The sequence below is a fragment of the Neofelis nebulosa genome, chromosome 15, assembly GCF_028018385.1.
Source record: "Neofelis nebulosa isolate mNeoNeb1 chromosome 15, mNeoNeb1.pri, whole genome shotgun sequence".
In the NCBI taxonomy this organism is placed as follows: domain Eukaryota; kingdom Metazoa; phylum Chordata; class Mammalia; order Carnivora; family Felidae; genus Neofelis; species Neofelis nebulosa.
In genome coordinates, this window is record NC_080796.1 from 8,617,239 (window position 1) to 8,684,913 (window position 67,675).

The 67,675-nt window shown below is 55.3% G+C and overlaps 3 protein-coding genes and 2 long non-coding RNA genes across 8 annotated transcripts; 1 reads left to right on the plus strand and 4 right to left on the minus strand.

Moving 5' to 3' along the window:
• Positions 1-10,740: 10,740 nt before the first annotated feature.
• Positions 10,741-14,061, minus strand: PYCR2 (pyrroline-5-carboxylate reductase 2). Its single transcript, XM_058700647.1, has 7 exons — positions 13,928-14,061; positions 13,777-13,847; positions 12,848-13,027; positions 12,529-12,750; positions 12,247-12,339; positions 11,892-12,055; positions 10,741-11,373 (listed from the first exon to the last, which is right to left on the minus strand). The coding sequence occupies exons 1-7, from the start codon at positions 13,992-13,994 to the stop codon at positions 11,208-11,210; spliced, it is 963 nt and encodes a 320-aa protein (XP_058556630.1). The 5' UTR covers positions 13,995-14,061; the 3' UTR covers positions 10,741-11,207.
• Positions 14,062-19,967: 5,906 nt separating this feature from the next.
• LOC131496061 (left-right determination factor 1-like) lies at positions 19,968-23,355 on the minus strand. Its single transcript, XM_058701237.1, has 4 exons — positions 22,799-23,355; positions 21,547-21,793; positions 20,957-21,199; positions 19,968-20,684 (listed from the first exon to the last, which is right to left on the minus strand). The coding sequence occupies exons 1-4, from the start codon at positions 23,046-23,048 to the stop codon at positions 20,327-20,329; spliced, it is 1,098 nt and encodes a 365-aa protein (XP_058557220.1). The 5' UTR covers positions 23,049-23,355; the 3' UTR covers positions 19,968-20,326.
• A 22,787-nt stretch (positions 23,356-46,142) lies between these two features.
• On the minus strand, positions 46,143-60,465 carry SDE2 (SDE2 telomere maintenance homolog). Of its 4 annotated transcripts, XM_058700166.1 has the most exons (9): positions 60,287-60,419; positions 59,292-59,484; positions 58,417-58,471; positions 54,766-54,883; positions 52,969-53,080; positions 52,554-52,723; positions 51,762-51,876; positions 49,172-49,667; positions 46,143-46,475 (listed from the first exon to the last, which is right to left on the minus strand). In XM_058700166.1, the coding sequence occupies exons 2-9, from the start codon at positions 59,399-59,401 to the stop codon at positions 46,254-46,256; spliced, it is 1,398 nt and encodes a 465-aa protein (XP_058556149.1). In that variant the 5' UTR covers positions 59,402-59,484; positions 60,287-60,419; the 3' UTR covers positions 46,143-46,253. The 4 variants fall into 4 exon arrangements, with proteins under 4 accessions (XP_058556149.1, XP_058556151.1, XP_058556152.1 ...); XM_058700168.1 differs by lacking the exons at positions 58,417-58,471; positions 59,292-59,484 and adding an exon at positions 53,297-53,399 and having other exon boundaries at positions 60,287-60,425; XM_058700169.1 differs by lacking the exons at positions 59,292-59,484; positions 60,287-60,419 and adding an exon at positions 53,297-53,399 and having other exon boundaries at positions 58,417-58,852.
• Positions 60,466-60,720: 255 nt separating this feature from the next.
• LOC131495322 (uncharacterized) lies at positions 60,721-61,655 on the plus strand. Its single transcript, XR_009253889.1, has 2 exons — positions 60,721-61,412; positions 61,576-61,655. It is a non-coding gene; the product is annotated as an uncharacterized LOC131495322 (long non-coding RNA).
• A 424-nt stretch (positions 61,656-62,079) lies between these two features.
• On the minus strand, positions 62,080-66,910 carry LOC131495323 (uncharacterized). The gene is made up of 2 exons (XR_009253890.1): positions 66,266-66,910; positions 62,080-63,756 (listed from the first exon to the last, which is right to left on the minus strand). It is a non-coding gene; the product is annotated as an uncharacterized LOC131495323 (long non-coding RNA).
• Between the last annotated feature and the right edge of the window lie 765 nt (positions 66,911-67,675).

Here is a 67,675-nt window from a genome sequence, read left to right on the forward strand (position 1 = left end):
ATTCGACCTGCGTGTGCTCACATCCCTCCAGAGACGCCGGTTCGAGACTACGGCCGTCTCCCCTGGTCGGGAATCATCCAAGACGTGTCTCTGTTTCATTCTGAGTCCCTTTTTACAGCTGGAGGTTTCCGCGAGAGGCGTCCGCTCTGTGTGAGCAGCAGTTGAGTGAAACAGAAGCATCCGCTGGGGTGCGTGCATGTGCGTGTGTGTGCGTGTGTGCGTGATGGTGCAATCCCTTCCCTGCAGCACTGGGGACCGAGGGGACATGAGCAGGCTAGGGGCGGTCCCAGGAGATGTTCTGGTGTCTCCGGAGCGGGGACAGCTGTAGGGAGACTCCAGATATGGGGAGCCTGGGGACAGCAAAGGAACAGAACGGGAGACACCACAGCCCCAACCGGCGGCGGCCGGAGGTGACCCCCATGACCGCACTCGTGGGACGGATGACTGACTCTGCAAGGTGGAGGCAGCCGCTCCAGCCACGACCTTCGCCTGCCGTGAGCCTCCCCACTCCCCCGGGTTCTGGTTCCAGAGCCCAGCTCCCTCCACCCGGATCACTTGTGGCCTCTGTCGCCGCTGGCCAGGCCTCTCCTCCGCCTCGTCCTGCGAGCTCCCCGCACCCCCGCGCCCCTGCCCAGACTGCCTGCCCTTTGCTCTCTGGTCCTTCTCTTCCCCTTCTCCCTATGACGTCCCTGTTCCCCAGACTCTGCGTGTTATGGGCTGAATGCTGTCCCCCAGAATTCATGGGCGGACGCTCTAAGCCTCAGATCTCAGAACGTGACTGTACTCAGAGGTACGGCCTCTAAGGAGGTGACTGAGGCAAAACAAGGTCGCGTAGGTGCCCACAGGGGATTTTCGTTGCTGAAACCCCCCGGGCTGGGGGACTTCTCTATACAGTCCAAGGAAACGGATATTCTGATGTCCTCACTCGTATGTGCACAGAGTCCTAACTACCCGGCTCTAAGTTACGCTGAGGCTAGTGCGTCCACACCCGGGGCCTCGGCCTCTGCCCCCACGTGTTGTTCGGAGATGGGGTCCCCCGGCAGAATGGGTGCTCTCGGGCTCTAAGTTACTGCGGCTCACCACAGCCCTGGGCGACCCGGAGCCTCGTTCTCCTGGCTTGTAAAAGTGGGGATCGAGACGCCCACTTGACGGGGCGACCAATTCAGACAGGCGACCAAGACGAGGCCTGGGCTTGTGAGGCTCGGGGCGGCCGGCGTGAAGGGCCCGGGCCGGGCTGCGACCTGTACTCGGCGCTCAAGGACTGCGGCCGCTGTTCGGTCGTTTCTCACAAGCCTGACCTCCTTGCAGGATCTGGCAGGTCAGTGAAGGGAGTGGCCGAGCGGGAGGCCTCGGCCCCTGCTTTCCCTCACCTGCCCACGGTCCCCACCGAGCCCCTTCTCAGCGAGTGAGGGTGTTTACTGAGCACACAGGGTGAAGCCTGTTGGGGGGGGGGGGCAGCTTATGTGCACAGTGATCACACAAACTCTTTTTTTTAAAGTAGGTTTCACGTCCAGTGCAGAGCCCGACACGGGGCTTGAACTCATGACCCTGAGATCAAGACCTGAGCTGCAATCAAGAGTCAGATGCATAACCGACTGAGCCACCCCGGCGCCTCTTAAATTCAGTTTTTGCAGTTTTTTTTATGCTTATTTATTTTTTGAGAGGGAGAGAGAACGAGCAAGCGTGGGGGAGGGGCAGAGAGAGAGGGAGACCCAGGATCCGAAGCAGGCTCCGGGCTCCGAGCTGTCAGCACAGAGCCCGACGCGGGGCTCGAACCCACGAACCGTGAGATCGTGACCTGAGCCGAAGTCGGACATCCCACCGACGGAGTCCCCCAGGCGCCCCTGCAGTCTCCTTTCTTAAGTGGAAATAGGCCCGCCCTCCACCCCCTGCTTAAAACCCCCGTGGGTGCTCCCACCTTCGATCGTGGGGTCCCACAGCCGTGCCACACCAGCTCTGGACGCCTGCCACGCGGAAGACGCTACCGACGCCGAGTGCTGGCGGGCAGTCCCCGCCTGGCACAGGCACCTCTTCCCTCTGGAAGGTCCCCTTATCTTTCAGGCTCAATCGCAGCGTCACCGCCTCTGCGGGATCCTCGCAAGCACCTGCTGTCCGCTCCCGGCGCTCTTACCGCCTGTCGAGCGTTGACCGCCCGGAGGGACGGACTTACGGTCATCCTTCCACGTCTCCTTCCCCCACCAGATCAGAAGGCCCTTTGGGGAGGAAGAGACTGGGTCACATCCGCCGCTCTGGTGTCCCGCACGCCGTGGGGCTCCGGGCGTGCAGATCGAGTAAATCACTGACCTCACGTGAGTCTCCCACCGAACCGGGCGCTGCCTCCGCCTCCGCCCATGTCACCCCCCGCGGCCGGGGAAGGACAAGGTGGCTTCAAGGCCACCTTCCATCTCTGCCTTGCCTGTCCCCTGACCCCGCGGTCCCCGGGGTGTCCGACCCCCAGGGCTGCCCTGGACATCTCAGGATACTGACAGCAGCTCAGCGAGGGTCTTGGTATGCAAATACTTTGTAGCTCATTCCAGATAAGCCGTAAATAAACGCCTCCTGACGGTAACGGCCACGTCTTTTCTCCGTCTTCGGCTCCTTTCTGGCGTGACTCCTCCGACGCCCAGGCGTGTTGGCTGTGGCCACAGCTCAACTCCGTCCAACAGCATCTCTCAGACTCACAGGACGTGCCAGGAGGCGGCCCCCCCGACCACCCGAGGACTCTGAGGTTTGGGGTGGGAGACGACGACCCGCCAATTCAGACAGGCGACCAAGACAAGGCCGGGCGCGTGCGGGCGAGGCTGGGTCTGGGGTCTGGGCTCAGGGAGCATCTTGGAGAGCAGAGGGCAGTAAGAGTGGAAACGGGACTCAAGGCTGCTTTCCTCTCCACTGGCCTCCATTAAAAAAGGCAGGCGAGGGGCGCCTGGGTGGCTTGGTCGGTTGAGCGTCCGACTTTGGCTCAGGTCATGATCTCGTGGTCCGTGAGTTCGAGCCCCACGTGGGGCTCTGTGCTGACTGCTCAGGGCCTGGAGCCTGTTTCAGATTCTGTGTCTCCCTCTCTCTCTCTGCTCCTCTCCTGTTCACGCTCTGTCTCTCTCTGTCTCAAAAATAAATAAACGTTAAAAAAAGTAAAAAAAAAAAAAAAAAAAGGCAGGCGATTGGGGCGCCCGGGGGGCTCTGCCGGTTCAGCATCCGACTCTCGGTGTCGGCTCAGGTCACGATCTCACGGTTCATGGGTTCGAGCCCCCGCATCGGGCTTTGTGCTGACAGCACGGAGCCTGCTTGGGATTCTCTCTCCCTCTCTCCGCCCCTCCCTTGCTCGCTTACTCTCTCTCCTTCTCTCAAAACAAGTAAACAAACTTAAGAAAAAAGAAAGGCAGGCGACCGGGGGCACTGGCTGGCTTGCTCGGTGCAGCATGACTCTTGATCTCCGGGTCGTGAGGGTGAGCCCCACGTTGAGCGTAGAGATGACTTTAAAAATAAGGGCAGGCGATCACTTGGTTTGAGAACCAGTCTGGAGCCAGTGGTGCCGGGAACAGGGGCCGTGGCTGCCCCCTCCCCCCCGCCCCCCACCAGAGCTCTGGATCTGGGACCTGCCTTCCTAGCTGTTATGTTCCCTGAGCCCCAGATTCCTTTCCGATCCCCATGAGAACAAGAGCAACTCCTGGTTATTGGAGCAGCGTCCGTCCTGTCGGACCGAGCCCAGCAGGTGAGTTCCCGGAGGACAAAGCAACTTGCCTCAGGTCACATGGCTACCAAGGGATGTGACTCTCCAGACCTCTTGGTGAGACCAAGGAGAAGCCTGGACACGGGGGGCCGCTCCACAAGGCCCTCCCTCAGCCGGGCCACCCAGGAGGCAGCGAGGGGTGAGGGCGGCCGAGAGGTCACCTGCCTGCACACCGGGGACGGTGATGCTGGGGGCAGGGGCAGAGGCTCGGAGGAGGAGGAAGATTCAAGAGCTTCCTTCTAAGGGATACTAAGCCGCTTTGTCACTGTGTCGCGGGGAATACGTGAAATCACCTGTCACAGCTGGCAGAGGCAATGAGATGGCTCCGGTGTCCCTGCAGGGTCTCCTCACGTGTCCGGCGACCTGGGCCTCAGCGGTTAGCGGCTGGTGCCCTCTAGTGGCGCAGCTGGGCACTGGGGCACCGGCAGCCAGAGCACAACGTCCTCCCGGGCCTGTCCCCTTTGTCAGGGGCACGTATGGGAGCCACCTGCTGTCCCTGAGCGCTCTCTGGGGGACAATGGGGGACACTGGAAAGAGGAAGTGGGGTCTGAAGACTGGGATTCCGGCCCCAGCTGCTTTAAATAAGTGCCTTGGGTTCTTCATGTAAGCGAAGGGATGCCCACGCCCACCCACCCCCGCCTGCCTCGGGGACCCTGGAGAGACAGGTGACAGCTCCTTGCCAGGTCAAAAGCATTGCTGAAGAGCAAACTATTGCGCTCATGAGAAAACAGTGACAGCGCAGGTCCCGGATGCCAAGGATGGATGGAGGGCTGGTGTGGGGGAAGGGGCTGGGACAGGGGAGCCAAGGAGGAGAAGGCGTCCCCCGCAGAGGCGACGGTGTAAGTGCGGCCGGGGAGGGCGGCGGGGAAGGGCGTCAGCAGAGACAGACACGTCCGTGCAGGGTGAAGTGAGCCTCCGGGGAGAGCCAGGCCATGGGGCTGGAAATGCTCACTTCCTGTCCCTTTCTCTTAATCCAAAAGGCAGGTAGGTCCGTACTGCCCAACCCGATCTACAGACTCGATGCTCTGCCTATCAAAATTCCAGGGGCATTTTTCACCGAAATAGAACAAACCATCCTGAAATTCGTGTGGACGCACAAAAGATCCTGCACGGCCAAAGCAAAGCTGGAGGCGCCAAACTATGTTACAAAGTTACGGTAACACAAACAGTATGGTGTCAGCGGGAAGACAGACACGTTGATCGAGGGAACAGAACAGAGAGCCCCCAAATAAACCCACACGCATACGGGCAGGCAATTACGACAAAGGAGGCAAGAGTATACAACCGGGGAAAGACAGTCTCTTCAATAAATGGCAGGAAAACTGGACAGCTGCATGCAACAGAATAAAACTGGACCGTTTTCTCACACCACACACAGGAACTAACTCAAAATGGATTAAAGAGGGGCGCCTGGGTGGCGCAGTCGGTTAAGCGTCCGACTTCAGCCAGGTCACGATCTCACGGTCCGTGAGTTCGAGCCCCGCATCGGGCTCTGGGCTGATGGCTCGGAGCCTGGAGCCTGTTTCCGATTCTGTGTCTCCCTCTCTCTCTGCCCCTCCCCCGTTCATGCTCTGTCTCTCTCTGTCCCAAAAATAAATAAAAAATGTTGAAAAAAAAAAAATTAAAAAAAAAAAATGGATTAAAGATCTGAAGGTTAAGGCCTGAAACCATAAAACTCCCAGAAGAAAACATACGTGGTAAACTACTAGACATTGGTCTTGGTGATGATTTTTTTTTTCTTTTTTTTTTTTTTCTTTTTTTTTTTAATTTTTTTTTTTCAACGTTTATTTATTTATTTTTGGGACAGAGAGAGACAGAGCATGAACGGGGGAGGGACAGAGAGAGAGGGAGACACAGAATCGGAAACAGGCTCCAGGCTCCAAGCCATCAGCCCAGAGCCTGACGCGGGGCTTGAACTCACGGACCGCGAGATCGTGACCTGGCTGAAGTCGGACGCTTAACCGACTGCGCCACCCAGGCGCCCCGATGATTTTTTTTTTTAATTTTTTAAATGTTTATTTATTTTTGAGAGACAGAGAGCGTAGTGGAGGGGCAGAGAGAGAGAGGGAGACACAGAATCCGAAGCAGGCTCCAGGCTCTGAGCTGTCACCACAGAGCCCGACGCGGGGCTCGAACTCACAGACCTTGAGATCGTGACCTGAGCCAAAGTCGGACGCTTAAATGACTGAGCTACCCAGGCGCCCCCTGATGATTTTTTTAATTTGACACCAAAAGGAGAAGGAACAGAAGTGAAAATCGACAAGTAGGACCACATCGTACGAAAAAGCTTCTGCACAGCTCAGGAAGCAATCAACAAAATGAGAAGGTGGCCTACCGACTAGGGGAAGACAGCATATCCGATTAGGGGGTTATAGCAGAAATAGATAAAGAACCCACACAGCTCAACAACAGTAACAATCATTTCATCAGAAAATGGGCAGAAGATCGGAAGAGGCGTTTCTCCAAAGAAGACAGACAACAGCCAACAGACACGTGAAAAGATGCTGAACATCACTCACCATCAGGAAAATGCAAATCGAGACAATGAGATACCACCTTACGCCTGTCAGAATGGCTAAAATCGTAAAGACAAGAAAACAACCGGCGTGGGCGAGGATGCGGAGAAAGGGGAACCCTCGGGCACCGTTGGTGGGAATGCAGACTGGTGCAGCCACCGCGGAAAACGGCGCGGGGGTTCCTCAAAAAATTAAAAACAGAAATACTACTCCACTTCTGGGTTTTCATCTGAAGGAAATGAAAACGCTGACTCGGAAGGGTGTCTGTCCTCCCACGTTCGCTGCAGCGTTATTCACAATCGCCAAGACACGGGAACAGCCATCCATCGACAGGTGAACGGACAAAGAAAATGCGGCGTAAATATGGGGGAATATTACTAGGCCATAAAAAAGAGTGGAACTTTGCCATTTGCGACAAGGACGCATCTCAAGGGCATTATCCTAAGTGAAATTCGTCAGATAGAGAAAGACAAAGACTATGTGATACGATCTCTCTTACATGTGGAATCTTAAAAAACCAAAAACCAAAACCAGGATCATAGATACAGAGGATATTGGTATTTGCCAGAGGCAGTGGCTGTGGGGTAGATGAGATGGGTGAAGTGTTTTTCTTGTTTAGTTTAAATGAATTGAATAACTTGTATTTTTTTTTGAAGTATAATTTAGGGCGCCGGGGTGGCTCAGTCGGTTGCGTATCCGACTTCAGCTCATGATCTCGCGGTTCGTGGGTTCGAGCCCCGCGTCGGGCTCTGTGCCGACAGCTAGGAGCCTGGAGCCCGCTTCGGATTCTGTGTCTCCCTCCCTCTCTGCCCCTCCCCTGCTTCTGCTGTCTCTTTCTCTCTCTCAAAAATCAATAAAAGACTTTACTGACTCAGAATGTCAGCAACTAGGAATTTGAAGTTTTTCCCATTAAAAAAAAAAAAAAGGGAAGTAGGAATATTTGCTTCTATGAAACAGAAAAAACTAAAACGTCTACTTCTTGAAGCACGTTTGCCAGAGGCTTAATACCGTCAGAACCTACCCTCCAGAGTAGGCTGTGAGGAGGCCAGTCCCGACCCCGTCGGCTTTCTGGGTCTCCTTCCCAGGCCCCTGCCAGGGACCCCTGCCTCCACCCCAGCTCCTCACCAGCCAGGCCTTCCCGCCCTTCCTCCCGCGGAGGGCCCGTCGGAGGGGCGAGGACAGCTCAGGGCTCCGGAAAACGGGTCTTAGGTTTAGGCCACGGGCTTTCCTCCTCACTGGCTGCGTTCCTAACTTCTCCCAGCTCCAGTGTCCATCAGTAAAATGGGGAAATACTAATTCCACCATAATTCTCAAATTAGGGGCGCCTGGGGGCTCAGTCGGGTAAGTGTCCAACTCTGGGTTTCGGCTCAGGTCATGATCTCACGGTTTGTGGACTCGAGTCCCACGACGGGCTCTGCGCTGACAGCGGGGAGCCTGCTTGGGGATTCGGTCTGTCTCCCTCTCTCTCTGCCCCTCCCCCACTCATTCTCTCTCCCTCTCTCTCTCTCTCTCTCAAAATAATAATAATAATAATTCTCAACTTGGGGCGCCTGGGTGGCGCAGTCGGTTAAGCGTCCGACTTCAGCCAGGTCACGATCTCGCGGTCTGTGAGTTCGAGCCCCGCGTCGGGCTCTGGGCCGATGGCTCGGAGCCTGGAGCCTGTTTCCGATTCTGTGTCTCCCTCTCTCTCTGCCCCTCCCCCGTTCATGCTCTGTCTCTCTCTGTCCCAAAAATAAATAAAAAACGTTGGAAAAAAAAAAAATTTTAAAAAAAAAAAAAATAATAATAATAATTCTCAACTTAAAGGTGAAATGAGGTCGTGCATCTCGCACATGTAACATTGCGCCTGGCGCTCGGTCGGTTCAGGCACTTCGCGTGTTTTAGGTCACACAGGAGGAGCTGTTGACCAGGAACAGCGACAGGGTGTGCCACCTGGTAAGGGCTACCCGGGCACGGGGACGTGTCCCCAGGCGGCCAGTGGAGAGCGGCGCAGACACTCCCCCCCACTTCTAACTGGGGAGGCCGGGTCTGCATGCTGGCTGCCACGACCTCAAGGGAAAGAGAGAAAGAAAATCAGGTGAGAAGACCGCCTCGATGCCACTTTCCGGAAGTAACTACTGGTAACAGCGGGGCCGAGATTTGTACCATTTCCCAGGAGAGCAAAACTGGGGCAGCAGAGAAGGAAGTTTGGGGGGTCTGGAGAGAAGCCAGCTGTGGAATGGGGATTGAGGCCTGCTCTGGTCCTGATGGGGGCGGGGGCAGGGGACGGGGGTGGGGAAGAGCAGGGGGCAGGGGCTGGGGTGGGGGGTGGGGGTGCTGGAGGCAGGGGGCAGGGGGCAGAGAGCAGGGGGCAGTGGGGAGGGGGGAGGGGGACAGGGCAGGCAGTTATACACACGCCTTCCTTACACCCCCGGCCCTCTCCGCACCGCCGTTTCCTCTGCCGGCCACATTCTCCACGTCCCGTGTCCACACGTGTCCCTGGTCCCGGGCCACCCCAAACAAGGACGGTCTTACTGACCGGGGACCGGGGCGCCGCCAGGCCGCAAGGGCGCCGGGCAGGGGAGTCCTTGGCACGCACTTCCCGGCGAGGCTGCGCGGGCCTCTGGCACCAGCTCTTACTCCTAAAAGCCTTGCAGGGGGCACTCGGGCCCGAGCTCGAAACCTGCGCAGGCCTGACTCTCGGGGGGCCCCGTGACCCCCCCGGGAGCTCCCAGCCTCCGGTTCTGTCTGCCTGCAGCTCCGGCCCCCCCCCCCCCAGCCCAGGGCCCCTCAGCTCTGTGGGAAGCTGGACGCAAGTGTCCTCCGGGGGGTGACGCCCTCCTCCCTCTCCCTGGAGGTCGAATCCAGCCCTGCCCTGACCGGGTCAAAGGGCCGAAGCGAAGGGCAGGCGCCCTTAGCAGGTGAGGTCCCCCTGTGCCGGGTGGGCCCCGCGCACCAGGGACGAGCCAGGGCTCGGCAGTTGCAGGTCCTGGGTAAGTGCGTGTTGGTGGATTTAGGCCCGGGAGGGGGTGGCCTGGGGGGGGGGGGGGGGTGAAGGAAAGATGAGGGTCACCCATCACCTAGGCCAGTTCGCCAGCGGGCACAGCGCCCAGAGGCCGGGATCGAGTGTCAGACGTGGGTGTGAGTCCTGGGCCTACTCTCCAGCCAATGACACTTGGGCGACTCACTTCACATTTTTTTAATTTAAAAAGAATTTTTCTAACATTTATTTCTGAGAGAGAGAGAAAGACAGAGTGTGAGTGGGGGAAGGGGCAAAGAGAGAGGGAGACACAGGATGTGAAACAGGCTCCAGGCTCTGAGTGGTCGGCACAGAGCCCGACGCGGGGCTCGAACCTACAAACTGTGAGATCGTGACCTGAGCCCAAGTTGGACACTTTATCGACTGAGCCCCCCAGGCGCCCCAGGTTTTTAGCAGGGTTGAGCCTATCACTCTGGCCCCACAGGGACGAACCTGGCCCACAGGCTCTCGGGTCTGGAGTCGAAGCCCGGCGGTCTGACTCACGCGAGGGGCCCACCATGTTCTAGACCGCGTGCTGGACCACTCCACAAGGTCTCACTGCACACCCGCCGGAACCTTTCGGTGAAGCGTGATCCCCTATTTACAGGATGAGACCTGCACACCGGACTCGCTAACATCTCCCGGTTGCCCAGCTGAAAGTGGGAGGACTAGTGCACTTGTCGCGATGGGCACCCGGCGACGGATGGACGTGCCAAATCCCTACGTCGTACACTTGAAACGAATACGACTGTAGGTCAACTAGATGGAATTAAAGTAAAAATAAACTACCAGCAAATTGGCAGTGGCGGGGGGGGGGGGGGGATTGGCAAAAACCAAGACTTGAACCCAGCGACGCTGATGCCAATGCCACAGGCGGCCAGCCCCTGGGGACACGCACGAGGGACACTGGCCTGCATGGGGAAACCGCAGTTCAGTCCGGCTGTGTGGACGGCACACCCAACCTCGGCCCCACCAGCGACCAGCGGCTCCATGAGAGCTGCCCCTGGGCCTCGGCATCTTGTGTAAGGTGAGAGAAAAATCATTCCCCCCACAGAGAGCGCTTGTCTGGACCCAGCGTTCAGCAGGTAAGAGGCCCGACAGAGCTGGCAGCTTCCACCTTTGTGTCTGGGCTGCTGCCCTCCCTTCCTGTACCCCAGCCACTAGGCTCTTCTCTGCCATGAGCTCTGGTCCATTCTAGAACAATCTCCTGACCTGCTCCCAGGGGCCGGGACAGAGCAGAGTATCTTTCCAGCTCTCAGGGTCTAACCCACAATTTCTTGTCTTTAGACAGTGCTCCCCACAGAAGGGTGGGGGCACCCGGTAAGGTCCTGGAGTTCCCTAGAAGAAATTAAGATTAAGCATAAAAAAACAAGAGAAGAGGGGCGCCTGGCTGGCCCGGCTGCTAGGACGTGCACAACTACTGACTTTGGGGTCGAGAGTTCAAGCCCCACGTGGAGGGTAGAGCTCGTGTAAAAAAAAAAAAAAAAAAAGCAGGGAAATACAAAATAAAACTTTATTGAAGCAACTAAACAGCAAACCAGAGAACACTTTGTTCCATGGGACACCTAGGGCAGGCGAGTTAAATATCTGCGCACTTTTCTAATTGGAACAATTTTAAGTTGCTCGTACCTTTCCCGTCTGTAACTCAAAGCGAACAGCCCCGCTCACGTTTGTACCTCTGTGTCCTCAACCCGGCAGCAGGCCAACCCTGCCTCAGGCTCCGGCTGGAGGACGTGACCGAAGGAGCCGTCGGCTGTAGGTCTGCAGACCTTCTTGCCGAGTGGGACTCGGGACCGCCCCCACCCACCGCCGGCATCAACCCCCGGAGCAGCGTCCCACAGACGGGATGGGAAACCAGCGTGGCCCGGCCTGAAAACGTCTGAGGAGGATTCGTCACAAGGCCCTGCACACTAGGGAGCCGAACCCGGTCCTGCACAGCCCCTCGGGGATCGGAGGCCTGGTGGCCTCACTCCTTCTTGCCTCCAGGGGCCGGGTTTCTCGTCAGGAGCTTCCCGGAGTTGGAATGGGTCAGCGTGGACACCGTGGGGGACTCCAGCTTCACTCTGTCCAGGAGGGTCTTCTTGAGTGCGGCCGGGGAGATCTTCTCCTGGTCGGCCATGGACTGCAACTCCCTACGGACAGAACCCCGCGGGGGTTACGGGAGCCCGAGCTTCACGAGGCCACCCGGTGCGCACGACCCCGGACCCCCAAGAACCCGAGCCCGCCCCAAACCACAAGCCCCCAGATCAAACGCGCCCGGAAGCTTCTCAGAAGTGCTCTTTAGCTACGTGTGAGTCACCACCGGGTGTGCAGCTCCCCACGGTGCCTGCGGTCACAGGAGGAGTCGGCATGGAAAAGCCCCGGGTTTGGAGTCAACGCTTCCCCGGCCCTGCCTCCACCACGTACTGGCCGCCCGAGCTTGGGGACGTCGTCTCTGAGCCCCACCTTCCTCACCCCGATAGATCACAGCCACCCCGCCACCACGGCCACGGTGGGCATTAGCGAAGTAAGGCCTGCAAACTCTCAGCTGAATCAAGTCTAATGAACCGTGGCTCTGACCGGAGCACAGACTCTGACGCCGCTAATGGACCAGGGACAGCAGGATCTGCCCGACGGGGCTGGCCCACGGGCCACGGGGAGATTAACCCACCGTGTTCGGATACAGGAGGCCTCCACGGCGTTGATGAGCAGGGAGCGGAAGCCCCCGCTCTCTAGGAAGTGCAGGGCGTGGATGGTGGCACCCCCGGGCGAGCACACGTTGTCCTTGAGCTGGCCAGGGTGCTGCTCTGACGCCAGCAGCATCTTGGCAGCGCCCTGGGGCGGGAGGGAAGGAGGGGGGGCGGGAGCGGCCGGTGGGCCTTCGGAACTTCCACCCTTCCCCACACCAGCCCCGCCCTTCCCCAGCCTTACCCCGGCTTCCCCACCGTGCCCCACCCCCAGTTCAGGGACCCACGGAACCCCCATCCCACACCCCGGTCCAGAACGTGCAGCGTGTAGATACCAACCAGCAGGGCCTGGGCCCCCAGTCGGACGGCCAGGCGCCGGGGCAGGCCCATCTTCACCCCGCCATCAGCCAGCGCGTCCAGGGCCATGAATGCCTGCGGGGACACTCGCTGAGCCCCAGGGCAGCAGGCACTCGGGGCATTCCCTAGGGCCCACTCTCCGGGTGACCGGAACTGGTGACCAGAACTGGCCGCAGAGGCTGACCTCCTCCGCTAGCTGGCCACGCCCCCAGCCCCAGTCTGCCTACAGCCCGCCTGCCACCCTCCGTCCCCAGAGGGCCTCACGTAGGCAGGCCCGCTGCCGCTGAGCCCGGTGACAGCGTCGATCAGGTCCTCCTCCACCTCGGTGCAGAAGCCCACGCTGCTCATGAGCTGTTCCAGAAGCTGCCCGTCCTCCACCAGGGCGTGGGTGCCCGTGGCGTACACCGTGGCGCCCTCCCGCACCACCACGGGCGTGTTGGTCATGCAGCGAATCACCTTGGGGGCCGGCTGGAACGCCATCAGCTTCTGGGACGCGGAAGATGCCCAAGTGAGTCTCTGCGGCGCAGCTTCCACCGGCACCCCGCCCCCTCCCACAGGAGCACCCGGGGAAGAGAGGGGGCACCTTCTCCACAGAGCTGATGGTGACACCGGCAGCACAGGAGACCACGATGTGCCTGGCCTGCACGTCCGCCCCGATCTCGTCCAGGATGAAGGGGATGATGTGCGGCTTCACGGCCAGGAACAGGACGTCACTGTGCCTCACTGTCTCCTTGTTGCTCCGGGTCAGGTTCACGCCCATCTTCTGCAGGAGAAGATGGTCCAGGCTCAGGGCGCGGGGCGGCCTCGCTGGGCCCAGGTCCTCTCCGGGAGCAAGCGAGCCCCTGCCAAACCCACTCTGCCCCTGCAGCCTGGAATTCCTGTCCCTTGGGGAGTCTGCCCCTCCCCCCAGGGGCCCGAAGTCCCCGGTTCCACTACTAGGCGGGCGAGCTAAATGCCAGATACGGACCAGCTTCTCCGAGGCAGCCAGGAAACAGCTGTCTCCCATCCAGGGGTTCGCATGGAAAGAGGCGCAGGCAAAGGGAAAGGTGAACCGGGAGCGCCAGTGGGAGACAGAGGAGTTGGGTCCAGCCTTGGACCATGACTGGACACCTGTTCGCCAGGCCGCGCGGTCTCCGCGTGGTCCAGGGGCGACCCGGAGGTCACCCCTCCGCTTTGGACTCCGAACTGAAAACCGGGGCCCTCCAGTTCTGGGAGCTGCCCAGATTTAGGGTGAAGAACTAACTCAGCCAGCTTTCCCAGCGATCACTCGTGCCTCAGAATAACTCCGAAAAGGGGCTACCGTGGGCTCCGCTTTGCAAAAGAGGAAACTGAGGCTCAGCGTGGTTGAGCACCTTAGCGTCGCACTGCCAGCAGGTGAATTAGGCAGTTTGTTCGCCGCGCATCAGTGTGCCGGGCGCTTAGCACACCTCGGCCTCCATCAGTGTCGGGCCCACCCCGCGCCGTCCGCCCCCTCGCCCGCCCCTCGGCCCCGGCCTCCCCGGCCCCGCCTACCCGGAGCGAGGACACGGTGGGCAGGTCCATTTCCGGGGAGCTGGCTATGATCCTGTGGGCCGACAGGATGCCTGCGGAGAACGGGACCCGTCAGCCGGCGCCCCCGGGAGTCCCGGACGCGGCTGCGGCCCGTCCGCCCCCGCGCGCTCACCTGCGGCCGTGAAGCCCCGCGCCAGCGCACAGGCCAGCTGGCCCGCGCCGATGAAGCCCACGCTCATGACCGCGGGAACGGGCTCGGCGCCGCCCGGGAGCTGCACGACGCCGGGCCGACAGAGCCCCCAGAGGCCCGCGCGCGCCCCGGAAGCCAGACCCGCGGGGCTTCCGGCGGCTTCGGGACCCCTCCCCACTGCCTCCGCGGCAGACGGCGCCGCGCGCCACGCGAGGGCGGCCCATCCGCGGCCAGAAGCTCGACGGACCAATCCGCGGCCAGAACCTCGGACGGACCAGTCCGCGGCCGGGAGCTCGGGCCGTGTGCCCGCCCCTTGCGTCCGGGATTGGGCGGTCGGAACCTCCGGAGCGGAGGCCGGAAGTCGCGTCCCCAGCTGGCGTGTTCGTCTGGGGGCTCCTCCAGGCGTCCGGGGGTTCCGGGCGCGGGTCAGGCGGAAGTGTGGCCAGAGTTGTGTCTGGGGCGGACCGGCGCCGCCGACTGTGGGCGGGAGGCGTCACCGGGTTGCAGGGATGAATGGGGCGGGGATCGGGCCGGCTAGCGGCGGCGCGCACCCGGCTGAGCGGGGCTGCCGCTGGAAGCCCCAGCTGCCCGCTCGCTCCCGGCCCGCGGGCGTGGTGGCCGAGCAGCCGGTCCTCGGCTGGAACCTGCAGGGCTCCCAGGAACTGGTCCCGAGGCGTGGTGGATAGGCTCCTTTCCGGTGCTTGGGAGGATGGACTCCTGAAGTAGGGAGGCGGCCAGCCCCCTGCCGGTCGACCGCCGTCTGTGCTTCCTAATTCGCCCTTCCCGGTTGATCACCCAGGCACCCACCTGCGGGCAGAGCGTCCCCCGTGGGAACCGAGACTTCCCCCTGGAGCGCAGGGACCGCCCTGAGCCTGGTGTCCGACCCCAAGACCGTGGTGACCTGACCTTCACTGCCCACCTGCTCGGACCCACGACCTGTGTCCCACACTTTCTTTATATGAACCTGGACATGCTTTGAGCACTTTGGAGACGGTCTTTGAGACCCTAGTCTGCAGTCTCCGGGTGGTGGTCTCACCGAAATAAATTCCTTTCCTGTTTCCCCACCATCCGTCTCTCTCTGCCTTTGATTTTGTGCGTGGCCAGCAGCCGAATCTGGTCTGTCTGGGACCCCCAGGGCCGGGTACTCTCGCCCCCTGCGCCCCGGGTACAGGTAGGGCCCCGCCAAGTACAGGGAGGTCTATGCCTCCGCCACCCCACCACTCGGTGTATACGCCCCACACACCGGCGGTTTCCACTTCCATCCGCAGTAAAGGTGTAAGTAAGGGGCCTCGGGGACCGGGTGACAAAAAATACGGAGGAAGAACGCAGCATCCCTGAAGGGTTCGCAGGAGCGGGAGAGACCGTGGCCTCCCCAGCCCCGGTCTGCCGGCGGTTCCGCAGCCCCGCCCCTGCCCCCTCCCTGCACCCCTCCCTGGGCTGGGAGCTTCCTCTACCTGCTCCCCCTGAGCAGGCCCCACCCTCTCAGTTCTTGCACCCTTAAAGGTGCAGGCCAAATGTTCACTATTTTTATATTAAAAGTTTTTATTTGTTTTTATTTTTTTTAATGTTTACTTATTTTTGAGGTTGAGAGGGACAGAGCCTGGGCAGGGGAGGGGCAGAGGGAGAGGGAGACACAGAATCTGAAGCAGGCTTCAGGCTCTGAGCTGTCAGCACAGAGCCCAACTTGGGGCTTGAACCCAGAACGGTGAGATCATGACCTGAGTGATGTCGGATGCTTAACCAGACTGAGTGCCCCCAGGTGCCCCATAACTTTTTCTGATTAGAAAAGGAATACAGGCAGGGGTGCCTGGGGGGTTCAGGTCAATCAGACTCTTGATTTCCGCTCTGGTCATGATCTCACCACCTCTTGAGATGGAGCTCCTCGCTGGGCCTGAAACCTCAAGATTTCTCTCTCTCCTTCTGCCCCTCCCCTGCTCCGGCGCTCTCTCTCTCTCTCTCTCTCTCTCTCTCTCTCTCAAAAAAGAAAGGAATACATGCATATTGAGGAAAATACGGGAAATACAAAAACAGTAAAAGTTAAAAAGGGTCAAAATCACCTATAATCACACTTCCTAGGGATAGTTTTTTGGAAACATTGTTGGTGTATTTCCTTAACGTTTTATTTTACAGGCGTATAGACTTTTCCATCTTTGGAAATAAATGATAAACGTAACAGTCTTGAAATTTCTATACTAGATACGTAGTAAGCATTTCCCAATGCCACTGAAAAGTTATTTGAAACAAGATCTTAGTGACTACTTGGCATTCCATTATGTGGACGCGCCACACAGATGTAACCGCTGTCCCAAAGGTCAGAGTGAGGTCCATTCATTGCACAGATGCCTACCAAGCCAGGTTCTGGGGAACAGCCATTGGCAAAGCAAAGTCCCTGTCCTCACAAACTTACATCGGTTTTTAAAATTATTCACACTACTGTGAGGAAACCTTTGCCTAACTCTTTGGTTATTTCCTTAGTTACATGTGGTTAGTGGCTTTTGTTTTTTAATATTTTTAAAAATTTTTTTTATTTTAACGTTTATTTATTTTTGAGACAGAGAGAGACAGAGCATGAGCAGGAGAGGGGCAGAGAGAGAGGGAGATACAGAGTCTGAAACAGGCTCCAGGCTCTGAGCTGCCAGCACAGAGCCTGACGCGGGGCTCGAACTCACAAGCTGCAAGATCATGACCTGAGCCAAAGCCGGACGCTCAACCGACTGAGCCACCCAGGCACCCCATGTTTTTTAATATTTATTTTTGAGAGAGAGACAGACAGACAGAGTATGGGCAGGGGAGGGGCAGAGAGAGGGAGACACAGAATCCCAAGCAGGCTCCAGGCTCCAGCCTCCGAGCTGTCAGCACAGAACCTGACGTGGGGCTCGAACCCACGAACCGTAAGATCATGACCTGAGCCCAAGTCGGACGCTTAACCGACTGAGCCACCCAGGCGCCGTAACATGGTAGTGGCTTTAAAGGCTCCCCGTGACGGCCACCCTCCCCTCCTCCCTCCCTCACCCCTACCTCCTCCTCCATTCAGGGGGTTTCAGCTGCTGAGGCCCCTCCCCCCTCCTCCCTCCCCACAGCGCCCGCCCCCCTTCCCCGACAAAGTGCCCCCACTTGTCCAGGTGCTTATCCCAGGGGCCCTCCTTCCTGGCCTCATGAGCAGGCTCCCATGTTCTAGGAATGGACGTGACCCACACATGACCCAGGGAGGATTCTGAACTGCTTCCCGCTAACCCTGTGGCAGAGCCCTTGCCCCCAACCCTTCCTGACTGAGGAGGTTCTCCAGGAAAGCACACTGTGCGTGCAGTTCTTCCAGCAATCCAGCAATTCGTGTTGGCTGTAGAAAGAAAAATGTAGTGTGATCAAAGGGAAAAACGATCATTGCTTTTAATCCCACCACCTAAAGAGATCCCACGTGACTCTTCGGAGTATAGCTCGACGCCTCTTTGGCTGACAAATCGGGCACATATTACATCTGCATCTGATTTCTTTTTTTTTTTAGTGTTTATTTATGTTGAGAGAGAGTGGGGGTGTGAGCGGGAGAGGGGCACAGAGAGAGAGAGAGTCCCAGGCAGGCTCCATGCTGTCTGCGCAGACCCCGATGCAGGGCTTGACGTGGGATCGTGACCTGAGCCAAAGTTAGGAATCGGATGCCACCCAGGCTCCCTGCTTCAAGTCTTTGGGACTTCCTCTTCTGCCTCTGTTGGTTCCCACCCTGCTGGCAGCTCCCGGCTGTGATCTGAGTCCGGCCCCCCAACACGGAGGACAGGGAGGGACGGAGGAAAGAGGCCGCTCCAGGTGGGCAGGGGGCAGGTGCTGTGAACACAGGGAACTGACCTACGAGGCCTGTCTTGGGGCTGCAGGACGCTGGACCCCCGCACCTGCCCACCACGTCCTAACAGGTCACAGAGCGGCCGCAACGGGGTTCGGTCACCCATACCCTCCAGATGGTCCCAGCGCCACATCTCTGTCTCAAGGCCGTCCTTGGGGCAGCTTCCCGGAGAGGGGTCCCGGGGCCACATTGCAAGGACAGGAGAGGAGGTGAGGCGCCTCCATTGCCCGGGTCCAGCTCACAGGTCAACTGGCAGTCACGTCCTCTCATTGACCTTCCCAAGTAGCCTCATCTCTGTGCCTCCAGCCAGAGAAAGTTCTCTGCTTTGAAGGACTCATGTGTTAAGATCGGATATACTTGGGTCATCCAAGATCACCTCCTCATTGTGAGGTCTGTAACCTTAATCCCATCTTCAAAATCCCATTTGACATGTAACCTAACGGGCTCCAAGGACTGGGGGGGTTGGATGTACTCGGGGAGAATATTCTGTCTCCCGCACTGTCTCCCTGCGCTGATGAACACATCCTTACATTTTGAAACAGAGTCAATCTCCTGGATTTGTTTTTTAGCTCACATCGGATGATGCGAACAGACTCGTCCCTGCCCCTGATGGAGTGTGACTGGCTGGGGGTCCACAGGTCATTTAGAGCCACGGAGAGGTCACGGAGTAGCTGGTAGGATTCTTTAGAAGGGTATGATATCCTTCCTGTAGAGAAAACAGCTGTGCCTGGTGCCCACAGCATCCCACGCGGAAGGCTGTCTTCTGGAGGTGACCTAGCCATCTCTGGGTCAGAGCCACGGCCTCCCTCCCCACCTCCAACGGTATGCCTGCCACGTCCTCAGACCCTGGCTGTCCAGAGACTAACGCCACCTTCCCCTCCACCGTCCAGTTGTTCTTCGTTAGCTCTGCGGGTAAACTGAGTCCCAGATCTTCAACAGCCATGCAGAAGGGACTCCAGCTGACCGGGAAAGGTGAATGCAGGGGGACTGCCCGATGTGGCGGCTTCCAAATGACCCGGTGACTAATGCCCGTGTCGTCAGCCCGGCACGCTTCCTGGGGCTTGCAGCGGGAAGGAGCTTTATAACGCATTCTCCACAGATCTGCATCGCCTCGGTCTTGATTTCTTCACCTGAAAAATGGGACTAATAATACCTACCTCAAGGAATCCGTTGCAGGAATTAAGTGCTGTCACGTATACAAGGTGGCCTGGTTTATGGGGAGCGCTCAGGACGTGTTAGCTTGCCTGCCCCACCACTGTCACCCCGTGCCCTGTCCCCATAAGAGTTAAATTCTTCCTTTTTTTTATGTTTATTTATTTTTGAGAGAGAGAGCACAAGTGGGGAGGGGCAGAGACCGAGGGGAACGAAGGATCCCAAGCGGGCTCTGCTCTGACAGCAGCGAGCCCGACGCGGGGCTCGAACCCACGAACCACGAGATCGTGCTCTGAGCTGAAGTCGGACGCTTAACCGACTGAGCCCCCCAGACGTGCTTTCTAAAGCGGAGGCACATGTGAGCGATCTAGTTTACTAGTTTTGGAATGAGACTCCGGGGAGGACACACAAACAAAATGTAGTCCAAACTTGGCGATTTCTGTCTTCGGCACCCCAGAGGTTGGGGGTCTGTCACCCCCTCTCTTCACATCATCACGTGACCTGGTTCCCTGTTACCGCCCCCGTTCGTCTTGTGTAAAGAGTGCTAGAAACAACGAACCGCAGAGACCCAGTGAAACATCACTTTATTTTCTTTGGGTGGACACTCCATTGTTTTTGCTACATTTGTTTTAAAAAAGGAAACACGCGTGGGTTCTGGTGGTAAATTCTCTAAAACGGGGGTGGGGAAAGAAGCTAACTTTGCACAGGCAAAGCCGGGTCTGGGGAGGTGCGGGTGAGGGCAGGGCTCCCTGCCCCAGAGGGTAACGACTCTTACAGCTCATTCCCACCTCCTCCTTTTTCAGAGGAACCCGGTGGCCCAAAGGCTGCCCCATCTGCCTGAGGTCACAGGTGTGGCCCTGCTGGCTCCAGAAACCAGGTGTCCTGGGTCCCTGCCCACTGCCCCCAGCCGGACGCCCCTCGTCCTCCCTCCCAGCCATCTCCCAGGGAGCGGGGGACCCAAGGGCGTTTACAAAAGTCCAGAATGGGTCAACGTGTTGGGGAAACGGTTGTAGGGGAAACGGGAAGTTATTGGTTGTGTTTTAATCCCTCCTGCCATAGAGTAAATCAGTCTGTTTCTCCCATTCTCATCATTGGGGTGTGTTGTCCCCAAGCTTCGTTGCGAATTTGCCAGAGAAGGTCCCGGCTGACCATCTGTCCGTGCTTGGCTACATCCTCTACAGAGCAGTCTGGGATTCCTTCTGGAATTTGGCAATCCCGCTGCATTAGTTACTCCTGTAAGTGCTTGGGGTGACGGAGGGACAGGAGGACAGGGGGAGGGGCACGTAGGCAGGAAAGTTACCGCAGGGGCCAGGGCTATGGTGCTAAATTGGAAGATCTGCACCAAGGCCCCGGGCGGTGCACGGGTCCATCGGAGACCTCGGTGGCCACGGCCAGCCCTAAGGCCCCAGCCTCCTGGGCACGGGCGCCCCGTCCCACGCGCAGCTGCACTTCTCCACCCTCATGTTGGGCAGGCTGACCACCTGGGGCCTGGGCCTGCCGCCCTCCTTGACGCCCACGATCAGGGGCAGCGAGGTCGTCTCCGAGGCGACGCACTGTCGCGGCCCCGGGAACGGCCGCCTAAAGGTCGGGGGCTCCGGGGGCTGCTGGCACGCGCCCACACACTCGTAGGCCAGGAAGCCCGGGGGCTCCAGGACCCAGTTCTCGGCCCACCGCATGCCCCGCAGGTCAACGTAGGTCTCCTGGCGGCAGCAGCGGGCGCCCTCCGTCGCCTCGGGGTCGCAGTCGCCCTGAGCTCTGCGGGGACGGGAGGGGCGCAGGTCAGCTGAGGTCACGGGCCTGGGAGGGCACCCGGGAGGGAGATTTACCGCCAGCTCTCGTCACGTTGCACAGGCTGGGGTTTGCGCCGCGGACGGGGAACCACCAATAACCAGACCCTGCGCAGTACGTGACCTTAGTCCCGGGACGGGGGGGGGGAAACCCCGCGTCCGTTGATTCCCACGGCGCCCCTGGGAGACCCCACGCCAACCCGCCCGTTCGTGGGGGCCCCCGAGGGCCCAGGCGCCTACCCGTAGGCCCCGAGGTCCAGGGTGTGCAGCTCCAGCTGGGGCTCGCCCTGCCCCGTGCCCTCCTGGCCCTGGGACGCGAAGCGGAGCAGCGTGTGGGCGCCCGAGGCCCGCGGGCCCAGGTGCGCCCTCTGCACGGACACCTGCAGCAGCAGCGGCTGCCCAGACCGGCCCAGCTGGCGCCAGAAGTTCACGGCCTCGGTCACGTCGAAGGCCTTCCAGCCACTCCCCTGGAGGGACACCAGCCTGCGACACCCGTGGAGACGGGGGCCTGAGCTGGGGCTGGGGACACCCCCTGGGGGGAGCTTGCCCCCCCACACACACTGGGCCCACCTGCCCCCTCCCCCTCCCCTCCCCCTCTTCTCTCCCCCCCTCCCCCACACTAGGCCACATGCCACCCTCCCCTTCTCCCCCTCCAGCCCCCTCCACCTCCCCCTTCCCCCCCTCGGGGCCCACCCACCCCGTCCCCCCTCCAACAGTCCCCCTCCCCCCCCCCCACTCCCCGCCAACCCCCACCCACCCTGCCTTGCTGGGCCCACCTGCGCCCCCTTCCCCTCCCCTCCCCACTGGCAGCCCGGCCACGGCCTCCCCACCTGGAGTCCACCAGGTAGGTGCGGTTCGAGCTGTCCTCGTGGATGCGCAGCCACTCGACGGTGACGCGGGCGCGGGCGCCGTGCGGGGACAGCCGCTCGAGCCTGCGCAGCGCCGCTTTGGGGACCGGCTCCTGGAAGAGGCGCAGCACGGCCTGCACCAGCTCGCTGTTGGGCGGCAGGCGCCCCTCCATGCCGAACACCAGCACGTGCGTGGAGGCCTCGGCCGCCAGCAACCTGCCCGCCACCTCTGGGGACGGGAGCAGGGTCAGCAGGCAGGTCAGGCCCGCTGGGAGGGCGCGGGGCCCAGAGCCAGTGAGCAGAATCCCCCAGGAAGGCAGGGAGAGGTGGGGGCGGGGCCTCACCTGCACAGCCGCCTTTTTTTTTTTTTTAAGTTTATTTATTTATTTTCATAGAGAGACAGAGAGAGCGAGTCCAAGAGGGAGAGGGCCAGAGAGCGAGGGAGAGAGGGACTCCCAAGCAGGCTCCGTGCTGACAGCGCAGAGCCTGACGTGGGACTCGATCCCACGAACCCCGAGATCACGACCTGAGCCAAAACCGAGAGTCAGACGCTTCACCGACTGAGCCCCCCAGGCGCCCCGACACGCAGCCTTCTTTAGGGGAAGGCGCTCAGCTAAAGTGGGAGGGCCAGCGGAGAGAGGGAGGCAGAGAGCCACCGTGGAAATCTGTGGTCACCAGCTGAGAGTGGCCTTTCCAGGAGGGAGGGCAAGAGCCCCGACTTCCTCTCCACTCCCTGCCTGAGGGGCTCCTGCCCAGTGAAATGTCCCCAACCGGAGGAAGAGGCGCCTGGGGCCTGTTGCCAGCTTCTGTTCCCCAGAGGCACCAGGCCCCGTGTCCCCAACGCCTGAGGCTCCCGGCTGACGGTGGGACCACCTGACCACGGGCCACGTGGCCGCCAGCGGTCAGCTCTGCAGAGCGTTCAGGACCAGACTCCTCGTCCCCAGGCCTCCAGGCGCCTGACCGGCCAAGGCCATCCTCCCTGTCACTAGCCCCAAGTCCCCTTTCTCTGTCTCCCCTCCTCCCACGGGGCTTCTGCACCCACGAGGGTGTCGTTCCTGCCTCGCCTCTGCCAGTGGGGCCCCTGGTGCAGACGGAGCCCAGGGCCCCGGATGCAGCCACGCTCACAGTCCCGTGGAGCTCCCCGCCCCCACGACGGCCGCCCCGGGACAGGCCCGCCGGCCTCGGCCTCCCCGTTCCCAACGAGCACCGGGCTGCGGCGGGAGGGGGACCTCACCTCGGACTCTCTGGCTGAACCTCTTCCCGCGGGAGTGGGCGCCGTGACTGCGCCGCAACAGGGCCACGTACTGGGCCCTCACGTGGGCCGGGGTGACCAGCCCCTCCACGTCGCGCTGGTCCAGGACGGGCGCCTCGTGGAGGCCCAGCTGCCGCAGCAGGCTGGCCCGCACCTGCTCGCCGGTCAGGGCGGCCCCGGGGCCCGTCAGGGGCAGCGCCCAGAGCGCCCAGCACAGCCACAGGGGCCTCATGGTGCCGCCCAGGGATGGGGGGGCGGGGGTCAGAGCGCACGCGTCCCCCGAGGAGGCTCGGCGAGGGTCCCAGCCTGGTGTGCGGAGGGCCGGGCCCGGGCCAGCTTTATAGGCAGCCCTGAGCTGGGCCCGGGCGGAGGGGGGAGGTCACACCCCTCGGACCTCCTGGGAGCTCAGCAGCCAGACGGTCCTTGGGCCTCGAGGAGGGGGCCGTCTGGAAAGGGCACAGAGGCCCGTCTGGATGCCGCACCAGCCCGGGGCCTCTGGCTATTGCTGTCTGGGCAGCTCAGTGATAACTTTAGTGTCTGTTGAACTTCCCTGGCCCTGCCCCAGTCCTAGTCTGCGAAAAAGGGGGCCTATTCTGGGAGAACGAGAGTCCTATTAGGAGACCGTTTAAGTCTCTCCTGGAGGCTAGTGTGGGTCTCCGTTTGGTCATCAGGCAGGAAGGACTCTGGGTTCCTGCAGCGAGCTTCCCCAGAAGCTCCTGGGCTCATGTTGCCCCTTTCTCTGTCCCTGCCAGCCCCCCACCCCGGCTCCTCTCCACAGGCCCTGGGAAGACCGTGTCCCGTCCATGACAGAGGAGGCCCCTGTGGTCAGGACCGGCTCTCCAGGGGTCCCAGGAAGAGCAGTTTTGCAAGTGTTTGCTGTCACATGACAGACTCGAAGCTCTTTAGGCAGGAACTTCATTCTGGGGGCCCTCCATGCCCTAAAACAGAGGCCACAGCTGCCCAGAGTCTCGTCCTGCCCACAGCCTCAGGTATGGCGCCCACGGGGGTGGGAGCCCCCAGTGCCACAAAGCGCACAGTTGAGACTGGCTGGGTTCAAATATGGGGCGGGTCTAATAGCCAGCAAGTTCCTTACGCCTCGGTGCCTCAGTTTCCTCATCTGAAGGATGGGTAACAATCCGGTCTACTTCACAGGGCTGGTCCGGAGATCAAACGGATTAACACGCAGAGGATGTTCAGCCCGGCTGCTGGCAAGTAGTGGGTGCACGATAAGGGTTTGCCACCCTGATCACCTGTCCACCCAGTGCACCTCCAGGGCACGGCTTTCCTAAAAATGCCAGTAACGAGAACAATCGTTTCTCGAGTGCCCCCTGTGTGCCAGGAAGCCTTCTAAGCTCTGAACACGATTCACAGCAGCCGGAGGCGGCAGGCGTACCCTCCTGACACGCAGCCAGAGCTCTGCCCAGGGAAGGAAGGTGTCCGGCTCACTCAGCCATTGGAGGCCAGGAGGCCAGTGCCCAAATCTGTCCCCAGAAGCCCCTGTGTGGCGCAGGGGATTTGGGGAGGTGCAGGAAACATGTGGGCCTCATAGCCCAGTGTTCTAACACGGCCTGTGCCTGAGCGCCAAGGGGCCCCGCAGCCAGGAAGCCCCCCGCCTCCTCTGAGGTTCGCTGCGTCACTGACAGGTCTCCCACGCCACCCCCCTGCCTCTGTGCTCCCACACATCCCAGGCAGAGGAAGAGAGAAACTTCTCGTGCTCAAGGGCGGAATTGCCACCATGGGCGTATGCATATGAAATATGTAATAACCTGTAATAATGGTGGGAGGGGGCGGTGCTTAGAACTGGAGGAATAATAACACTGATCGTGAACCTCATGGTAACAGTGCCTGCGGGTTACACACCTTCTGAGTGCTTTGCACACATTAACTCTTTTGTTTACACTCCGGTGTAATCCACATGTAACATTGTTAGTTTCACGTATACAAAGTAATGACTTGATTTGTTTACTGGGCCACCTGCTCCCCACAGTAAGTCTGGTTCACATGGGTCACCACACGTAGTTACAGAATTGTTCTCCTTATGCCGAGAGCTTTAAGATAGTACCGAAAAAAAATTTTAATGGTTATTATTCACTTTTGAGAGAGAGAGCGTGAACGGAGGGGACAGAGAGAGAGGGAGACCCAGAATCCGAAGCAGGCTCCGGGCTCCGAGCTGTCAGCACAGAGCCCGACAGAGGGCTTGAACTCATGAACTGCGAGATTGTGACCTGAGCTGAAGTCGGACCCTTAAGAGACTGAGCCACCCAGATGCCCTATTGTCCCCGTTTTGGAAAGAAACTGAGCCACGACACTGCTCCCTGGCTTGCCCGAGGTCGTCCGAAGGGAAGGAAACGGGTTTTGGCACATATGTCCCCGGTACGTGGAAGGGTAAGACAGAAACCCGGCAGCAGCCGGACCAGAGGAGAATCGGGGCCTCAGCTCCTTCTCCACCGCCCCCGCCCGTCCCCACCCGCCTCGCATCTGCAGAATTAGTGTAATTCACAGGCAGGAGCCCATGTCAGAGCTCACGTCGCAGAAGGGAAGCTGTCACTTTTCTTGGTGAGTGATTAGCAGGGACTTACTCGATGCAAACATTTGGGCCAAAAGGTGCAGAAGTGTCACATTCCCAGGCAAGCGGGACCGTGTCCCTTAGTCCTGGCAGCTATTCTGAGCTGGTGTCCCATAAATATGCAACGGTCCATCACCCTTGCCGCGGGGTGAGCGGAAGCCCGGTGGCTTATCACTGGCCAGTAGGTGCCAAGGAAGTAACACCTGGGCTGCCTCTTGCACGCCAGGGAACCCCTCCCCGGGCCCCCAACATCCCGGCCCCAGGAGCTCCCTGGGGCTGGAGCCTCGCGGTGAGGCCGATGGGCCCCTGTGCTGGTTCCAGCAAGGACGAGGTGTCACAGGCTGCTGTGAGCGGACAGGATGCTCCCCCCCGCCGACACCTCTGGGAGCCCCCCGTGCCCCAAGTCCCTTTTGCACCAGGGGTAACCGACCGGTTACCCTGAAACTTCACTTTCCCAAGAAGAAAGTCAAGCAGAAAGACCCGCAGACCTTCCTCTGCTGGAATCTCTGCCTCCCCCAGGCCTGTCACCGTGCTCCTGGCCTGGCCTCCCAGCACGGAGAAGACTCTAGAGCCGAGTCCTGAGTGCGAACTGGACTGCGAGTCAACACCCAGCACCTCTGACTGAGGAATGGGCTTCTGGGCCCGGGTGCTCAGGGGGCCGTGGGCACCTGGGCAGGTGGCTCTCCAGGATTGTGGGGACCTCCCTCAGGGGAGAGCCTGGGGGCCCTCAGCTCCCACCCCAGAGGGACTGCCCCACAAGGTGCCCCTAATTCTCCCCCCGCACCCCCTACTCTGTAGCCTCAGGGATCTGAGAGCTGAAATGCACCGTCCAGGCCATTCTGCCCGCCCCCCGGTTTTACTTTATTTATTTTTTATGTTTACTTGTTTATTATTTTGAAAGAGAGAGAGGGAGAGGCAGAGAGAGGGGGAGAGAGAGAATCCCAAGCAGGCTCCACACTGTCAGCACAGAGCCCAATGCGGGGTTCGATCTCATGAACCGGAGATCCTAGCCTGAGCCCAGATCAAGCTTACCCGACGCAGCCCCTCCAGGCGCCCCTCTCCCCCACCCCCACCTCCCGTTTTCAAAGCCAAGAAAACCGAGGCTCAGAGAGGCGACCACTTGGCCAAACTCGCACAGTCACGGATGGCTGACAGTTGAAGCCAGGCCATCCAGTTCCCAGGCTGAGAGCTCCTGCCTCACGCTGAGGCCGGCAGGGCGCACCCGGCGGCCCCAGTGAGCTGGGGACTCGGTCAGTCCGGGTCGGGCTTGGACTGGACGGGGGCCACAGAAAAGCAGACAGACAGGCAGCCCCCCTGACTCCTGAGGTTTCCTGGGCACAGGCTTTTGGTCCCGAATGTGGATTCCAGGCTGACTGAAGTTCTGCTGGGGAAATAAAGTAATTGGGCAATTAGCCAGTGGCCAAAAAGAAAAAACACGAATGTGGATTGGGACGCTTTTTCCGCTTTTTCCGAGGGACTCATCAGCCAGCAGGAGGGAGGGTGGTGGCCTTTGTCATGCGGAGCCAGGAAGCAGGCCCACCCTGCAAACACTGTGACCTGTGGACAGTCTGGTCTGGCAGCCTGTGGGGTCAGAGTGGGCTCGAAAAGGGGGAGAACTACGAAATCACCTCTTCTGACCTCGTGGGAGGAAGACTTACAAAGCTGTCGAAATCAGCCCTCGCTCCCCCGGGGCTTTGTAAGGCAGAAGGCCAAGCCACTTACCACCCTGTACTGTAGGTTTCCAGTTCTGTAAAGACCTTTTTTTTCAGGTTTGTGTGTTTGTTTATGAAAGAGTGAGAGTGAGAGAGAGAGAGCGCGAGCTTGAGCGGGGGAGGGGCAGAGAGAGAGGGAGGCACAGAATCGGAAGCAGGCTCCAGGCTTCGAGCTATGAGCACAGAGCCCAACGCAGGGGCTCGAACCCACGAACCATGAGATCATGACCTGAGCCGACGTCAGATGCTTAACCAACTGAGGACCCCGGTGCCCCTTTCTCGTGACTTTCCTTTCTCTGCCTTACTTCCTTGTAAGAATACGGTATATTGGGGCGCCTGGGTGGCGCAGTCGGTTAAGCGTCCGACTTCGGCTCAGGTCACGATCTCGCGGTCCGCGGGTTCGAGCCCCGCGTCGGGCTCTGGGCTGATGGCTCGGAGCCTGGAGCCTGTTTCCGATTCTGTGTCTCCCTCTCTCTCTGCCCCTCCCCCGTTCATGCTCTGTCTGTCTCTCTCTGTCCCAAAAATAAATAAAAAACGTTGAAAAAAAAAGAAAAAGAATACGGTATATAACACACAGAACATGCAACCTACACGTTCACCAGCTATGCTGTCCGTAAGCTCTGGTCCACGGCAGGCTGTTTATTGGTGGTTAAACTGGGGGGAAGTTGAAAGTTCCACGCAGATTTTGACTGCACAGGGGTTGGCGCCCCGACCCCCCCACATCGTTCAAGGGTAGGCAGTACTCCGCACCCCTACGCATGCACACTCGGGCTCAGCACACGACCCAAGTCCCCTCCCTCCTCCTCGGGTGGCCGGTGCACAGCCCAGCCTTCCGGCTGGCTCCGACCTCTGCGTCGGGGACTCCTTGGTTCCTGCGGTGGCTCTCCCTGACCCGGTGCTGCCCGGCCCAGTCTTTCTGCACGGCTTGGCTGTGGTAGAGCCACAGCGCGGGCCACCCTGAGCTTTGCAGGAGGGCTCCCCACCCCGCACCTGCCCCGTTCTGGCACCTTCCCTCCCAGGTCAGGTTTATTCCGTGGGCGAGCCCCGGGGTGCGGTGATTTCTGCCCGGAATCACCCAGGAAGCTGCAAAATCACGGACGGCTGGACCCCAGGCCTCCTGAGTGTGCCTCGCTGGGCTACACGGTCCAGGAATCCGACAGACGCAGGGGGGAGGCTGGCTGGGACTGTGAAAACAGGCCCGTGAGGGAGACGACATCTGTTCTGCCATTAAGGGCATGGTAACCTGGCCCGTTCCAGACAATTCCTTGGCTTCCTGATTGCCTGAGAGAGGAAAGAAAGGGCTCAGAAAAAAAAAAAAAAAAAAAAAAAGGAAAAGAATTTTTGTCGTGAGGTCTTTTCTGGGCTTTACCTGAGCGTTCGAGAGTAAGAAGAGAGGGACAGAAAGGGGTTTCTCTCTCTAAACGCTCCAAACACAATCACGATCTATACAAACGGAGGTTCCTATTCAACACTCTGGAGTTCACACCCTGTGGGTCAACATTTCCCTCTAAATCTCTGTTAATTCTCGGGGCGCGGGGGGGGGGGGGGGGCGGTGCTCAGTCGGTTAAGTGACTGACTTCAGCTCAGGTCATGATCTCGCGGTTCGTGAGTTCGAGCCCCGCGTCGGGCTCTGGGCTGACAGCTCGGAGCCTGGAGCCTGCTTCGGATTCTGTGTCTCCCTCTCTCTGTCCCCCCTGCCCCTGCTCCTGTCTCAAAAACGAATACACATTTAGAACATAAATAAATAAGTATTCTCCACCACCACCCTCTCCTGCGAAAAAACTCTTTTCTGTCTTTCTGGCTATCTTCACTTTCCAGAGCCCTGGCCCAGGAGCAGGAGGCCAGTGCTAAGTCTGAACCATGGCCCCTCTGCCTGGGGGACCCCCAGCCTGTCACTTCTGTGACACAGACCCAGGTTCCTCCTCCCGAGCACCCCTGGAGGCTCTCCCGAGGCCCAGCCCAGCTCCCCGCACCCCCCCACCCCTGCCACCAGCAGCACCCTGGCCTCTCACAGAACAGCCCGGGGAAGGTCAGCTACTGGCTGGCCCTCCGTTTCTTCTTTGCCTTGGAGACAGTCTCCACTGGCAGGTGTAACATAAAGTTCACTTCCTTCATGAAAACCCCTCACTGGTGCTCTGACCACCGCCTCTCTCCCTGCCCGGTCCTCCCTCTGTTCCCTGGATGCCCTTGACCCCTCATGGGAACACCGGGTGACACTCTCTCTTGGCAATCTGGTGCCGGACAGAGTTATCAGCTTGGCCGGGGACGGACAGCCTCTGGCTGGAACCAGTAATCCTGCCCAGCCCGGTGCCTGGCAAACAGCTGGCACTCAGGGTTGGTGGGGTGGGGATGGGGGGCAGGGGGAGGGAGGAAGGGACGAGAGAATACATGGGTGGGCGAGTTCTTTTTTTTAATCTTTATTTGTTTATTTGGGGAGAGAGAAGGAGAGCATGAGCAGGGGAGGGGCAGAGAGAGGGAGAGAGAATCCCAGGAAGTTTCTGTGCTGTCAGCGCAGAGCCCGATGGGGGGCTCGAACCCCCAGACCGCGAGATCGTGACCTGAGCCGAAGTCGGACGCTTAACGGACTGAGCCCCCCAGGCGCCCCTAGACGGGCAGTCACATTTTCCAGGCGGCAGGTACCGAGTCGGTCATGTGGAGCCAGAGCCCGGGAGCAGAAGCAGGGAGGCTCTCTCTGCAGGGCGGCTGATAGCGGGGAGGAAGGATGTGTGGGCTCTCCGGGGGGGACGGGGCAGGTGGGCTAAGGGCACAGGGGGCCCCCGGGAGGCCGCAGCCTTTTGTCAGGAGCTGTCTGGGGAAGGAAACGAGCTTTGGCCCTTTTGTCCCCTCCGGCCTGCTTCCCCCACTCCCCGCTCTTCATTAGGGAGTGTGACACCGGGGCCACCGCGCAGCCCCCGCACCTCCTGGGAACACCTGTTGCTTCCTGCGTGGCTCTTGCTGCCCCTTGAGCATTTGGCTCCAAGAGGTTCCTGGTGGGAGCTGGTGGGGTTTCTAAAGAGACGAGTTGGGGGGGGGGGTGGTGTGCGTGCACATGATGTGTGTGTGTGTGTGTGTGTGTGTGTTAACTTACACGACCCGGTGGACGCCCTGCTCAAAAACCCCAGGTGCAGCCCCTCCCCCGCTCGGCAGTCCATCCTCCCCTCAGAGTTTCAACAATCCCGTGGGTGACTTGGTCCCTCTGTCGCTTTGCAAACGTGTAAACAGCACACGCAAGCCTGGCGCCTCGGCCCCGGGGCCGCAGACGGTCTGTTGTGTCGCCAGATAAATGCAGGGGTCCTGCGTCTGCTCTGGGGTCACCCGTGCCGAGCCGGTGCTCGCAGCCCGGGGGACAGCTGCCACCTGGGAAGACACACGGGAAGACAAGGGGTCTGCCCAAGTCTCTCCAGGGACAGGTGCCTGGTGTCGAGGCTCGTGGCCGAAACACCAAACACGTACGTACCATCTCACGGAGGCCGGGCCACGGGGCCAGGAACGGCTTTGCTAGATGGTTCTGGCCCAGGGTCCCTGGGGGTTGCGGTCAGGACCACAGTCAGGGCCGCAGGGCGGCCTCCAGCTGGGCTCGCTCACCCCTCGTGGACCCAAGGCAGCGACCCCAGGTGGAACTCTCCAGAAGCTCCAGGACGCAGCTGGAGGGAGGAGGTCAGGGCTGGAAGTAGAAACCTGGGAATTGTCTAGATGGAAGTCGAACGGGATGTCGCAGAAGCCAAAGTCTGAGACCCATTCTGGTTTTAGTTTCAAATGTGACACTTTGGCATTCATTTTGATTTTTTGAAATTCTCAACTAAGACAGTATTTATCTTGACTCCTGAGTTTCCGGAGCCTCCTGAATGTCGCGTGCAAGCTGAGTGCGTCACTGACCCCCCTCTGGTCCCAGCCGTCGTGGGAGAGGGGATGAGGAGGGGACAGGAGGGGAGGAGGCTCGGTGGAGACAGGCCCTCGCCCCTCCGGCTCCCTGTGCCCCCCTCCGCTGTGGCCACATCACCAGGCTTGCTCCCGAATGTGGGAAAGGTGGGAGGAAAGCTTAGAACTTTCTAGAGGCCAGCCTCAGCCTCTGTGGGACGTCTCCGGGCAGACCCCCCAGTGGCCTTTGCCCTCACGTCAGTTTCTTCCCTGGGGGTTGGCTGAAGCCCGTCTAAGGGCAGAGCCCCTTGTGAGGAGAAGAGGTAAGTCCAGGCAGGGACCCCAAATGGTGTCCCGTGTCCCCTTTCTTCAGCAGGACCAAGAGCAGGGGCAGGCTGGGGCCCCGTGGCTGCCTGCCCTTACCCCCATGGCGTGGCGCCCACGGTGTGTGTCTGTCCGGGGCTCCAGGCCCTCACATGTCTCTACCCTCAAAACAGTGGAGGCTGGGAAGGGAAACCGAGGCCAAAGTGCCCAAACTAATTCCATGTCAAGGCCACGCAGCCTGTCAGGGGCCCCACCGGGATTTGAACCCAGGGCCCCTGAGCAGCCAGACTGCCCCACGGCTCCTTAATCTCGTGGGGAACAAGCCCCTGATCCCAGTGGATGGGCCACTTCTGGGTAGGGGGCTCAGTCGGTTGAGTGTCCGACTTCGGCTCAGGTCATGATTTCGAGGTTCGCGAGTTCGAGCCTTGCGTCGGGCTCTGTGCTGACAGCTTGGAGCCTGGAGCCTGCTTGGGTTCTGTGTCTCCCTCTCTCTCTGTCTCTCTCTCTCTCTCTCTCAAAACTAAATATTAATAAAAAGGAAAGAGAAAAGGAAAGGAAAGGAAAGGAAAGGAAAGGAAAGGAAAGGAAAAGAAATAGAGTGATGAATCAGGAAATGTGTGCCTGAGACCCAGGCCAGACCGGCTGGCCTCTTCCCCCAGCAGAGACCCCCCCCTCCCTGCTTCTGAGTGGCCCCAGTGCCTCCTGCCAGGCAGTGTCACCCTCTGGTCAGGCCCAGCTGGCCCCTGAGCCATCGTCCCCATCCTCAGAACAAGGAGAAGGCCCAGCCTTTGCAGGGTTGTTAAATCAGTACTTATGAAGCACTTAAAACGGTTGCCAGAACACGGAAAGCCCCAGGTAAGTGCTTTATAAAATAAAAAAACGAAAAGAAAGGATCCCAGAGGCTGTTTAACTGACCCCAGGGCCCTCAGACAGGACCCATCCACAGAGCAGGGACGGAACAGCACAGCCTGGGCGGCAGGAAGGGAACATCACGCAGGCAGGTGGTCAGTGAGGACCCCTTGTGAAGAGCTGGCGGTCAGCAGGTGTGTTTACAGGAGCCGCCTTTTTTTTTCCCCAAGTTTATTTATTTTGAGAGAGAAAGTGTAAGTGGGGGAGGGGCAGAGAGAGAATCCCAAGCAGGCTCCACACTGTCAGCGCAGAGCCCGACGCGGGGCTCGAACCCACAAACCTCGAGACCATGACCTGAGCTGAAGTCGGGCGCTTCACCGACGGAGCCACCCAGGCACCCCTTAATGTCATCTTTATACTCTCTGTGTTTTCCAGAATTCTTGCAAGCTTTTGTTCCAGAATCAGAAAAATGAGGGGTTTTTTGGGGTGGTTTTTTGTTTTTTGTTTTTTTTTTGGCTGTTTTGAATGCACCGATGCTGGTGTTACAACAGATAACTCGTCACAACAGACGGCGTTACAATAACCTGCCCGCTTAGAACCTTGGGTGAGTGACGTAACCAGTGACACTGGGTCTGGTTAGGCACAACGAGGGGCGAAAAGAATGCCAGATGCGGCGGCCTGGCAGAAAGCGCCCATTCCCTGACTCGTCCCTTCGCCACGCTTTGTGCCAGAGGGGATGCCGCGGGGGAAGAGTCGTGCCCACCCCAGGGACGTCAGACTCAACCAGGCTGTTTATGGATTGGCTGTTTGCTGCCCTTACACTTTGGGAAAACGTTCAAGTGCTTCTTGGCCGCACAGGCTGAGCTACACTCCTTAACCCACAAAGTCAAAGGAACTTCCTTCCAAGCCCTCAGATGTAGAGCGTTTGCGAAATGGTCTTGCAGACTAGAGAGGGGACGTCCACGTGGCCGACAAACCCCAGCCTCACTGGTCATCGGGCCACAATCCGCTGTCAGGAAGGACAGAAAGGGTTGACATTTCTCTGTGTCTCCCAAAGCCGAGCGCATCCGTTCCTATGACCGGCGTAGGCGTGTACCCGACAGAAAAGGGTCACGCGTTCCTCAAAAGCATGTGCTAGGACGTTCATAGCCAGCCGTCGGTGATGCTCCCACACCAGAAACCATGCAAAAGTCCGTCGGTCGTAGAACGGACGCGGCAGGGCAACAAATGTGAATGGACAACTAGCCCGAGCGGTATGCGGAATCCCACACGGACACGCGCACAACAGAACTGACTTCGCGTTCGGTTTCCGGAAGCCAGGATGGCATGTGCCCTTGGGAGGCGCGGCCCAGGAGCAGGCCTCAAGGGGCTTTGCCGGTGCTGGTGACGATCAGATTCTCGCTGCGCGTGCTGGTCACACAGTTCCGTTGTAAACAAGCCACCCTGTGCACTGTGGCTTAGTCACGGGTTCTCTGTAAGTGACATTCAGTGGTACGTTTATTGAAAGGCCCCATTGGGGCGCCTGGGTGGCTCAGTCGGTTTGTTCATTTCCATTTGTTTTGTGGGCACCAGGGTGGCTCAGTCAGTTGAGCGTCCGACTTCGGCTCCGATCACGATCTCGAGGTCCATGGGTTCGAGCCCCGCGTTGGACTCTGTGTTGACAGCTCGGAGCCTGGAGCCTGCTTTGGATTCTGTGTCTCCCTCTCTCTCTCCACCCCTCCCCCGTTCATCCTCTCTGTCTCAAAACTAAATAAACGTTAAAAAAGAAAAGAAAAGAAAAAAGAGGGGCGCCTGGGTGGCGCAGTCGGTTAAGCGTCCGACTTCAGCCAGGTCACGATCTCGCGGTCCGTGAGTTCGAGCCCCGCGTCGGGCTCTGGGCCGATGGCTCGGAGCCTGGAGCCTGTTTCCGATTCTGTGTCTCCCTCTCTCTCTGCTCCTCCCCCGTTCATGCTCTGTCTCTCTCTGTCCCAAAAATAAATAAAAAACGTTGGAAAAAAAAAAAAATTTAAAAAAGAAAAGAAAAAAGAAAAGAAAAGGCCCCTTAATGAAAGGACGAGTTGAGAGCAGGAAGCAATACTTCCCTAGAACATCACCGAGGCTTGCCCGCCCTCGAAACCAGGGCCTGGTCGTCTTTCTCTCACCACGTAAGTTTACGTGTTTCTGCAGACACGCGTGATTGGAAACTAAGTTCCTTTTTGCGTATATTGGATCGATTTCCCCCCAGTACGAACTTCTGAATGCAGATGAGTGGAACTTGGGCTCTTTCTCTGGGGAAAATTTTCAAAGAAGTTTCTTATGTTGCCCTGGGTTTCTTTCTTCCCTGTGGTTAAACGATTCGACAGGCTCTTTTCTCAAGCTCTTTATTTTTCCCCCAATGTTGTCAGAGTCTCTGTCTCCTACATCCTGTGAAAGGAAGGAGAAGAGCCTGGGGTGGGGTCCCCTCCCTCGGTGTGAGGTGGGGGGACCTGACCCTGTCCCGCTGAGTGATCCGGGGGTACGGGCGCGGGGACGGGTGGGAGCCGGGACCCCGATCGGTCTAGGTCGGCCCCTTCCCAGGCCGACCGCCGCCTCCAGTACTGCTGTTGTAGATGAGCTTGTAGGACAGTCACAAGCCACGGGTTCAGCCAGGCGCCCGTGAGCACATCCTCCCCAAGCCTGGTAGCTGTGACCCAGACGCGGCCTGGGCCTGGACGGCCCCCCTTCCAGGAGGGGAGACAGACAATAAAGAAGACGCCAGAGAAACCAGATAAGGGAGAGGAAGTAAACAGGGTCATGAAAGAGAGAGTGACAGCGGTGGCCTCCCCGAGAGGGGCGGGGGGTCGTCTGGGATGGAAAGGGCCAGCATGAAGGGGGGTGGAGAGGGCCGATCCAGGGAGGCAGCAGGGGTGTGGGGCCCAGAAAAGGCGAGGTGTGTGTTCCAGGAAGTGGCCCATGCGGCTGCAGACAGAGGCAAGGGGCAGGGGCTGGAGGAGGAGGGGGTCTCCGGCCATGGGAGGGCTCTGACTCAGAGCCCTGGGAAGCCGCTAGGAGTTCTAGGCCAAGAAAAGTGACACGATCTGATTTGCATTTTATGTTTTAAACTTTTATCTATTACGTAATCTCTACCCCCACCATGGGGTCAAACTTTTGACCCTGAGATCAAGAGTCACACGTGGGCCGCCTGGGTGGCTCAGTCGGTTGGGTGCCCGACTTCGGCTCCGGTCACGATCTCACAGCCCGTGGGTTCGAGCCCCGCGTCGGGCTCTGTGCTGATGGCTTGGAGCCTGGGGCCTGCTTCGGATTCTGTGCCTCCCTCTCTCTCTGCCCCTGCCCTGCTCATGCTCTGTCTCTCTCTCAAAAATAAACATTAAGGGGCGCCTGGGTGGCTCAATCGGTTAAGTGTCCGACTTCGGCTCAGGTCATGATCTCGCGGTCCGTGAGTTCGAACCCCGCGTCGGGCTCTGTGCTGACGGCTCAGAGCCTGGAGCCTGCTTCGGATTCTGTGTCTCCCTCTCTCTCTGACCCTCCCCCGTTCATGCTCTGTCTCTGTCTCAAAAATAAATAAACATTAAAAAAAATTTTTTTTAGGGGCGCCTGGGTGGCTCAGTCGGTTGAGCGTCCGACTTCGGCTCAGGTCACGATCTCGCGGTCTGCGGGTTCGAGCCCCGCGTCGGGCTCTGGGCTGATGGCTTGGAGCCTGGAGCCTGCTTCCGATTCTGTGTTTCCCTCTCTCTCTGCCCCTCCCCCGTTCATGCTGTGTCTCTCTCTGTCTGAAAAATAAATAAACGTTAAAAAAAAAAAATTAAAAAAAATTTTTTTTAAATAAAAAATAAAAAAAATTAAACATTAAAAAAAAATTTTTTTTAAATCAACCAATAAAAGCCCACATGTCGGGCCACTGCAAGTCTCCAAGCCCGGCACGTGTCAGGGCACAGGACGCTGGCCTGGAACTCGCATCCATAAGGGCTCTCATTCCAGCAGGGTCTGGTCCAAGAGCCCCACTCACTCCCGACTCCTGGGCTTTGTCTGACCGCACAGGGTCGTAGCTCCAGCCCCCCAGCACTAGAAGGCACTGGGCCCAAGAGGGGTGCTTTAGGGAAGTGCCTCGTTGAATCCTGAGGCCACCTAGGAGGCAGGGACGCTGGCCCCTATTTCACAAGTGAGGACGTAAGGCTCACGGAGGTCGAATGGTCAGCCAGCCGGGCCGGGGTGGGGACGAGGTGGATTCTCCTCGGGAGACACTCAGACCCTCACCCAGAAACCCTAGGGGCCCCACAGGGGCAGAGGGCGACGCAGAGGTCCTCAGAGGCCTTTCTGGCACCTTCCCCTCTGGGCCGCGGGCTGGGCCCCGCGGGCTGGAGGCTGAGCCCGGCCTCCCCGAGGGGTGCTCTGGGGCCATTCTGCGGAGGGAGAGGCCGGCCGACCAGGCCGGGCTCGGGGAGGCTGGGCGGACGAGGAGGCCGGAAGGTGATGGAAACAGCAGCGCCTCAGAGCCCCAAGTCCTCGGCCTCTCTGCGTCATGTGCCTGGGTCAGTACTGGTCAGCCTCAGTGTTTTGTCTGTAAAACGGGGTGGAAACAGGGTCTGCTTTGAAGGGCGGTTGTGAGAAGCAAGATAGAAAGTGTTTGCACAGCGCTGGCGCTCAGATGCTGTGTTTATCTGGGGAGGCCCGGCGGGGGGAGGTCTGCTGGGGGCTTCAGGGTCAAGGGTGGCCGCCAAGCCTCCCCGCTCAGCCCCGGGCACTAGCTGCGTACGGGAGACCTCGGGGTGGCACGCGGAACCCCCCCCCCCCCAGCTTGACAGCCATGTTGTGTCAGGGGCGGGAGAGTAGCTTTCGACCCCCAAGTCACAGATTAGGTAGGGAACATGGGAGATCGGGGCGGGGAGGGGAGATAATCCGTTTCACACCCCCAGTGATAATTCCAGCAAACCTTCCCCTGTATGTCCTGGGACGTCTTCCCGAGGTATAATCTTTGTTTTCGCATAATGATCTTGCGTTCTCTACGCACGATTTTTATATCTGGCCGCTCTTACCTGTACCCCAGGTGCGATATTCCGTTCGTACATCTTGCCATCATTTTCACCCGTTCTTTCCCCTTTACCCAGTTTGGGACTCTCCGTTTTTCCAAAACCCATGTTTCCATAAAGAATGAATGCCCAAATGCTTTCAAAATTGTTTTTATCAACAAACCCTATTTCTTTATATTTTACTTTTGTTTTTGAGAGCAGGCCTGCGCATGCGGGAGCACCAGTGGGGGAGGGGCAGAGAGAGAGGGAGACACGGAATCCGAGGCAGGCCCCAGGCTCTGAGCTGTCGGCACAGCGCCCTCCGCGGGGCTCGAACGCACGAACCACCGGGAGATCATGACCTGAGCCGCAGTCGGAAGCTTCACCCACTGAGCACCACCCCCCCAGGTGCCCCGCCCCCCAATATGTTTTATAACACAAAAAGGAAGCGGTTGTCGAATATGCAAATTCCTCCAGCAGAAAACAAGAGTGAGTAGGAAGGAAGCATTTATGGAGAAGGAGAGGTTTGGGGGGGACTGTAAATGATGGGTTCACGGCTGCGGCGCGGAGGCAGAGGGGAACTGGGAGAATCCAAGAGCCAGGAAGGACTGAGTCTGGTCCAGTCCAGGCCGGCCGCCTCTAACCGTAAGCTGTCCCTTATTCTGTGTGGGGGACGGTGGGTCTGAGGGTCTGAGGGACCCTCCCCGCCGCCAGCCCCTCCTCGCTTGCCGATCCCGTTTGTAGGCGCCCAGCTCCCCCTGCTGGCAACAAGGGCCTGCCTTCCTCGCAGAGCTGGGCGGCGAATGGAGACCCCTTGCTGCATGTAGGACAGACAGCCTCTCACACGGGCGCTTGGGCTGCTCTCGGATCTGCTTTCGGTAAACCATTCAGTTCCGGTCATTTTCCTTAACAGCCGTCCAAGGCATCCCATGTCGGCAGGCGCAGGTTTCAAACACACCCCGTGGATGGGCCGTGTGACCCACTGATGACCGGGGAGAATATTTGGAATTCTATTATCGCCTTATAGGATACATCACATTAGTCCAACAGTACGTTCCCTCGTTCAATAACTATTACCCGGCATGAACGAAGCAGGCAAAAATCTCTGCCATGAATGGAGCTTATTCTCCGTGGGGGGAGAGGGATATTTGATAAGTAAAATAACTAGTAGGGAGCATTGGCAGATGGGAAAGGGCAGCGGCTAGTCCGGACCGAGTGAAACACACCAGATTTCAAAGACTTATTACCAAAACAAAACAAACAAACAAACAAAGCGAACTATCTTATTATTGTCTTATATTGATTACATGTTGAAATGATATTTTGAATGTATTGGGTTCAATAAAATGTTCGTTTTCCTTTTTTAATTTTTTTTAATGTTTGTTTATTTTTGAGAGAGAGAGAGAGAGCATGAGCAGGGGAGGGGCAGACAGAGAGGGAGACCCAGAATCCCAAGCAGGCTCCAGGCTCCGAGCGTCAGCCCAGAGCCCTATGTGGGGCTCGAACCCACAGACCACAAGATCACGACCTGAGCCGCAGTCGGATGCTTAATTAACCAGCGCCCCTATACTCTTTAATGTGACTGTGGGAAAATTTCAGATTACGTGTGCGGCTCACGCAGCTTTTCTATCGGACGACGGTGGTCCCCAGAATACTCCGGCACCTTCTGTTTATTGAGCACCCACAAGCTGTCAAGCATTTACCTACAATCTTATTTAAGCCTCGGGAGCCGAGAACGGATAGGATCCCCATTTCGTGGCAGGTTTAGGGACCGGATGCTCGGAAAGTTTACGTAGCTCGTTTGAGAAAACGCTACTACAAGGTGGGAAAGGCAGGATTTGGTCCACCAGGGCCACACTTTGGGCCGACGCTTTCTGGCCAGTCAGCACGGCGGCAGCACTGAGGCAGCCCCAGCCGGCAAGATGCCCCTTCTGACAGGTCACTTTAGCCGGAGGCTCCTTCGTCGGTTTGGCCGAACCTTCCTGGGAAATGCGCTGCAGTCTGGGACTCCTCCTACACTGGCCTCCCTTCTTCCCTCGCCTTCCATGGGAGTCCTGCGTCTGGACCCTTCCTGCCCACTTCCGCACAGGCCCCCAGAGGATCTCCTGGACGTCTATCTCCTCCCAAAAGACCTCCATTCATGGACAGGTGGACATGTTAAACAAAAAAAAAGAGTATTTGCAAAGAGATCAACTTGAGGGATGAGAGGAAACGTGTCCCCATGAAAGAAACAAGATCTGGTTAAGCGTCTGACCAACTTCGGCTCAGGGCATGATCTCGCCGTTCGTGTGTTCTTGCCCCGCGTCGGGCTCTGTGCTGACAGCCCGGAGCCTGGAGCCTGCTTCGGATTCTGGGTCTCCCTCTCTCTGCCCCTTCCCCACTCACATTCTGTCTCTCTCTCTCTCTCAAAAATAAATAAAAACATTTAAAATTTTAAATAAACATTTAAAAATTGAAAGAAAGAAAGAAAGAAAGAAAGAAAGAAAGAAAGAAAGAAAGAAAGAAAAAAGAAATAAAAAAAGAGATTCGCCAAGCCCAGCGTGTACGTGCACATTTATAAGACCAAAGCCAGCGTGACCAGGTCCGATCTGGAGGGAGAAAGATTTTCTACGGGAAAAATCTAACTGTTGAATCGACAAGGACATGAAGAGTGGTAAACGGCAGACTGGATGCGACAGAAAACTCAGGTTCCGTGGGAACAGAGCAGAGAAAAAAGCAACAATTGAGTAGTAGGAAAAAAATGGTCTAAAATAAGGCCAGTCTTGAAACCTCAAAAGGGTCACCCGATACTAAGAACTATTAAGGAAGAGACCACGCCTAGAAATAACCTGGCGACTTTTTAATGTTTTTTTCATTTTTGAGAGACAGAGCGCAAGTGGGGGAGGGGCAGAGAGAGAGGGAGACACAGAATCCGAAGCAGGCTCCAGGCTCCGAGCTGTCGGCACAGAGCCCGACGCGGGGCTCGAACCCACGAACCGCGAAATGGTGACCTGAGCCGAAGTTGGCCTGATGCTTAACCGACCGAGCCACCCAGGCGCCCCACCTGGTGACCTTTTTTGATTGAAGGAGAAAGAAAATATAGAAGTGTCTAAGGAGAAAAACTCACACCGTATGTAATGAAACAGAAATGACACTCAGAAACAGGCATAAAGCTTCTTCCTCTTCCCTGACACCGAAAAACAATAGCAAACATCTGGGCGTTTGAAAGCCAAGGTTTGGATGCCCCAGTCAAGGCCTTGCCTGTGCGAACCAACAGAATGCCGGCCATGTGAGGGTTCAGAAAATGCACCACTCACATACTGTTGATATTAAAAAAGAAAAATAAATTAGGAATACCAGAGGACCAAAGACAAAAATAAAGAATTAAAGACCTGGCCAGACTTCAGGCAGCCAAACGATGAACACTCATTTGGGCCCAAATAAAAACCCGAGCCATTACAAAAAAGGGAAGGGAGGGGAGTTCAGATATAGTAAAAATAATAATAAATTAATTAATTAATTAATTAATTAAAAGCAATTAACGGAAACCAGGAAAAACATAGTAAAACCTCTGGAAGGTTGTTTTCTATCACCATGAAACGAATACTCAAGACATGCTTGGAAATACCAAAAAACGCACTTCCTTTTGAAACTTCAGTCGATTCCCTCTGTAGACACCTGAGCTCAATCCCAAGATTTGTTTCGGCCTCGGAAACGTCGGGCCAGATGCTGGACGTACGTCCGTACCTCGCTCCCCCTTGCAGACTCTCACCTGCCCCAGGGGGAATCTACAGATCACAGGGGATCGCAGAAAAGGGTTTTTCTTTCTCTGAAACTTGAAGCCCTGTGATCCCTCCGAAGTCATCTGATTCGGGGCCGTCTGCTGTCCCGTTTTGCCCAACCATGTCGCGGAATGCCAACCAAGAATTCCTGCCCCCTCTGTGCAGGGCATCGTGGCAGTGACTTTCGTTCAGGAAAATCGTCTGCAAAATCAGATCACGTAGGGCGCCTGGGCGGCTCGGGTCATGATCCTGGTTCGTGATTTCGAGCCCGGGGTCGGGCTCCGAGCCTGCTAGGGATCCTCTGTCCCCCTCCCGCTGCCCCTCCCCCGCTCTGTCCCCTACTCTCTGTCTCTCTCTCAAAATAAATTTAAAAAAAGAAAGAAAGTTGGGGCGCCTGGGTGGCTCAGTCGGTTAAGCGTCCGACTTCAGCTCAGGTCACGATCTCACGGTCCGCGAGTTCGAGCCCTGCGTCGGGCTCTGGGCTGATGGCTCAGAGCCTGGAGCCTGCTTCTGATTCTGTGTCTCCCTCTCTCTCTGCCCCTCCCCCATTCATGCTCTGTCTCTCTCTGTCTCAAAAATAAATAAACGTTAAAAAAAAAAATTAAAGAAAGAAAGAAAAATCAGATAACACCGACAGCTTAGAGAGTGTCTTCTAAGTGCTGTGCAGGGTTTAGCGCTGGACATTTATACCTTGTGTACCCTCTACCACAACCCTACCCCTACTCCTTTTACAGGGGGCTGGCCTGATTCCAAGAGAGGCCAGTTCACGTGTCCAAAGCCACACGGCGAGTGAAGCCGCGCGAGAGCCAGGACCACAGGGTCTCCAGAATCCACACTCTCAACCGCGACACTAAGAGGCGTCGCTCTCCCCGGGACGAGAGCGCGTCCGCGCGAAACCAGGCACACCGTCTCATCCCACTGAGTTAAGACTCAGAACGGGTGTGTCCGAACGGTTCCGCCAAGTTCAAATGACCCCTTCGGATCTCAAAATCTACGCATCTCTTGGGAGTTTGCAGACCGATGCAGGCGCACACGCATCCGTAGTGCGATAGCAGAGGGTCGGCTTCTGGTACGCCGACCGGCCCTCCCGTGACTATGAACTATAGACCCTGGACGGGATATAAAAACCCACCTGAATACACTGCCGAAAACCAGGAGCAGGCAGAGACCGGAGGGGCGCTGACACTTAGAAGAGGCAAGGGCTCTAGGGAAGTCTCCTACTCTTACAGCTTTGGCCCCACCCCTGGGCACCGTCCCCAGGGACTCGCACACCGAGGAAATCTGGGAGGCACAGGATAGAACCGATTCTCCGCATCATTTACCGCGTCCAAGACTGAATCTGAAGCCGTCTCATGGGTGAGGAATTGGGAGAATGAGACCCCTTCTCAAGAGAGGCCACCAAGACTGACGCCGAGATAATCCAGTGTCAGGCTGAGCAAACAAGGGAGTCCGCGATCGTTAGGGGAGGACTCAGCTGTCCTAACCGTGCTCAGGGATGTGCCGAAAATCATGCGGGTAATGTGAAGGCAGGAAGTGCCAGCAGAGAGACAGAAACTTAAAAAAAAAAAAAAAAAAAAAAATCCATAAAATGGAAATTGTACAACTGAAAAATATAAAATCACAAAATCCAGTCAGTTCCTTATACGGGCTTAGCAGAACGGAAAGGAGATCAGCAGAGAACCTTCTACACAGCAGAAGTTGATAGGCACGTGTGCGTGGGAACGGGGTACAGAACACTCAGGCACGGAAGGGACCACACAGAGGCCTGCTGGCGCCCTTGTAGGCAAGGTCTCTGAAGGAGAGAAGAGAAAACATAGGACAGAAAAACAATCTGAAAAAACAACGGCCACAATTTTCCCAAATCTGATTAATGGTATTAAGTTTACAGATCCAAAGGGGCGCCTGGGTGGCTCAGTCAGTTAAGCGTCCGGCTCAGGTCATGATCTCACGGTCCGTGCGTTCGAGCCCCGCGTCGGGCTCTGTGCCGACAGCTCAGAGCCCGGAATCTGCTTTGGATTCAGGGTCTCCCTCTCTCTCTGCCCCTGCCCCTCTCATTCTGTCTCTCTCAAAAATAAACAAACATTAGAAAAATTAAAAAAAAAAAATTCTTCAGGCCAAAGGGAAATGATACCAGGTCTCTAAGTAGGAATGAAAAGCATCAGAAATGGTAAATATGTGCATAAATATAAAAGACTTTTCCTCTTAATTTAAAATACATAACAAGACCATAAAAGACAGAGATGGTAAACAGACCTATACAGTTGCAAGATTTCCACATAAAAAAAAAATTTTTAATACTTGTATTTGAGAGACAGAGACAGAGCGTGAGCAGGGGAAGGGCAGAGAGAGAGGGAGACACAGATTCCAAAGGAGGCTCCCGGCTCCGAGCTGTCAGCACAGAGCCCGACGCGGGGCTCGAACCCACGAACCGTGAGATCGTGACCTGAGCCGAAGTCGGACACCCAAACTGACTGAGCCCCCCAGGCACTTCTCAAGATTTCCACATTTTATGGGAAGTGATACATTAACTCTAGGTAGACTGAAAACCTGAGAATGTATATTGTGACTTCTAGAGCCTCCGCTAAAAAAATTATGTGAAGACAGTACAGCTAAAAAGCCAGTAAGTTAAAATGCAATTCTAAAATAAAAAACTAAGCCAAACAGAAAACAAGAAAATGATAAACTGAGGGACACCCGGGGGGCTCAGTCAGTTGAACATCAGACTTCAGCTCAGGTCATGATCTGGCGGTGCATGGGTTCGAGCTCCACCATCAGGATCCTCTGTCCCCCCCTCTCTGTCCCTCCCGGCTTGTGCTCTCTCACTCAAAGGTAAACAAACATTTTTAAAAAATAGAATAAAATGATACACCCAAATCGAACTATACCAATAATCACATCTAGTGTTAATAAACACACAAAAAAGGCTCAGCCTAGGGCACCGGGCTGGTTCAGTCGGTGGAGCATGCAACTCTTGATCTTGGGGTCGTGAGTTTGAACCTCATGTGGGGTATAGAGATTATTTTTTAAAAATCTGTCTGGGAATGCAGGCTGGTGCAGCCACTCCGGAAGACAGGATGGAGGTTCCTCAAAAAACTAAAAAGAGAACTACGCTACGACCCAGCAATTGCACTACTAGGCATTTATCCAAGGGATACAGGTGTGCTGTTTCGAAGGGATGCATGCACCCCCATGTTTATAGCAGCACTATCGACAAGAGCCAAAGTATGGAAAGAGCCCGAATGTCCACTGATGGATGAACGGATAAAGATGTGGTGTGCATACACACACACACACACACACACACACACACACACACACACACAATGGAGTATTACTCGGCAATCAAAAAGAATGAAATCTTGCCATTTGCAACTACGTGGATGGAACTGGAAGGTATTATGCTAAGCAAAACTAGTCAGAGAAAGACAAAAATCGTATGACTTCACTCACATGAGGACTTTTGAGACAAAACAGATGAACATAAGGGAAGGGAAACAAAAATAATATAAAAACAGGGAGGGGGACAAAACAGAAGAGACTCATAAATATGGAGAACAAACCGAGGGTTACGGGAGGGGTTGGGGGGGGGGGGGGAGATGGGGTAAATGGGGGAGGGGCACTAAGGAATCTACTCCTGAAATCATTGTTGCACGATATGCGAACGAATTTGGGCGTAAATGAAAAAACAAATAAATGAAATTAAAAACTAAAAAAAAATCTGTAAGTGATAAGGACATAAATAAATAAGTAGCAGGGCCAGAACAGATAAAAGTGTGAGATCCAAGTATACGGGGTCTACAGGAATTTCCCTTCTTTTAAATAGAAAGACACAGAGAGGTAAGAAGTGAGTGAACAGAAAAAGGTATGCAAACAGCATCAGAAGGCCGGAGAAGCTCTAATTCACATCAGATACAGCGGAGTTGGAAACAAAGGACGTCACCAGAGGTAGAGAGGGAAGTTTCGTAACAACAAAATGCTCAATTCATTAGTAGGATGTAACATAACCTAGTAACAGACCTTCCAGATATGGAGTAAAATCGATACAATTAGAGGAACGGGACCATGGCACAAACACAATAGATTAGAACACCTCTCAACACATGACACACAAAAAAATCTGTAAAGACACAGAAATGTGAACGCTAGTATTAATTACCTAATTGGTATTACAGAACAAATTCACCCACCGTTTCGGAAAACGTATTTTTTTTTCAAGTGTATGTGGAACGCTCAGCAAGACAGGCCACATACGGAGTCATATCATGAGTAAGACTACAAAGATTGAAACCATAAACATATTCTCCAACCTTGATGGAATGAAAGCACAAATCAGTAAGATATTTAGGGGAAAGAAAACAAACCCCTGTTAAGTAGGCAATATACTTCCAGATAATCGACCCGAAATAAATCTAACACCAATCTAAAGCGGTGCTTAAAGAAAAGCGTGTAACTTTAAATACTTGTATGAGAGAAAGGCCTAGGGGCGCCTGGGTGGCTCAGTCAGTTGAGCATCCGACTCTTGATTTCGGCTCAGGTCGTGATCTCACGGTTCGTGGGTTCAAGCCCCGTGTCAGGCTCTGCCCTGGCAACGCGGAGCCTGCTTGGGATCCTCTCTCTTTCCCTCTCTCCGCCCCTCCCCTGTGCACACTCTCTCTCCCTTCCTTCCTCTCAAAATTAAAGAAAACTTAAATTAAAAAGTAAATAAATAAACAGGGAGGGACCACCATGAGTAATTATGTCCAAAAAACTAACAACTTGGGTCAAATGAATAAATTCCTCGAAAACACAGCTGACCCTTGAACAATGCAGGGGTTAGAGGCATCGCCCCCCGGGCAGCCGAAAAGCCGTGTATAACTTTTGACGGCCCCCAAATACCCCGGCTACCCCTACCCTCCTGTGTACTGGAGGCCTGACTGAGAACATAAACTGCGGCTGAACACCTACTTTGCAGGTGGCATTCTCACAATAAAGTGAACTCGAGAGAAGAAAACGTTACCGGGAAAAATCCTAAAATACGTTTACACTGCTGTGCTGTACTTATTGAAAAAAACCCACATACCTGTGGACCCATGCTTCCCAAACCTGTGATGTTCAAGGGTCAACAGTATGACTTGCCTAAACGACACAAGAGGAAACCAAAAGGCCGACCAGCCCTATAGGTATTAAAGAAAACGAAATCTGTTATAAAAACCCATCCCGCAAAGAAAACTTCCGGCCCAGACGGTCTCACACATTAATTCTACAAAGAGCGAACAAAAGGAGAGTTGGAACTGGGTTATTAAAAAGTCAGCTTTAATATCAACAGGAAGAATGGCCAAGAGCCACCACTATGCAGGTTAGAAACGCCAGACGATACAGGAGGAGGAAATCGGCCAGGGCCATTCATTTCTTCTTCCCCCTCGGCGGCCTGGCGAACAGAGCGGGGTCCATCTGTTCCCTGGCCAGGCCGCGGACAGAAAAGAGCCTGGCGGCCCGCTCCCGCAGGGTGCCCCCACATTTCAGCCCCCGGGCCGTCAGTTCACTCTTGAGCCTGTCCAAGCCCAGCGCCTCCATTTCCGCCGCGGAGGTGAATGCCAGCAAATCTAGAGTTGCCAGACCAGTATCCTGAGAGGAAAGAAAAGAAAGTATTTAAAACCAGCTCCTCCCCCTGAGGACTCTCCTTAACTGTCCACGGTGCTCTGCTGATCAAGGAATTCTCATTTAATTAGCCGCATCTCGCTACTGAATTTTAATAATCGTCTACATGTCAGTCCACACAGATTCTCATTACGAACACTGACGACCATGAATTTCTCATCTGTACATTTAGAAACAAGCATTCAGAACAGTCACAGAAGTTACAAGATGCCCAGATCCCTTTTTAAGTGTATTCATTTCAAGAGAGACTGAGCGGGAGGGGAAGGGGCAGAGAGAGAGGGAGAGAGAGAGAATCCCAAGCAGGCTCCACGCTGTCGGCCCAAATTGGGGCTCGAACTCTCAAACTGCAAGATAATGACCGGAGCCGAAACCAAGAGTCGGACGCTTCACCAACTGAGCCACCCAGGCGCCACCCCCCCAGATTCTTAATATGACTTTTCTTCTTTTTTGGATTTTCCAGTAGGTCAAACAGCAAGACACATCCAGCCCAGCCCCACACTGTTACAACCAAGAGTGGCACCCTCGTCAAGTTTAACATTCATGAGACTCCAGGCCTGCACATCTTCTGATTCCATCACCCTGACGCTCTCTAACTTAATGATTAAGACTGTTTGAGTTCCCACGTTTATAACTCAACAAATCCAAACACGGTTCAACAGCCTTGTAATCGTTCGAGCCGTCCGGCAGCCTTTCCAGACTCTCAGACGCAAGGAAATACTTCTAGCCAGGGACGCTCTGCAAAGGACAAAAACGCTCACATACGGGAGTTTTTAAAAAATATATCCAATGGGGCGCCTGGGTGGCTCAGTCGGTGACGTCCGACTTCAGCTCAGGTCACGATCTCGCAGTCCGCGGGTTCGAGCCCCGCGTCGGGCTGTGTGCTCACGGCTCAGAGCCTGGAGCCTGCTTCCGATTCTGTGTCTCCCTCTCTCTCGGCCCCTCCCCTGCTCACACTGTGTGTCTCTCTCTCAAAAATAAACCAACACTAAAAAAAATCATAAAAAATATATATTCAAGAAGAGTAATTTTCCGTCACAGTAAGTTATTTTTCAATCGTTCAAGAGTTCTAGGGACAGAATCTTAATCCTTCTTGTTGAACTTTATTTTTTAGAAAGAACCACTTTGGTAGGTTTCAGGAGTAAATCTTGGTTTCATTATTTCTGGCCAAATCCGAAATCACCACCTACGGCTGCACATGGTGGTGAGAAGCACATCGGTACCTCCCCACCAAGAACAGTTTCCATGACTGAAGGCTCAAAGAAGCCAACCGGGTCTTACTCCTCATCTTATGCCTAGAATATCCCTTTACTCACGTTTCTATGACTGCAGACAGGAAAAAGCTCCTAATACATAAGAATACCATAGGGGCGCCCGGGTGGCTCAGTCAGGCGAGCGGCCGACTTTGGCTCAGGTCACCATCTCAAAGTTCATGAGTTCAAGCCCCGTGTTGGGCTCCGAGCCGTCGGAGCCTGGAGGCTGCTTGGGATTCTGTGTCTCCCTCTCTTTCTCTGCCCCTTCCCGCTCACACTCCGTCTCTCTGTCTCAAAAGTAAACATAAAAAAAGAGTAACACAAAAGCTACAGGCTGACCCCTGCAGAGATGGCGGCAGAGCCAAATTAAAGCCCTTTGCATAAACAATTCCACTGTCCTCCCTAGAGAATGCAATCGATGCCTTCCTGCTTTGTAATCGAGGGCAGGGAAGGTGCTGGTTAAACAAATAACGAAAGGCTTCGTGTTTACCGAAGGACAGCAGGTAGTTCCGGGTGCGTCCGGTCTAAAAAGCAAATCGTTATTAGATCAAACGGTAAACGCTGAAGAGTCTTCCTGGAAGCTGGTCCACTGAAGGCCGTGAGTCCTGAACAACCGGAGGGACACTGTGCGCAGCGAAAACCATCCTTTGATGGCGGGATGCAGAGCTTAAGAGGCGAAGACAAATTAGAAGGCAGCTGCCCCTCTCCCTGCGGAGAGAGCGTCACATCCCGCTGACGCCAACTGTCCCAACAGTCTCGCACGCGAGAAAGAAACAAAGCAACCGGGGATTCGGTGCTAGAAAATGAGCACGTTTCAGCCCCTCTAAAATGCCATCTGCCGCATCACGCCTCGTTATCGTCTACGTTATCGACAAAGAATAAACAGGGGCGCCTGGGGGGCTGCGTCCGTTGGGCGTCAGCGGTTGGCTCCGGTCGTGATTTCGCGGCTCGTGAGTTCGAGCCCCGCGTCGGGCTCGCTGCTGTCAGTGTGGAACCCGCTTCGGACCCTCTGTGTCCCCCTCCCAGCCCCTGCCCCACTCGGGCGTGGGCGCCTGCACTCTCTCAAAAGTAAACATAAAGAAAAAAAAAAAAAAAGGATAACCGATACCAACTAAACTGTGATACGTGACATGTGTCCAAATTCACAGATTACTAAAATAGTAAATGCGCAGCTTAGAACCGATAAACTAGGGAACCAGGGACACCGCCTCGTGGCAAAATGATACACACCCCAGACTTGAAAAGAAACCAATCTAGGATTTTCGGAGGGGTTAGGCAAGCTTCACTCATCGCACCGCTGGTCATTTAACAGACCTTCCCCCAAGCAGCCCAGGGGGGAAGCACGTTTTCATTTCAAGGACTTACTGAGGCCATAAGGCTGACGTGGCCGGAGACGGGACCCCAATCACTTACCGTGTTTCCTGACCAGCCGTCCTCCGGTTTGGTCACGGGCGCGCTTCCCCCGCACTCTCCGGGCGCTATCTCGGCAGCTGGGTCAGTCGCCTCCTGTGTCTGTGTCTGTGTCTCTTCGGTCGGTCCTGCCCCGGCCGCCCCCTCTTCTGCGGGCTCCTCGCCCCCGGCCCCTCCCTGCTCCAGGCTCTTCTCTGTTTCCACGGCCACGGTCCCCTGCTCGCGCCCCCCGGCGGAGGTCCGGCCCGGCCCGGCGTCTGCGGAGACCGCACACCCAGAGCCTGGCCCGGGCGCCTGCGGCAGCTCCGGGGGCCTAGAGTCCGCAGCCTGCACGCCCGCCCTCGGACAGCTGCCGGCAGATTCGGCTGCCGCCTCAGCGCCATCGCCGCTTCTGGGAGTGTGGAAGCTCACTCCTGAAGTGCCGGGAGCTTCTTCCCCGTCGCCATCCGAGGTCTCTGAGCTGGACTCCTCCACGGTCTCTAGTCCTTCCGTGCCCAACCTGCAGGGGACAGAAAGGCGTGACACCACCCCCAGCTTCTATGTGGGACAGAGCCCCCGCCTGTCCAGGGAGCGGGCCCTGTCGGATCCAAGTATCTGCTCGCTGGAGATGGAGGGCAGGTAAGTTCCAGAAGATACTCCCGGGGATAAACAGATGGCGAGATTCAGTTACGACCGGAACCCGCCTGGAACCCACTGTCCTAAAGATCCAAGAAGGACTCCTCTTTATTTAAAAAAAAATTTTTTTTTTTAATGTTTATTTATTTTTGAGACAGAGACAGACAGAGCATGAACAGGGGAGGGTCAGAGAGAGAAGGAGGCACAGAATCTGAAACAGGCTCCAGGCTCCGAGCTGTCAGCCCAGAGCCCGACGCGGGGTTCGAACTCACGGACTGTGAGATCATGACCTGAGCCAAAGTCGGCCGCTTAACCAACTGAGCCACCCAGGCGCCCCAGGACTCCTCTTTAATAAAGGTGTGAATCTCTTAGAGCAAAAGTGATTTTGTCTAAAGCTATTTTTCCTATCTCCTATGAAATCTCAACTGTTAGAAACTAGATAAGACAACAACAAGCAGTTAAAAGGAAAGTCTGTAATTGCCCCAAACTGGAAACTTCCCAAGCTATCGACAGGAGAACGGAGAGATAGAAAAGATAATACTTGGCACTAAAGAGGAACGAATGACGCATACAATCCCAGCCAGCCACGGGCTGCAAAGCATCGCGCTAAGTGAGAACAGCCAGACACGCAGGGCTGTGGGACACCCCCAGAAAGACAAAACCATCAGAACAAACATACCACAGATCAGCAGGGTTCGGGGTTGGGGGCACGGGAACTAACCGTGAAGGGGCACACCGGCAATTTTTAGGGAAATGCGATATTCTGTATCTTGATTTTGGTAGCGGTTACACGATTTTTCAACACTCACACAACTATTCAATCAGAACGTGTGAACTTTGGCGTATATAAATCGTATCTCGGGGCGCCTGGGTGGCTCAGTCGGTTAAGCATCCGATTCTTGATTTTGGCTCAGGTCATGATCTCGCGGTTCGTGAGTTCAAGCCCCACATCGAAGAGCCTGCTTGGGATCCTCTCTCTTTCTCCCTCTCCTTCTGCCCCTTCCCTGCTCACACTGTCTCTGTCTCGCTAGCCGTTGCCCCAACACACGACACCGCTACCTTTTCTCTCAAGAACGCTTGGTTCCTATTTCACAAAGAACACCCCAGATTCTATGCTAGACTCGCAGAGTTACGTGGTCTTCGGTTAATAATTTTCTTTCTATCCCCAAGGTGGAAGCCAACAAGGAAGCAAGATCCATCTGGACGGATTTTCTAGAACTCGGCCCAAGGGATTTTCTAGAACTAGTAACCGGAGGACCAAGTGGGAAGGGCGGGAGAGCTCCCGGGGACGGACAAGAAAAGGCACCACTGTGCTTTCCAGCGGCAAGTGCACAAGCGGCCAGGAGAGGTCGGGCAGCGGCCAAACACGTCAGTAACGACCGTGAAAAACCACAGAGAAGACAGAACAATCTAGAAAGTACAGCTTCCACCAAGAATGTCTGAAAGTTAACTCTTTCAACGCCAAACAGCAATTCAAGTATAAACTTACTTTCGGGTGATCTTTCACTGTAAAAAAAACCCTGCTCCTTTAGACGGCATGCCTGGTACTCGAGGCAGAAGCCATGAGCGGTGTGTCCAGAGTGACAACCGTGCAGACCTGAAGACCGAAGCATTCTGGAAATTTCTGAGCTCCCTTCAAACATTACTTTAAAAAGTGTTTATGCCAGGGGCGCCTGGGTGGCTCAGTCGGATAAGTGTCCGACCCTTGATTTCGGCTCAGGTCGTGATCTCACAGTTCACGGGTTCAAGCCCCACGTCGGGCTCTGCACTGCCAGTGCAGAGCCCGCTTGGGATTCTCTCTCTCTCCTTCTCTCTCTCCCTCCCTCCCCCTCCCCTCCCCCCTCTCAAAATAAATAAGTGAACTTAAAAAATAAATAAATAAAAATGAAAAACTACAAGTGTTTATGCCAGACAGACAAGAAGGAAATGCGTCAGTCCGCACAGATCTCTTCACGATGAAAACGAAGCATATGCTTACCAAAAGCATTTCCTCTTCCCTGAACTGGCTCCTCTGTCCGTTTTTGATTTGTTGGGTCGTTTCCGACTCTCCCCAATTTCTGCCGACACCACCTTGCTGGAAGCAGCCTGCATACCTAACCACAAGTGTTAACAACTCAGTTACGCTGTCAGGAGTAAGGACAATTAAAGAAGTCATACCCAGTACGGACTACAAGACAACTGCGTTGTCATCCAAAGCTCCGGATCTAGTCTCTTATCGGACCAAGATTTGCTACGGTTACTGAGAGTCACCTCAAATTTACACAGAGCTAAGCACTGAGCATCCCGGCTCTGGAAGCAGGTTGGAAAACACCGGCATCCAGTCTGCAGCCCTGACACGGACAGGTTCGTGTCCGGCCTCCCCACGCCTGCTGGTCTGCCCCCTTGTACACATTACTTGGGTATCACTTTGTCATAACCTCCTGACTGAAAAGATTCCTTCTTATTCAGCCGAACCCCCAACGGCCCCAGCATTAACGCTCTGGATACAAAAAACACACACGGAAGCCGAGGACCATCGTTCTCCTTAAAATACCATTAAAAACACTGACCTAAAACTAGAAACAAACGTGCTGAGGTCTCAACTCCTGAAGACACAGGACAGCCCCACCGGGCACAAGGAGGTTCTTACCTGGGGCCCGCGGGAGCCCACAAATACCGTGTGAGTGTGCCGTCTGTTCTGGGGTGTAAGGAGCGTGGGTTGTCACTGAGTGGAGACCCCCACCCCCCGGCCTCCATCCGGTCCTCGGGGGACGGCGTGACTCCTTCTCACCTTTGAGGACCGAGTCCTCCAGGCGCTCGGCCATCTCGTGGCACTGCCGCTGGTAGGCGGGGTTGGCCGAGCAGGGTCTGGGCTCCGTCAGCTTCCGCCGTAGCCGCTCCAGACGCTTCTGCTCCTTTTCAGCCTCTCGCTCGGCCTGCTGTTTCACCCACTCGGCCATCCTGGGATGCGAGAGACGCTCACGCACCCGCCCGTTTACGCAGAAAGAGCCCCTCCCCCGCGACAAAGTCGCCCTGTCCCGTGCGTGCTGTGACTTTCCCTCGGACAGGGAGAGATGAAAGTCGAGAGCGATGGATGAGAGCGCTAACATTTCAAGTCTACGTTTCCGTACGCACGGCACGCGCACGACCACCACCGACAGAAAACACCGCTCTCTTCGAAACAACCAAGACAGGGGGCGTCTTACGCTTTCTCGTGGTTGACATCTCGCAGCCTCCGCCCGCTGAGGTCCCGGCAAGCCTCTCGGTTGGTCGTCTTCTCAATCTGAGCACCAAGCGCGCGGAGCATAGATCCAAACCCTGAGCAGATACACACATTTGGAGAGAACAGGTGAGGGGGTTCGAGGGGGTGGGTAAAGGCCAATTCGCGAAAACGGTGTTCGGCCACAAGAGTGAAAAGGATCTCTTTCATTCTTTCTTTTTTTTTCTTTCTTTCTTTTTTTTTTTTTTTTAAAGAAAGGGATGTCAGGACCCCACCCAGGTAAAAGTACTGATAAACTCGATTCAGCCTCACACCTTCGCCCTTCCTTTGGATCTCCGCAACACTGCATCCACGCCACTGGGGCTCTTCGGAGGGCTTTGCCCAGTGCCACAGATCCCAAGATTCCCGGATGAAGAACTTAAACAAAACTTCATGGTGAGGGGCCCGTGGGGTGGCTCAGTCAGCTAAGCGTCTGGTTTCAGCTCAGGTCAAGATCTCACAGTTCATGAGTTCAGAGCCCACACTGGGCTCTGTGCAGACAACGTGGAGCCTGCCTGGGGTTCTCCCTCTCCCTTCTCTCTGCCCCTGCCCCCTCCCCTGTTCGCATTCACGTGTCCACTGTCTCTTTTTTAATTTTTCAAAAAAATTTTTGTTTTTGAGAGAGAGGGAGCACGCATGCGAGTGGGGGGGAGGGGCAGAGAGAGAAAGGGAGACACAGAATCCAAAGCAGGCTCCAGGCTCTGAGCTGTCAGCACAGACCCTGACACGGGGCTCGAACCCAGAAACGGCGAGATCATGACCTGAGTCGAAGTCGAATGCTTAGCCGACTGAGCCACCCAGGTGCTCCAACTCTCTCTGTCTTAAATATACTTAGAAAAAATTTTAATAAAAAAATTAAGAAGTAATTTATGGTGAGATTTTGCAGTGAGTTTCAAAGGAAAAGCAATTTTAAGTTGTCACTGGCTCATATGATAAGCTTCATTCTCACGGACACAGTTTCAAACAGCAGCAGGATGATTGTAATTAGATGCCAGGTCTCTGAAAACCGCACCAAACCACGGTAGGTGTTGAGAAAGCTTCAGGATTACAGGCCAGTACATCAGGAGAAATACCCAGAACCACGGTAATTCTCAGTATTTGCTCTTTTAGTTTCTTTTCCCTCTTAATCTACCCCGACCTGGAAATGACTGTTATTTCACAAGCTGACGTGACTCCTCCCTTGGAGCTACAATAACCAGACAAAATCTTGATGAAAGCAGCCGATTTAGTTGTTTTAACGTTCCTCCTTCAGCAAACTGGACAGAGTAATGATCATCTCTCATCAAATCTTCCCCGAAGTTTTAGAACCTAGGTTGCCCGAGTGTTATCCTGCTGACGAAGGTAGAAACTAATCAGACAATATAGTCCTCAAAAAGAATAAAAGAAAGGGGTGCCTGGGTGGCTCGGTCAATTAAGCGTCCAACCCTTGATCCTGACTGAGGTGATGACCTCGGGGTTCGTGAGATCAAGCCCCGCATCAGGCTCTGTGCTGACAGTGCAGAGCCCATGTGGGATTCTCTCTCCCCCCCACCCCCCTGCCCCTCCTCTGCTTGAGATCTCTCTCAAATAAACTTTAAAAAAAAAAAAAGGAATAAAAGAGAAAATATTCAAAACTAGGTAAGTAACTAAAGGATTTCAGAAGGCAAACAAAACCGGAAACTGCAGAGGCCAAGAAGCTGGTGAATTTAACGCACGGGGCTCAAGGTGGGGGCTCCACGGTGAGCAGCCGCCGCTCCTGTCCTACCTCCTTTGCCACCGCGGAGCCTGGGTTCCAGACTATAGACGGCGCCATGCCGCACTCTGTCACTGGTGTCCGTGAGCAATCCGTCGCACTTCACAAAGAAGCATTCCACTGGAACATCCTAGAGACAAGTTTGGGGTTTTTAAATGCTGTTTACGAGACAATACGAGTTTCCTGCAGGAAGGGGCCTGGCCCGTTATCTTTTCATTTACTCCAGTTACACGCAGAGAGCGAGTGGTCAACGAGCATTTGCTGAACGGAAAGTCGAAACTACTGAAAGAAAAAAGTCATTTCGCACAATTTTTTCCTGACACCCCACCATGATACGTACGAGAACTTTTAGTCTTTCGGGTGAAAATAAAAACCGCTGCCTTATTCTCTGGCGGGAAACCAGAGCCAAGGTAGGGAGTTGTATGGGGCTCAGACCCAGTAACTCTGCAAGTCCCATTCTGTCCTGACTTTTGTAAACGGGGAATGTCAAGCCGAACAGGTTTGGAAGTGACCGTAAGTATTCTGGGCCAGCTGGCGGCGGTGATCTCTGCTCATGTCCCCGACTCACAGCAGAAGCCGGCATAGTCCTAAGCCCGCTCCGTGTATTTCAAAAATTCTCAGAACAAGTGATAGATAAAAAATATATAAACTGTTAAGTCTTTCTAATCAAGTCTGTGATGCCATAAAGTGAGACAACAGAGGAGTACCCTCCGAAGTACACAATTAAATCTGTAATATCAAGTGCTAAGAGACCAAACGCCAACAAAAGGAAAAATGCATGACTAGTGGGGTGCCTGGGTGACTCCGTCCATTGAGCGTCGGACTCTTGATTTCGGCTCAGGTCATGATCTCATGGTCGTGAGATCAAGTCCCATGTTGGGCTCCTCGCTGAGTGTGGGGCCTGCTTGGGATTCTCTCTCCCCCTCCCTCTGCCCCTTCCCAGCTTGCGCACACAAGCTCTAAGAATTTTTTTTAAAGTGCATGATTGGTATCTTCCTAAAATAGACACAACGAACACTCACTCTGAACCACACCACACAGCTATTTCAACAGGAACTATCTGTTCATTCAACAAATATTAAGTCCCTACTGTTTGCCAGGTACTTTCTAAGTGCTGGGATACTGTAGTGAATAATACAGTGAACACAGACCCTCCCTCACGGAGCTTACACTCCAGTGGGAAAACCCAGATGACGAACACATGAAGTACATACTATGTCAAATGGCGATGAGCAGAGTGAAGGGGCAGCATACGCAGACGGGCATGGTGGTAATACATTTTACATACAGGTGGTCAAGAGGAGCCCCTCGGGCCAAGTGACATTTGAGCAGAGAATTAAGCAAAGGGAGAGAACAGGCCACGTGGGGGACAGCACTCCAGAGAGCCCAAATGCAAAGGCAGGCAGGAGGGATAAGCCTAGATACGCATGGAACAGCAACCCCACCGATGTGGCTGGAAGAAATCTACAAAAGGGGAAGGAGAAGGCCTTAGAAGCCACTGTAAGGACTTTGGTTTTACTCTGAATGAAGCCACTGTAGGGTTTTGAACAAACTGAGAGCTGAGTTATAGTCTTTGAGGATCACTCTATGGGGCGCCTGGGTGGCTCAGTCAGTTAAGCATCCGACTTCGGCTCAGGTCATGATCTTGCAATTCACGGGTTCGAGTCCCGTGTCGGGCTCTGTGCTGACAGCTCGGAGCCTGGAGCCTGCTTCGGATTCTGTGTCTCCCTCTCTCTCTCTGCCCCTCCCCTGCTCACGCTCTGTCTCTCTCTGTCTCAAAAATAAATAAAACATTAAAATTAAAAAAAAAAAAAAGGATCACTCAAGCTGGTGAACTGGAAATGAGACTACAGAAGCAGAGACGTCAGCGAGAAGCTATCATGACAATCCAGGTGAGGCGCGAGGGCCATCCCCACCACGGGTGGTAGACGGAAGGTGATGAGGACCGTGAGGGGCCCTAGTGCCCTGAGTGAGGGCAGTGAGATCAACAGAGGAATACAGAGGAGCCCAAAAATCTGGTCTAAGGGGAAGAGTGAGACGGCACGTATTTGGGGAGAGTACTGGTCTCATGCTGGGTGTGCTTCCTTGAGAGGCCTAATAGCCATGCGAGATGCGGGGTAACCCGGTGGGGACACAAGTCTGGAGTCTGGGGCAGAGGGCTGGGCTGGAGCCTTACATCTGGGAGACGTCTTACATCTGGGAGACGTCAACACACCGATGGTACTTACCGCCCTGAGAATGGACGAAGTTGCCCACGTGGGGGAGGAAGAAGAGTCCGAACAAGGATCAGAAAACTCGGCCCGGCCACTCTAAGGTTTAGAGACCAGGGAGATAAGGAGGAAGCAGCAAGAGACACTGGAAGGGAGGCTAGTGAGGTGGAAGAGAACGAGGGTGACATCTGGACCGGTAAGCAAAGCATGCCAAAGAGGGAACGGTCGCCTGTGCCCACGGAAGCTGAGAGGCCATGAGAGAGGAAGACTGGAAACTGATCACCAGATACGGCAACACACAAGACCTTGACCCGGGAGGCACGAGTCGGTCTGCTGGAGTGATGGGCACAGAAGCCCGACTGGAGGACGTACCGAAGGAGAGAGGTTTACGTTCAAGAGTATTTTCTATAAAGAAAACCAGGGAAGATGAGGGGACAGCTGGAAGGGATGTGGGCTCAAGTGTGCGCACTGGGAGGACTGATCCAGGAAAAAGGGAAAACACTGGGAAATGCAGGGGAGAGAGAACTAACGCTAAGTAAGCCATTCAGTAGGGAAGACAGGACAGGACACTGGGCAATGCGAGGGTAATTACAATTTTTTTTTAAATTTTTAACGTTTACTCATTTATTTTCGAGAAAGAGAGAACAGAAGCGGGGCACGGGCAGAGAGAGAGAGGGAGACACAGAATCCAAAACAGGCTCCAGGCTCCAAGCTATCAGCACAGAGACTACGTGGGGTTTGAACCCCCGTGAGATCATGACCTGAGCCGAAGCTGGATTTCGCCGACTGGGCCACTTAGGTGCCCCCAAAATTCTGAATAACTTTAAAAGACATTCATGCGAAAGCAGAAAAATTATATACACCACACTCCATTTCCAAACAAGAACTGCTTGTTAAGACAACTGATCAACAAAATTGCATTTTCTACTTGTCACATGCTTGTCAACAATCACTAGTAGAAACCAAGAGCAAAGCAAATTTAGAATCAATTCAAGGGCCTTTAACCTTTGCACATTATCAAGTTTTTCAAACACAAAGCCTGAGGCTACCAGAGACAGACCAGTAGTTCAACAAAGCCAAGTTTATTGACTCACTGGGGTGGGGGGGGGGGGGTTGCACTGGCAGGGGTGTCTCACCACCACCACCAAAAAATAATTGTTGCAGGATTTGGGGCAAGGGTGGAATTTGGGTGAAATTTAAGTGAAAGCGTTTTGAGAGACTCAAAATGAGCTGAGCTGTGTCTAAAAGGGGCAACATCAGGTCCAGACTACGAAGTAGATTAGATCCAGGCTCCTGTCTCCTTGGAAACCACAAAGTTAAGATAAATGTGGAATGTCGTGTTCAGAACTCCGAATCTGAAGTTCTGCACCTGGGCTGGAAATCCAGATAGAGTGCTTCTCTGGATCAAAGGGACTTAGATTCTCCAGGCAAGAGTGGGATGCTTCATTCTTACTGATAACGTTTCAAACAGGAAAGCGTCTCGTAGTCTGTAATTTTCTAGATCGAGGCTTCTCGGTGAATCAGAAAGCAGGAGACTGCCGAGGGAGTCACGATGACATTTCACAACCGCACCAGGTCCCCGGGAGAAATAAATTTCCTATTAACTCTGCAGCCGGCTTCATCTGTGCTATCCTAGCCTGCAGACCAGCCAACAGATTTTTACTCTCTCGGTGGGAACTAACACTGACTTCATCCTGCGTCCCAATAATTTGGCTTTAAAAAGCACAGATGTGGGGCGCCTGGGGGGCTCAGGTCACGATCTCGCAGTTCCTGAGTTTGAGCCCCCGCGTCAGGCTGTGTGCTGTCAGCTGGGAGCCTGGAGCTGCTTCGGATTCTGTGTCTCCCTGTGTCTCTGCCCCTCCCCTGCTCATGCTCTGTCTCGCTCCGTCTCTCAAAGATAAATAAATGTTAAAAAAAATTTTTTTTAATAAATAAAAATAAAAAGCACAGACGTGAACTTGAGCTATTTTTATTCGTTCCAGTATCTCATCAAATGCCCTTTTATAAGTTTCTTGTTTCTGTTCACACATGCCACGGTCATATTTCTTGAGCACCCGACTGAATCCTTCATTTATATTTCTCCCCTCTTACTTAGAATTATTCTTTCCAATACTTCTCATGATTAAGATCCTATTCTTTCTGGTCATTTTGGATCAACTGCCATGAGATAAGAAATATTTTCAGAGATATTAAAATCCCATGTATTTCGTACTACATTCATTAAATAAGATTTTCAGAAATATTAAAATCACTAAACTAATGTTTCACTTATTCATGAAATAAGATTTTCAGAGATACTAAAACCTATTTTGTAAAACAGTTCCCCACCTGGATGGCCAAACACACCTCTGACAGCTTTCACACTGGACTGCAGTGTAGAAAAACAAATGGGGAAGCTGAAAAACCACATTATTTGCAAAGACGTGTTGCTTCCTCATGCAACCGGTCCAAATACAAATTCGGTTTAGACTGCAGTGTTAACATGTGTTAAGCCCGTAAGTAACAAAGCAGAAGAAACAGCCTAGGAAAAGAGGGACTTCGTGAGGTTATAAAGAAAAACAGACGACTCCATCAAGTGCCAAAATTAAAATTAGATTCAGGGAGACCACTGAAGAACCAAACAGGTTCAAGGTTTACCAGTTTACGGCTGGTAAAAGCTGCTTGCTTGACTATTAAGTAAACCGCACACAGAACTTTACAAGTCCGTGACAGGTGTTCAAAAATATGCACGGACAAATGTGACCGCCAAATGAAGAGATCTAAACGACAGACCGCACGAACCCAGGCCCTCACCAGGACACGAGTGGGAGGGCTGGGCCTCGACCAGCGACCCTACCAACCCATTTCCCGTCTCCCTCCGCCACCATCCTGTGGCCCGGGTTTGGACAGGGCACTCTGTCCCGGGTTGGAGCTAACCGGGCTGGGTGATCAGGGGACAAAACGCATAGGGTGCTTGCAGGGGAAATGTAAGGAAATGAGCCTCAGAAGCCAGCGGGTCCAACGGCCTCCTGAACGCACGGAGGAACAATGCCCCGGGGCGCTGAGAGTCCAGACCGAGGGCTGGACTGAGCGCCTGAGAGCGGAGGGGCTGCTCCCCGCTCTGGAGGGAGATAGAACCACCACCACCCCAACACCCCAACACAAAAGCAAAACAAGGCCTCAGCATCAGCTCGAAGCACCTTCGCACTGGGGGGCCTTCAGCCCCAGAAACACAACCCCAGGGAAGAGACGCGCCCCCGCCAGACCCTGGTCACCCAGCCCTGCCCGCCCCGCCCCGCTCCGCCCGCCGCTGTCTCCCTCCTCCCGGGGAGCTCGAACCCCACCTGATCCTGGCAGTGCCGGCGGACCACATCGCGTACGGAGCACGAGGCCGAGGCACAGCGCACCGCCTGGCACCCGAGGCCGGGGCCGCGAACCCACACCAGCGCCGCAGCCTCCGCCATCTCAGCGAGCGACTGCCGGGAGAGAAGGAGCCACGACTCGCCCGGCGCGCCTCGATGGCGTCACGGGGCCTTCAGCGCCCCGCCCCCACAGAGGCCGCTCGCCCCGCCCCTCCCCTGGGGCCAGTCACGTGGCCCGGGCCCTCGCGCCGCGCCGCGCCGGCGGGGGAGGGGAACGGGAAAGGCCTGGAGGAGGCCGATAAGGCGCCGGAGCGCGCGGGCGAGGCGTTGCTAGGAGACGTTGCTGGGGCGGGGCTCGGGGGACCCCGTATAAAAGGCCGCGCGGGGCCGGGTTTCCAGCGCTCTGGCCGCGAGCGATAAGGCGGGTGCGGGGCGCCGCCCGCGGGCCTCGGCCCCTTCGGTGACGCCGCGCGGTTATTTTTGGGTCTCGGCGAGCCGGGGCCGGAGGAGGCGCGCTCCCCGGGGGCGGGAGGCGCGGCCCTGCAGTCCCGGAAGCGGTTGGGGCGGCCTCCTCCGGCCTCGGAGCCGCCCCGCCCAAGGGCCAGGGAGCGGCCGCGGGGGCTCCCCGGTGGCCCAGCGCCCACCTCCTCGGCAGCAGCTGCGGGCCGCGCGCAGGGCCTTCTTGCTTCCTGCTGTCGGCGCCGTTTGCACACCGCCTCCCCTCTCCCCCTGCAGCGGGCCGCGCGAGGGCCGGGGTGGGGCGGGGTGGAGAGCCCAGCGGCCCGCGGTGCGGGGACCCGGGGGCGATGGGGACCGCGGCTGGCCGCCCGCACGGCCAAGTGCCCCGCGGTGCAGAGGGCGAGGCAGGCTGACCGTCCGGCGCGGGGACTCCACAGGGCTGACCCGGGGTGGCCACCCTATGCGGTTGAAGACACTGGGCAGAGGACACCTCGCAGACTCGGAAGTCACTCAAGGGTGGCTGTAGGAGCGAACTCGGAAGGTCAAGGCCCCTGAAGTTACAGGCTCTAACTGGTGTGTTTATTTCCCTGACACCAGAGGGAAATGGACGCGAAGAAAGGGCCCAGGGACAGAAGAGTTACACCAAATGGTGAGGATGTCGTGCCTCGAGAGCAGTGCTTCTGAGAGTGGCTCTCGTGGTGACCCTGGTTGGAGTCCATGGGGGCCCCACCAAGTATGAAAACACAGTGGGGGGGGGGGGGGCGCTTGAGCGGCTCAGTCAGTTAAGCCTCTGACTCTGCGTTTCTACTCAGGTCATGGTCTCCTGCTTCGTGGGATCGAGCCCCACATGGGGCTCTGCACTGACAGCAGGGAGCCTGCTTGGGATTCTCTCTCTCTCAACATAAACGGACATTAAAAAAGAAATTTAAAAAAAGCGGGGGGGGGGGGGGGGGCACCTGGGTGGCTAAGGTGGTTGAGCGGCAGACCAGCTCAGGTCATGATCTTGCCATTTGTGAGTTCGAGCTCGCTTTGGATTCAGTCTCCCTCTCTCTGCCCCTCCCCTGCTTGCACGCTCTCTCTCTCAAAAATAAATAAACATGAAAAAACAAAGAACACAGTCCAAACTTTGGAAAACTTGAGCCTCCCCACTGTCCATCCTCAGTGCCCCCTGAACATGCAACCTCGAGGGAGCCAAGCCAAGCCCCAAGCCTCTTTGTTCATTCATTTCTTCTTCTTCCTTGGGATTAAGAAAAAAAAAAAAAAATGGCTATCTCAAAGGTCCTCCTCTCCGACAAGCAAGCAGACAAAAGACCAGCTTCGCTTTATATAACATTTTTGTTTCAGGGCAATGATTCAAATATGTAAAGATCAATTAGTCCTTTTTAGTAAGGAAAGTCCACATCATTTATTTACTGGCATTAAATCTCATCCTTCTAAAACCAAGTCTGAATGAAACTGTTCACTCTTTAATCTCATTCTTACACTTAAATTCCTATTATTAAAAAAAACAACTCGAGGGGCACCTGGGGGGCTCAGTGTCTGACTCTTGATTTCGGCTCAGGTCATGATCCCAGACTTTGGTGGATGGAGCCTGCAGTCACACCAAGCCTGGAACCTTCTCTCTCCCTCCGCCCCTCCCCCACACAATGGTCTAGCTCTCTAAAATAAACAAATGAATAACAATAATGAGGAAACTTACCTAAAGCTAGAGCTCTGGCCAAGGACATAGGAGTAGAAAAAATTCTAGGAAGATAGCTCATTAGCTGGGCAGCTGAGAGTATACAGTGGTGTCTAATGGGCATTGTTGTGTGGCCAGGCTGGTCGGCGGTTATGGAAACATAGAATTGCTGTCACCTTCCCCACCTCATGGTGTCAGGGGAGGCACAGGAAGATGCATGTAGGGTTGGGACCAGTAGGTGGTGAGTGGGTGGAGGTCAGTTCCTCTATTAGCAAAATAGTGTAGCCCTGCTCCGGGGACATATTCGGTGTTCTTTCCAATAAGCCACACTTTGTTCCTGCCCGAGTTCTCCAGAAGGTTGACTCTGGCTCCACCTTTGCTCTTTGAGGACTGGCTGGGGCCGGGAGGACACTGTGAGAGCGTCTCGGGGCGATGTGGGATAATTGTCCCCTGCCAGGAAATGACAGCTCCCGACAATGTTTGTGTGGCAACCCATGGACGGGCTCAACTGAGCCAAAATGTCACGCTGGTCCGCAAGAACAGGAAGCGAGTCTGGACATTCTGGCAATTTTTACCAATGACAGCAGGGCTCCAAAACTAGCGAATTTGCAGACTACGTCCCTGTGTGACATTCAGGGCACACTTATGTGTTTTCAGCCATGTTCATGCTCAGGGGCAAGAAAAGGAAGTGTTAATGCCATCATTATGACAAAAGACAATGGTACGGCTTGGTTCCTCCTGTGCCACGAACACAAAAGTGCATAAACTCCTAAACTGGCAAGTGTTGCCTTCTAGATGGTTCCAGCCCCAGGAACAATGAGGTCAGCTCCTAGGATGGAAAAACAGCTTCTGGGTAGGAGCTGTGGAGTCCACACTGGGGGGTGGATGGCGTGGGAGGCGGAGCCTGACACAGGGACCCAAGACGTGTGGCAGCCAGAGAAGGCACAGCCCCACCCTGCCGCCTTTATTGGACAGAAGGAAACAGGACACGTCAAGGGCGAGGTGGAGTTGAGGGTAGAAAAGGTGTGCATTTAGCACTGGTGCTGGGCAGGAGCCGGAGAAGACAGAGGTTCCGGAGGAGTAGGGTGGCGGTGCTCGGCCGGGAGAAAAATCTGGACCCACAGCCAGTGCTGGGTACAGAAGCCCACCTCTCTGCAGTGTCCGCAAGAAGGAAGGATCTTCCTTCGGGGTGGACTTTCATCAATAAATTCGGTCACTCCCGATCGCCCTGGATATTACCTTGTTTGATTTATCACAACACTCGCTTCCAAAGGCCTCTTGGTTATCCTCATTCGTAAGTCGCCATCAAATAATGCTGTTACGATAAAAAAAAAAAATTTAATTTCGGTCACTGTATTAGAATTATAAAGCAAACTGGCGTAGCACACATCTTCCATAAATGGAGTATCTGAGCACTGGAATTCTTTCAACATTGAAATTCAATTTCTCTCTTGGCAATAAAGACCCATAGTTCTTTATGAATTCTGCATGGCCAAGCCATTGAAAAGGGGATTTTTCTCCTGGAAAACTCATAGGTCTGTAGGAATATTTTTTAATGATCTGACGTTAGAATGTGTTGACTGTATTAGGGTTTTCTAGAGAAACAGAGCCAATAGGGTGGATAGAGAGAGAGAGAGGGAGGGGGGGTACAGGCATACCTCAGAGACATTGTGGGCTCCGTTCCAGACCGCCACAAGAAAGCCAATATCGCAATAAAGCAAGTCAAAGGAATTTCTTGGTTTCCCAGTGAATATAAAGGTTATGTTTACACTATACTATAGTCTATTAAGTGTGCATTAGCATCACGTCTAAAACAATGCACACACCTTAATGAAAAAATATCTCATTGCTAAAACACCCCAACCACCATCTGAGCTTTCAGTGAGTTGTAATCCTTTTGTGTCTGGAAGGGTCTCCATATTGGGGGCTGCTAGTTGGTCAGGGTGGTTGGTGCTGAAGACTGGGGGGCTGTGGCAATTTCTTAAAATAAGACAGTGAAGTCTGCCTCATCGATGGACTCTTCCTTTTTTTTACTATCTTTAAAATTTTTGTTTAATGTTTATTTATTTTGCAGAGAGAGACAGACGGAATCCAAAGCAGGCTCCATGCTCTGAGCTGTCAGCCCAGAGCCCGACATGGGGCTCGATCTCACAGCCCAAGAGACCATGATCTGAGCCTAACCCATGCTTTGGACGCTTAACCAAGTGAGCCCCCGGGCACCCTCTGATACACATTTTAGAAGCCCACCAAACAGGGTAGAATTTTGACCATTCATGAACACGTGGGTTAAACGCTAACGAAGAAAACTCAGCTGTCCAATACGGTGGCATGTGTCCCCAAAGCACGGGATACCGAGAGTCGTAGCCGCTCCGGTCCCCTCTCCTGAACACCTATTGTACTTTAGGGCAGTTCAAATAGAGGGTCAGACAAACTGTTTTGTGTACAAATAACCAATTTTCTCCAGTTACTATAAGATGACAATGATTTCAACACATAATTTCTCTTTTAATTACCCAGAGCCTTGTGCCCCTCTGGATGAGAAGATAAAGGGATTCTCCGATTTTCTGTAAATTCGTAGAGGGCTCTCCTTTAAATATTTACTAAAAATCTGCAATGCATGTATCTGGGCTCTCTGAAGGAGTCATAAAGGAAACAGAATGCATGATGTCCTGTAATCACCGTGGAAAGCCTCTGGACGCAGGCAGAAGGTTCTAAACAACACACATTAGCTGCTGCAATTTGAAGATGCAAGAAATTCATACACAGCCTCCAGCTGATATTAATATTAAATTAAAGGAGGGGGCCCCTGGCTGGCTCAGTGGGTGGAGCGTGTTGACTCTTGATCTCAGGATTGTGAGTTCGAGCCCCACGTTGGGTGCAGAGATTACTTGAAAGTAAAATCTTGGGGCGCCTGGGGAGCTCGGTTGAGCATCTGACTTCGGCTCAGGTCACGATCTCGCGGTTTGTGGGTTAGAGCCCTGCAACGGGCTCTGTGCTGACGGCTTGGAGCCTGGAGCCTGCTTGGGATTCTGTGTCTCCCTCTCTCTCTCTGCCTCTCCCCTGCTCAAGCTGTCTCTCTCTCTCTCTCAAAAATAAACATTAAAAAAAGAAAAGAAAAAATTTTTTTTAATTTTTAAATGTTTACTTATTTTTGAAAGAGAAAGAGAGTGAGAGCAGGGAAGGGGCAGAGAGAGGGAGACACAGAATCCCGAGCAGGCTCCAGGCTCCGAGCTATAAGTGGGGCTTGAACCCACGAACCTGAACCACGAACTGGGAGATCATGACCTGAGCCGAGGTCAGACACTTAACCAACTGAGCTACCCAGGCCATTCCAACAGGCGTGAAGTGATACCTCACTGTGGTTTGGATTTGCATTTCCCTGATGACTAATGAGGCTGAACACCTTGTCATGTATTTTGGAAAACGTTCTTTGGAAAAAGTGTCTGTTCCGGTCCTCTGCCGTTTTTAATTGGATCATTTGCATTTTTGGTATTGAGTTGTGGGAGTCCTTTATCTACGTGTTGAATATTAACCAATGGGGTGTTTTAAAAAAAAAAAAAGAGAGAGAGAGAGAGAGAGAGACCGGGCAATTCCTCAGGGCATTTACGGAGCTCGGTTCATTGTAATACATAAAAGCACACTTTGTTCTCCATATACCCGCAAAACCTACGTTACCATATGTGTTTTTTCTGGCTTTTAGCATCGGTGCTGGTGAGCTATCTCGTTCTTTCTGCCTCTGGAGGGACAAGGTAATAACAGAACACAATGGCATTACTTGTCCTCCTCCTGCTCGGGAGCAGAGGCCAGCGCGCACAGGAACTTACGGTGTCGAGAGAGCTTCTGTATGGCCCCAGCTCCCACCGAAGATTTACTGGCCCGCCGTGTGAGTTGGTCGCTCAATTCAATTCCACCGCCATTCATTTCTCACCTCCTAAGTGCTGGAGAGGAGAGGTGGGCGGCAAGGGACCGGACGCAGAGACAGCGACATAAACAGGCGAGGGTCTGTGCGCCAGATGCTCCAAATCCCTGACAGATACAAGCCTCTTAAAGCATCTCAGACCAACACCGGCTGTGGCGGCGCACACACGCACACGCGCACGCACACGCGCACACGCACGGCATCCCGTAGGCACGTAGGAGAGACCGGAGCAGAGACGCCGGGTTTGGGAGGGGTGTGCGTGGATAAGCTGATTGGGGACACACGTTGGCGCACACGCGCTACTTTCTAGAAAGGCCCCCAGGAGCAGAGCTCGGGGTTCAGGAAACAGCGCGAAGTCCATCCGACGTTACTGTTAAACGCGTGTGCAGCCAGGGGGCGCCTGGGTGGCTCAGTCGGTTAATCGCCCAACTTCGGCTCAGGGCATGATCTCGCAGTTTGTGGGTTCGAGCCCCGCGTGGGGCGCTGTGCCGACAGCTCGGAGCCTGGAGCCTGCTTCGGATCCTGTGTCTCTCTTTCCCTCCCCCGTTTGCACTCTCTGTCTCTAAATAAATAAATAAACGTTAAACACACACACACACACACACACACACACACACCCAGCCGGGGGTGGGGGGAAGGGGTAGAAGCCGCAGAAGATAACGGCTGGGGAGTCGTTGGGCTTTTTAATGCCAGGCTGAGGCATCCAGACCTCAATCTGCACAGAAGGAGAGACCACAGAAGGCTCTTTCTGTTTCTGTTTGCGTTTCTGTTGAAATACAGCCGCCGCACAACGTTGCACTCGTTTCAGGCGTACAACATAGGGACCGGACAAGTCTACACTGTGTCCCTGTCATGCTGTGACAGGCGGCCACCTGTCACCCTGCAGCGATTACAATACCCCCGAGTCTTTTCCCTGCCTGTGCCTTCTGTCCCCGTGGGCAGAGCAGGTTTCAAACAGAGAAGAGACATGATCAGACGCGTACTTTAGAGCAATGACCCTGGAGACTCCTGGACCCTAGACTCCTCTTTGACTAGTATGGAAACAGGCTCAGGGAGGTTGAGTGGCTTCACCCAAGTCACACAGCAAGGGGGGGGGGGGGGGCGGTGGTCAGAGCCAGGATTTCAGCTCCGGGTCTGATTCTGCAGCATGGAGACCTACAGTGAGTCTGCTGTTCCCAGGGAATGGGGCACTGGCAGGGGTCAGAGAACAGGTTTGGGGCGCCGAGGAAGCAGAATGGACAGGCGGCCGCCCAGAGAAATCACCACCTGGAAGAGAGTAGGTCACGGAGCGAGAAAGGAGATGTTTGGCCAATCT

Bases quoted from the DNA above. Each gene is read 5' to 3' on its own strand.
- PYCR2 (XM_058700647.1), bottom strand. From the start codon at position 13,994: ATGAGCGTGGGCTTCATCGGCGCGGGCCAGCTGGCCTGTGCGCTGGCG. The intron at 12,340-12,528 runs GTGAGGCCCTCT...GTGTCCCCGCAG, and splicing joins GCGGCAGCGGGCCTGCCTAC to GCATTCATGGCCCTGGACGC. The intron at 11,374-11,891 runs GTGGGTTAATCT...TTCTGTCCGTAG, and splicing joins GCCTCCTGTATCCGAACACG to GGAGTTGCAGTCCATGGCCG.
- LOC131496061 (XM_058701237.1), bottom strand. From the start codon at position 23,048: ATGAGGCCCCTGTGGCTGTGCTGGGCGCTCTGGGCGCTGCCCCTGACG. The intron at 21,794-22,798 runs GTGAGGTCCCCC...TCCCGTCCCCAG, and splicing joins GTTCAGCCAGAGAGTCCGAG to AGGTGGCGGGCAGGTTGCTG. The intron at 20,685-20,956 runs GTAGGCGCCTGG...CCGTCCCCGCAG, and splicing joins CTGGACCTCGGGGCCTACGG to AGCTCAGGGCGACTGCGACC.
- SDE2 (XM_058700166.1), bottom strand. From the start codon at position 59,401: ATGAGGAAGCAACACGTCTTTGCAAATAATGTGGTTTTTCAGCTTCCC. The intron at 51,877-52,553 runs GTGAGAAGGAGT...ACTTGTGGTTAG, and splicing joins GGAGGACTCGGTCCTCAAAG to GTATGCAGGCTGCTTCCAGC. The intron at 46,476-49,171 runs GTAAGTGATTGG...CTTTCCTCTCAG, and splicing joins ACGGCTGGTCAGGAAACACG to GATACTGGTCTGGCAACTCT.